At 42.1% G+C, this 72,089-nt stretch overlaps 2 protein-coding genes across 2 annotated transcripts; one reads left to right on the top strand and one right to left on the bottom strand.

The window, feature by feature from the left end:
- The first annotated feature begins 8,450 nt into the window (after positions 1-8,450).
- Positions 8,451-24,191, top strand: RDH5 (retinol dehydrogenase 5). Its single transcript, XM_072135102.1, has 5 exons — positions 8,451-8,657; positions 19,166-19,495; positions 19,860-20,118; positions 20,247-20,410; positions 21,306-24,191. The coding sequence occupies exons 2-5, from the start codon at positions 19,183-19,185 to the stop codon at positions 21,527-21,529; spliced, it is 960 nt and encodes a 319-aa protein (XP_071991203.1). The 5' UTR covers positions 8,451-8,657; positions 19,166-19,182; the 3' UTR covers positions 21,530-24,191.
- Positions 24,192-27,507: 3,316 nt separating this feature from the next.
- CD63 (CD63 molecule) lies at positions 27,508-52,783 on the bottom strand. The gene is made up of 8 exons (XM_072135101.1): positions 52,624-52,783; positions 52,346-52,424; positions 31,517-31,705; positions 31,340-31,414; positions 30,072-30,167; positions 29,181-29,324; positions 28,899-28,982; positions 27,508-28,185 (listed from the first exon to the last, which is right to left on the bottom strand). The coding sequence occupies exons 2-8, from the start codon at positions 52,409-52,411 to the stop codon at positions 28,120-28,122; spliced, it is 720 nt and encodes a 239-aa protein (XP_071991202.1). The 5' UTR covers positions 52,412-52,424; positions 52,624-52,783; the 3' UTR covers positions 27,508-28,119.
- Positions 52,784-72,089: the final 19,306 nt, after the last annotated feature.

Here is a 72,089-nt window from a genome sequence, read left to right as displayed (position 1 = left end):
ATTAACAAAAATGCAGCATTTCACATATACAAGTCCAACCTGTCTTTATCAGGCCTGGTGTACACAATTTCAGTTGCCTCCAGATACGATTCTGACTTTCGGGTCGGAGGGCCGCCACCTTGGATTTCTGTGTGAGGCTGTGTTGCTGAGATTTCTGTCTCTCTCTAGCCCCACCCCCCTGCAGGACAGGACGGAGCTCACAGACACTCGCTGATTCACTTCGTGCCAGCACCAGATCGGGAGGAAGGAGAAGCTGCAAGCTACAAACTCCAGGCAGATAAGTGATCCGGTGGAAGGAGGAGGGAGGCACTTATCTCCCTGTAGTAGAGTTGACAGTGTAAAAGTCTGTAAACCTCTGTGTAATAGGCATCTCATGCATCATTCTTCTGTCTCATCTTTTTTATGTTTTAGTACAATGTCAGAAGCAAGATGATGATGAATATACACCTTGTACCCTAATAATCTAACCACATTGTCACTCCACAGACCTAAATGGATCACAATGGGGCAGATTTACTTACCCGGTCCATTCGCGATCCAGCGGCGCGTTCTCTGCGTCGGATTCGGGTCCGGCCGGGATTCATTAGGGTAGTTCCTCCGTCATCCACCAGGTGGCGCTGCTGTGCTGAAAAGCATCAGAACGCACTGGAGTTCACCAAGCCGGGCTGAGTGAAGGTAAGTGCAAGCTCCGCGACAGATTTTTTTTTTAAATGCGGCGGTTCTTCCGAATCCGTCGGGTTTTCCTTCGGCCACGCCCCCCGATTTCCGTCGCATGCATGCCAGCGCCGATGCTCCACAATCCGATCGCGTGCGCCAAAATCCCTCGGCAATTCAGGGGAAATCGGCGCAAATCGGAAATATTCGGGTAACACGTCGGGAAAACGCGAATCGGGCCCTTAGTAAATGACCACCAATGTGTCTGCTTAGAGAGGCACCGCCCACACCCTGGTATTTTGCATTGAGCGGCCTAGGGAGTGATAAGAGCTAAAACAGCAATCACACTGAGTAACATTGTTAAGTAAGGGGTTAAAATTATCTTTATTGTATAACTCGGGAATGAGAAGTGAGAATTTTCTTTTGTGGGTAAACCACTTTAAGGACACCTTACAGACTACCCCTAGTTAAAGACGGATCCCTCTGCTCACTGTGATCTCTGGTGAAGCTCTCTGAATGCTTTACTATAGTCCCAGGCTGCAATGACCAGCTGTAAGGTGTCTGTAATAAAGCTTTATTGATAATCCATGATGGCACAGTATTTTGAAAATCCAATTATCACAACAACAAAAAATTTGTCTTCAGTTACAATTATGAAATATACCAGTTCCCATTTACATACAAATTTAACTTCTTACAAATTCAGACATAAGCTTTTCAGCATATTTTGTCATGGGCAGTGCCATATCTGTCCGGACACAAATGTCTCCCAATGAACTTTATTCAATCAATCAATTTACCATAATGAAATCTATTGGATTGTGCTGTTTATAATTTTGTCCATGTGTGTTGTCATCTGTAATGTAGGCTCATACCAGAAACTCCTCTAGAGAAATGAATGTAACCTAAAAGTGGTTGCACAATCGCAAATATCCAAAGTGCCACTACAGTTTCTGATGCTTTTTTATGAGCCAAAGGCATATGAGGCACCGGCAGAAAAGCTAAGTATAATTCTCCTTTCACACTTGCGTTTTTCACGCATGTGTTCTGTGCGTGCTTTTGACGCGCAGAACTTGCATTGCACTCTGACCCATTGTAATCAATGGGCTTTTTTCAGATTTGCATTTTTTTTCACGCACACATGCACATAATTTTTAACGCACGTTTAAATCTCAGCATGCTCTACTTTTGCGAGTCACGCGTATGAAAAACGCACCCTACAAGTCTATGGAGACGCATCAACAACGCATTGCACTCTGAGACACATGCAAGTCCAATGCAAGTGCAATGCGTTTTTCACGCATCAATTGCCATAAAAAAGATAGAGCTCAGCCCCGAGTCCTTTACACTTGTGTTATCTGCGCGCGAAAAACACATTGAAATTGCATTGGAAACACCAAAAAAAGTACGTGAAAAACGGAGACACTGAACAAACTCTGACTGAAAACTGATTGAACTCTGATGAAAAACGTCACTGAGCAAACCCTGATCAGACTCTGACGTGATCTGCAATGCAAGTGTGAAAGGGGCCTAAGTCCTTCAGTCTTTCATTCATATTTCCATCTCTTTTGAACCCCCTTTATGATTTTGGCTGAACAAAATGAATGAAAAACTTCTACAAAAACTTGTGTTGTGTTAGTGTAAAAACATAACTTGAAATATATGGGCCCCAAAGGAGATGTATATCTTTGGGAACCTTGTGAAGCAGGCCTAATATGGCTACACGCTGGAGCTGTATAGTTAGACCTAAGGATGAGATGAAATTCCATAACTGAGGAGGTTTTCCTCCTTTCTATGCCCATCTGATCCTACTGAGACCCAGCCTCTGCTCAGTCCTCATGTGCCTGAATGCGTCTTGCTGGTAGGTGCAGTGTGTACTCCTGCATTTTATTTCCATCCCATCAATTTACTAGACATACTAGAACTTTCTATCAAAGACTCCATTCTCCGGGACACTCCTCCAGCCCTGACTTGCTCATGTTTGCATAAGCTTATCACGTGTTGTGTAATCCTCTCTCTAACCCCTTTGATAATGTCCTTGGCCGGCTTAGAAGACATTTTTTTCTGTTACAAAATGAGACTTTTTAAAAGAAAGTGTTAAGTCACTTCAGGCATGCAGTCATCTGATGCAACTCAAATGTGATGTGAAGAGGCCTCTAGAGTCTGGAGTGAACTCATCAAGGAAAGGGAAATGTTTCTCAGCACATTTCACAGAACAATACCAAGAGTCATAACCAGGCTTTCACGCTGGGCATAGACTTGGTTATCTGCCTCTGTCCTGTTTCCTAATACCCTGGGCCAAGCAAAGTTTGCTAGTAGGCAACTACCTCGTCACCCCGGTCCTGAACCTCAGAGCAAGCAAAACGAGGGGCCTTTTTTAACTACTAGTCGTAACGAATATGTATGGAGCAGCCATATCATTGATACAACCTGTGAATAGGGGCCCAGTACATGAAGGGAGCATTCATTGCTGCCCTAAAGCAGCATTTTGCTGTCCATTACAGTGTATGTAAATGCTTGAGCTCATTCATTTCAAGGATAATAACTATTAGAAATAAGAATTGTGTATTATGATAAGATAGTGTATAATACGGGTCTTCAAACAGATACTTGAGAAGAGCATTAGTCTTTCCTGTGGGAGATCACTGACTATTGGGTATAGTTAACTACAACACTCCTCCCAGTCACGTCCATTTCATCCATTTGTTGCAGATACAACCCGACAAGAATTCATACAGCCATCAAAATAAAGCTTAACCTTTGCAGGGCAATAATCTTAAAGGGAACCTGTCACTAGGGACCTCATTATCACTAAAGACAGGCTGCAAATGTCCATTACAGCTACATTGCAAATCTGCCTTTTTACTTTCTGTAAGCATTTGCATTACAGTATAATTGTGTGTTATAACTTACCTTGCACCCTGACAGAATCCTCTGTGTAGTCTTGGAGGTTGGGCTTTGGTTTGGATGCATTATAAAAAACAACACGTGACTTGTCTGTGCTGCAGACTGCTCAGCTCTCAGCCCCCACCTTTGTGCTTCTCCCTCTCCTACTGGTGTCAGCTCACTAGGCTGTGAGTTCTATGAAGGAGGTGGAGAGAGTAGCTGTACAGGAGCACAAAGGTGGGGGCTGAGAGCTGAGCAGTCTGTAGCACAGACAAGTCACATGTTTTTGGAAATGCATCCAACTACACAGATAGGATTCTGTCAGGGTGCAAGGTAACTTATAAAACACAATTGTATTGTAATGCAAATACTTAGAGAAGGCAGAAATGCATATTTGCAATGCATCTGTAATGGGCTTTAGTAACCTGTCTTTAGTGAACATAAGGTCCCTGATGACAGGTTCCCTTTAACTACTGAGATTTGCAACTATTGGTACAACTTATTGGTGCACTCACATGTTATATTTTCCACATTCTCTTCCAAATACCTCAGTTCCCATACCATTCTCATGGTCTTGGTAGCATAGAGAAGAATTGCCATGTCCCAAGCGGTTGACTACCGGATATATCAAGAATTCAGCTCAGGGGGAACCCCCCCCCCCCTCCAAAGTGTTTCCTCTACTTGTTTAGATCTATCTATCTAGATATCAAAAAACAGTAGGCAGCACTTCCAACTGTAATGTTGAAAAAAACGTGTTTTAATTAATCTCATGTTACAGTGCACAGTAGTAACCTTACAGTGCACAGTAGTATCCTGGAAATTTAAAAGGGACAGTCTATGAGAATAAAAGCACAGGTTATAAAGGTTTAAATACTTAGTATACAGTATATTCCCCTGTATATTTAATGTGCTGCTGTATATCATGTATTTCTTCAAGCTAGATAGTCAATATGCTGTAGCTGGATCACAAACAGGAAGTCAAGAACAATGTCTGATCTCATGATCACTACTTCTGTGTGAATGTGTAACTTTTTAATGAGTTGCACTTTCATTAACTTCATCTTGTTCCTAAAAATAAGGGAATAATAATACAGGAGGTACAATATGTGTCTATAGTTATGTTTTCTCTGCCAAAAACAAAGACAGAAAACGAAATACATGTAATTAGGTAAGCATCAAATATATAGGACAGAGAATTGGTTCATTGTAACGTGATTGGGATCTCTCCAAGTAAGAAGTCTCTTACCAAAAACATTAATTCTCCCATTGTTCTATGTAGTTAATCCTCTTTCTGATCCGCATCAGGGGGAGAGTTTTACCAAATCAGCTGATGTGGGAGTGTGGGAGCATTGGAGAACACTCAAAGAATGTCAATCACATGAAGACATTGTGACTGGAATATGTGTTATTACACCACTACATGTGGATTATCAGATGCCATAAACTCTCTATATATACAATATGCAGAATAAAATCTGTTACACAACATATGTCCTGGATAGAAGGTGGTCCTATTAAAGAAATGGAAAAGATTCACTGCATTTATAAAACATCCCAATGAAATGCATTCATTCATAACAGATAACTCCATGTCTACCATACATTTCTAATGAGAGTGCATATGCAATAGTCATTAGAAGGATCCTGAAAAAAATCTATAAATGCATTGTTGCATAGTTTTTCTGTCACCTTTTTCTGTTAATCCTACATTTTTTTATTTTTAATTCTGTAAGTCGGCTTTGCATAAATGTGTGCAGCCTGTGAAGACACACCCTTGCATTGATCTGATCACTCAGGGGGCTTTTACACGATGCATTCTGTTTTTTATGCGTTTTTGATGCATTCCAAAAATTGATCACATGCTGAAGTTACATTGCGCTTTAACAAATGAAGTGGAAATGCAATGTAACCTCAGCATGTGATCCAGGCTGGAGCCTTTGGAATGCTTCAAAAATGCATCAAAAAAAGTGACGCAGCTCATCGTGTGAACGCGCCCCCAGGGCAAGTTCACAAAATATGTTGCATTGCTTGATGCGTTTATGACACAATCCAAAGGCTTCAGCCTTGAACAAATACTTAAGTAACATTGCGTTTTAGCAAAAGCAATGGAAACGCAATGTTATCTCACATTCTTTCGAAAATAATTATTTGAAAAACGCATCAAAAAACATGACACAACGGATCATGTGAACGCACTTTCAGGGTGCATTCACACGTGGCATTAACGCATATGTTTTGAAATGCATTACAACAGCTGAGAAGAGGAGATTTGTGTTATGTCTACTATTTTAGTTCTTTATAGAATCACCACAACATGAGTGTATGGATTTTATTGTTTTAAAATATACCAGTTATAGAAAGTAGTTGTTCCAAAATAAATCAAAAGACAAGGGGGCGTTGTCTACATCTGGAGAAAAAGGTTTACTCTGCAAAGGTGACAGGGCTTCTTTACTGTAAGAACTATAAATCAGTGGAATAGCTTGCCTCAAGGGCTGGTCAAAGCAGGGACAGCAGAGAGCTTCAAAAAGTACCTAGATACCTTCTTACAGCATTGATGGTTATGTTATAATATAGAATTGTGTTCCCTTACAACCTTTCTTCATCCCATCCCACACCTTGAGGCTACTGTCAGATGATAGCATTTTGATATGGAAAAAGAATGCACGGGGGCGGGCAAGTACCGATCGCATATGCGTTTCTATGTAACCGGCCCCTGTTGCCTTGCATTGACTAAAACAGATCACATGTGTTTGCATAGAAACGCATATGCGATCAGTCGTGTCCCATCCCAGTGCGTTTTAAATCCATTTCAAAACCGATTTAAAATGCTATTGTCTGACAGCATCTTTATTTGTAGAACATTTTTCAACCATACCCTGTATATATAATGTTAGGCTTCTTTCACACAAACCTATTATTGTCTGGGCCGCAGCCCATAAGAGCCCAGAGAGAGGACGGGTGAACGCTTTTCTCTCCCCTCTCCGTTGAAAGCCAAGTGGCTGCACCTAAGATTGCTGAATATAAATGCTTTCCACAATGAAGCTATCATAGTGCTAGATACATGCTTAGTCCAGCAGACTTCGTTTCCATGGATATGCCAATCTGAATAAATTGTATATTGATCCTGCCGAGCCCTGGTCAATTTATAGCAAGGTAAAAGTCTCTTCGGTGGAGATTATCACGCTGGATATTCAACGCTGTGAAGTGCTATTACTATACATTATACATGACTCTTCTTTGAACTGCATGACATTTCTACTACTACCACTAAGTTACATACTTTACAAAAATAAAAATAACAAAATGTATAAAAACCTTCTCAAAATCTGTGCCGTGTAACATAAAATCATTGCCATATAATGTCAACTGCAATTTTATTACATTTTAACACAAAAGTCAACAGAAGTAAAATAGAGCAAAAAAGATAAAGAAAATACAACATTGTTAGCATGGAATATCATGTACCTATGGTGTCATGTGAGAGACATTGCATTGTGATGTGATCTAACCGGATCATATGAATCCACTAAACACATAACCTGAAGCCCTGACCTTCAACTCCTTGGTGTCTTCTAATAATTCCTGCAAACACAACTCTCAAGAGCCCGAGCCATGATAAAGGACTTCTGTGCAAAACATGGGTTGGACATTGGAATGATAATACATATTGGGGCTTATTTACTAAGGGTCGCGCACTACACTTTTGTCGGACTGTTCGCCATTTTCGGGATTTGCATGGCTGTGACAGGTATATAACAGGTGCCTACGCTGGGATTGTGTCACACAAATTAGGTGGCATGCTATTCTGTGATCTGACTGATTCGGACTTAGCGCAGGATTTGACATTCAAATTGTGTTGCAAGACAATGCAATACATGCACCAGGAAGAAAAAGGTGAACTCTGTTGCACCTGAGCAGGGAAGCATCACATGCACAATATTGGGCGCATGATCTTAGTGAATCGCGGCACAGTGCATTATGCACGCACAATGCACTTTCTGTGAATTCCTCCGGACGGGTAAGTAAATGTGCCCCATTATGTATAGTTAATGAAGGGGTCATTAACCCTCTGGATTTCGGACTGCATCTTCATTCTTGATGCACAACACCTATCTGTAGTGAGAGGCGAGTGGCTTATCTTCTGAGAACAAAAGAATTGGACAATTAAATTCCAAATTGGACAATGAAATTGCTTAATATCAGCCATGGGAGATCGTACGGATTAGAGAGTTAGCTGAACGAGCCATAATTGGCACACTGAAATAATTTTAGTCTAATGTGAATGGATGCCTTCTGTCTAATATTAGAGCAAAATGGTAGGTTGTATGTTTATGTACATTACAGGATGAGTTTGGATGCGGAGTCAGATCATCTAGATGTTTTGGTGATACATGGGGACAATTGGTTGGTATGGCTTGAGAAAGCACACACTTGCACGAAACGGACTTCCGTGTCTGGCGTTTCCCAGCACTACCGCACTGTAACAATAAAGATTTTGGATTTTATCTCTTTTTCTGAGTGCCACTATCTTTTCTCTATTTGGATACAATTGGTCAATGACTAAATTCTAATGATGGTTCTGGAAATCAGATGCGCTTGCAGCCTTGACTGTAATCTTCTTATTGGGCCAGGCTAGGTTTACCTTTATTCTTTAGCTTGGTGGTAACGGTTGCAAAGAATAATTGTATCCAACCTATTGAAAAGAATATTTAATCTAAACACGTCTTTACTCTTCAATGTCTGACAAAATCCTAAATATAGTGGTAAGAGATCTTAACCTTTACTCCAGCCACTATTTACAAAATGACACATTTTTTGCATTTTTTCTCCAGCAAAAGCATTGGTAAGTGTTAACAGCACAATCTCCTCCTCATCCCCCTCTGTAAGTAGATCTAGGAAAATCTCTCCTTTAAAGCTGACGGACTTTGCCTACAAACAAGCGGCTGTCTTCACTTTTATCCAGGCAGGAGGGAGCGCAGCACAACCCTGCACAGAGGTAAAGAGAGAGTCACTACAAGTAATCACCAAAGCCGCTGACAGCTGTTTCCTGAGACCCAAAGATCCTGCTCCACCCAAATATTGTGCATCATACAGGAAAAGCAGAAGAGATTAACAAGGTAGGGGTTGCAATGACTGTGTCTGCTGTGGGTGTTTCATGTCACTAACAGGCACTGCTGTCACAATACGTTCTCTGTTAATATGTAACTCCATGAATAATATGTGACGACACTCTGTGTTGTGCACTTATCATCTCAGGGCACTTGTTATGCCTCACACATGAATACAGTAGATATAGGAAGTTATACAAACATTTGACGAACTACATCTCATCTAGTATCAAGTGCTAAATACAACTAAGAGTATATTCACACAGTTAAAATATTCATGAAAAAAAATTGTGCATGGGTCCGGGGATAGCATGTGGTTATTTTAATGTGGATTTTGGCACAGAAAATGTACCAAAATCCATAGCAGAAAGCTCTAGGTGAACATAAATCACACATGACGTAGTTACAAGGCGCTGCAGAGGTGTTCATAGCTTTAGCCATTTGTCATTTTCTTGTTATAATTATTTGTATTGCTCTTTTATGGGGATATAATCATCTTTGAATAGGAACAACAATCCATCTACTTGTCAGGCTGTTTGGCTGCTTCTCTGGGTAAACATTCCAATTCACTCCAAGCTTTTGAAAAAGGATTAGAGAAGCAAAAAGCGTCTAATTTATATAATAGATTGAGATTCATGCAGCAATGACGGCGCCTATTGCAACTTAATACATCAATGATGAATAGGACATTACAACTGAGATATGCAAATCAAGGGATTTTGAGTTGCCACAAATACGACTAAATGGATCATGTAAACTTCTCGAAATGGGAAGTTAGCACTTGTTTTTGAGGATATGATGTAAGTTGAGTCCTATTATGGGGTGATTTTGGTAAAACTTTAAATGGTGCAAGTATTTAAGAGAATGCATTCTGTATTACACAGATTCCTAGAATAATTATTCCAGACAAAGACATAAATGTCTGTCCAAATAAAAAAAAAACTATCAATTTCCAAGGATTGTAGTGCCAGATGACTAACCTGGGCACTAATGGACCATGACATGCATGGGCGTAACAACCAGCAATATCACCTGCTATCTGCCCCATCAACCAAGGGTCTCATTTCAACTCATAGGCAGCAGCTAGTGATGACAGTGGAAGTTGGCGTGCCAACCATCGGCAGATTTGGTTTTCAGTATCTGACACATTGAACAATAGTGACCGCACACTGTTGGATGGTGGTGCTCAGTGTAGGATTCTCAGTCCGCCTTAATCCATATAGAGAACACACCGGAATTAATTTTTATGATTTTATTTCAGTGAATATTTCACACAGCATAGCCTTCACCGTACTATATAAACACAAAATATATATTATACAGATCAAAATGGTTTACGACGTTACAGTCAAGTAAAGGCTGGCTTTCCAGAACAGAATGTAGGGATATGGTGAGGCAGCCCCACCAAGGTGATATCATTGTGTACATTATCCATGTACAGTGACCTGTGTTTATTATTACATTATTATTATTATTATCATTATTATTGTGACATCTCAGTGTACCTTGTCTAAGCCTTTTTAAGCATTTACTTACAATACAATATAATACAACTTTATTGATCCCCTGGGGTGGAAACTATTCCGGCGATTGTTACACAGTTAGAGACAGTTATAACGATACAAATACATAAATACTTTGAGGCGCGTTCTTACATGTTGCTAGTTCCTTGGTTGCATACAAACATAGTTACAGGACATTGCAGGTTACATGAACACATTACATATGGGGAAGCAATTACAGTAAGAAAATATGCCAGTCTCAATAACAAATAGGCACGGAGTTGACAGGCATGTGTAGGGGATACTACACGAGGGGTGCCGATGCGGTGCAAAGAGTGTTGTGATGAACTAGTGGTGCACTGTTTCTGGTATTGGTTTGGCAGAAGAGACACTGACCGTAGCTCCACTTTTGCCAAGTCCCAGCGCCTAAGCTGCCTGGTTGTTGCTGCCATTGCAGCCTCGGTGCAACATCCTCCTGAGGCTCTGGTTGTGATCACTTACATTTCAGGTGCTCCGATGAAGTTGCTACTGGAGCTCTTGTCTGCCAGGATCTGATTTCAGCACTCTGTTGCAACCAGTTGTGCAACATGGAGCCCCTGCAGCTGAAGATCCGCTTAGCGGGGGGTGATAGGCCAACTGGTTGCCGCAGGGCAGGGTGAGGGGCCCAAAACCTGGAGCCAATGCAGCGGCGCTATCTTTGCAGTGCATCTTTTTTGTAAGTGCCACCACAAGTACACAAGATTCGGAGGGGAAGGAGGCGTTGGAGGAAAGAGGTAATGGTGCTTTTCAGATAACATTTTGAAAGACAAGAGTCTTGAAAGACATGTTGTGTTGGGGGCACCATTCCAAGTTTTGCTAGGGGGCCCCAATGATTATAGTTATGCTCCTGATTACATATACATTTGTGCGTCCATTTTGATTATATTTTATGAAAGGGAGTTAACCTGACTTTTCATATACTATATATCTGTCCCTGTACTATCCTTGGAGGAGTGATTGGTAATACAATGCACTGACCACACAGATTTACTTGCTTTCTTTTAGCTAAATATACATAATGAGATATGTCTTATGGAAGAGATTTATCGAAAAGTCACCAACCCCTATGAACTGTAAGTTCAAATCAGAAATCTATTTTCAGTCTGAGAAATAAGTCTGACACAAGGAACATGTCTACCAGACTAAACATGGTCATATGTGAATGAGCCCTAATCTTCACTGTCAAAAATATACATTATTAGGAGCAGCAAGTAACAAAAATGTCCAGATTTCTAAATATCACCAAATATAGTGGTTCATGTGAATGTTGGTATCAATAGCATCATATTAATTGAGATCAGTGTTGGTGTAATATCTTTTTGTCTTCCAAGTTTATGTTCATATTGTGTTGACTTATTGAGTACCAACAAGTACTGGCAAGTTCTGGAAATACTCTGTAAAATATAAAAGTGAGTCCATATGGTGACATGTATGTCTGCTATGCAAACTATGCACACTATCATGTATCAACTGTGATATAGCATATGTTTCTTATCTTATTTAAAAGGGCTCTTAATGTAAAAAGGCAGTAGGGCACATTTACTTACCCAGTCTCTGCGCGATCCCCGATCCGGACTGTCCAACGAGGATGAACTCTGCCGCGATTCATGAAGGTCATGCTCCCAATATCCTGCATTTGTCGCTTTCCCGATCAGGTACGCCGGAGTTCACCTTCTTCCCGATGCATGTAAGTGATTGGTTTGCGACATAATTTTGAAGTTAAATCCCGCGTTTTGTCCGAATCCGTTGGATCGTCTGATGGCCCACCCTCTGATTTGTGTTGCATGGAAGCCAGCACGATTGTGCCAAAATCCGATTGCGTGCACCAAAAACCCCTTTTAAATCCCTGTCCCAGCGGCGCAAAATGGAAATCGTGGGGATGTCCGCCGAAAGTGCGGTCCGTGGGGCCCTTAGTATATGAGCCACAATGTCTTTGCTTAATTCAGTAATTATAAGAAACTTTGTAATATGTCCTGTCACACAAAATGCTAATTGGAAGAAAGAAATGGCTAATTTCCAACTCTTCTGTCCCCCTAAATTGACATTCAATGTGAAATCCCTGCTGAATTAGTTATCTAGAGCAAGACAAACCAATGCTGACTGAATGAGCATATTACAGGTTTGGAGAATCTAGAGGGAGCAGCGATCAGGAGTGAGAGAGGAGTATCACAGGCACAGATGGATGCTACTTAATTGATGCTACTTAATTACAGATTTAGCAACTTAAAGGGAACCTGTCATCAGAAACTGGCCAAATAAACCACTACCAGTATGTTGTCAAGCAGTTGAACAACTTCTTGATTATGTTTCTTTCATGGCCCAGGGTGGTGGGATCATTCAGAAAATCAACTTTTAAGTTTTAAGATGTAATTTCAAGTCAAGGAGGAGGAGAGTTTAACATTAAAGTCAAGCTGTCCCTGCCTCTGAACACCTCGTCCCACGTGATTGACATCATGGACAATGATGTCCCTTGACACAGGACCATAAATTACAGTGAAACGGATATTTGAAGATTGGGAACAATTGACTTCAGTGCTAAACTCTCTGCTTCCTTGACTTCATAAAACCAATTTTCATCTCACTTAATAGTTTTTTTTTAAATGCGGCGGTTTTTCCGAATCCGTCGGGTTTTCGTTCGGCCACGCCCCCCGATTTCCGTCGCGTGCATGCCGGTGCCGATGCTCCACAATCCAATCGCGTGCGCCAATCATCCTAAAGGCAAAAGAGTCACAAAAAATTCACAATGGAACTCAGGGTTTGGAGTGTCATGATAATGTTCCAGAAGACAATGACATCCCCTAAAATAAGCTCTAATCCACTTTTCCATGTAAAAAATAAAACCCTGTATTATTTTCAGAGAAACAAAGTTATTAACCGGTTCGCGATCGCGTCGCGCTGCATGGAGAGGGCTCACGGGCTGAGCCCTCTCCATAGCCGGTAAGTCTTTGCTGCATATTGCAGCAAAGGCTTACCGGTAACATCCGCAATCGGTGCTAGCACCGATCGCGGGTGTTTTTGCAGCGTGGGCTGCCGGCAAAGCTGCCGGCAGCCTCAAACAGATAGCGGCGCATGGGCGCCGCCATCTTACCTGGGATCGCCGCTCCCCGTGACGTCATCGGGGGGCGGCGATCCGTCTCCATGGTAGCCTCGGGTCTTCCGAAGACCCGAGGCTATTTCGTTTTAACCCCTTCATTACAATGTGCTGATAGCACATTGTAATGAATGAGGAAGAAAATCCCCATATACTGCCATACTGTAGTATGGCAGTATATGATAGGATCAATCAGACAACCTAGGGTTAAAGTACCCTAGGGAGTCTGAAAAATAGTATAAATAAAAATAAAAAAAAGTTTAAAAAAAAAAAATTATAATAAAAAAACCTAAAATTTCAAATCACCCCCCTTTCCCTAGAACTGACATAAATATAAATAAACAGTAAAAATCATAAACACATCAGGTATCAACGCGTCCGAAAATGCCCGATCTATCAAAATATGATAACGGTTTTTCAATGCGTTTAACCCCGTAACGGAAAATAGCGCCCAAAGTCGAAAATGGCACTTTTTTGCCATTTTGAAAAATCTAAAAAAATCTATAAAAAGTGATCAAAAGGTCGTACAGTCCTAAAAATGATATCATTGAAAATATTATCAAATTTCGCAAAAAATGACACCACCCACTGCTCCGTACACCAAAGTATAAAAAAGTTATTAGCGCCAGAAGTTGGCAAAATTAAAAAAATTATTTTTGTACAGGAGGTTTTAATTTTTGTAAATGTATGAAAACATTATAAAACCTATACAAATTTGGTATCCCCTTAATCGTACCGACCCAAAGAATAAAGTAGACATGTCATTTGGGGCGCTCAGTGAAAGACGTAATATCCAAGCCCACAAGAAAATGGCGCAAATGCATTTTCATTGCATTTGGAATTTTTTTCCCGCTTCCGAGTACATGGCATGGAATATTTAATACCATCATTATGAAGTGCAATTTGTTACGCAGAAAACAAGCCGTCACACAGCTCTTTACGTGTAAAAATAAAAAAGTTATAGATTTTTGAAGGTGGGGAGTGAAAAATGGACATGAAAAAACAGGAAAGGGCCCGGTCCTTAACCGGTTAAGTAGTATGGGAGCAGGCCTAGTGAAAGTGATGGGGCCTAAGGGTGTTAGAGGGACCGACTTGGCGCCGAAAAAAAATTGTACTAGTGTCGCTTTAAGACACTGGTACAAATGATCACGTTCCGGCTCCTCTTGTTATCTGTCCCTATGCTGCACTCATCCGGATGGGCAACCGGACGTTTGCTTACTAAAAAAACAAAGGCCCACTAAAGCTGTGTCGCCCGGGGGCCTACTCAAACCTGGAGTCGGCCCTGTATGGCCCCATTCTTTGCATTCCTATGCAACAGTTGTAGTATCTGTTACACTTCCTTTAATAAGTAGCGATCAGATCATTATACTTCATAGAGTAGATGGAGATAACCAGGGTGTTTGTTGAACTGAGAAAGACAGGGGCTGTAATTTAGTATATATATATATATTCCACAGTGTACTGTACTTTCTCCTATTTTAAAATCAGCTCTGATGTTTGAAATCATATGTTATTGCAGCTCTGGGCTCCCCTATCTACACACTGCTGCTAAATTACTGATATAAAATATATAACGTGTCAGGGAAGTGACAGCTGTTCCTGTTCGAGATCTGTAGTGTGTCAAGGTTTAATAAAAAGTTGGCTTTATGAGATGTAAATTTCATTTTATGCTGTGATTGTCTGGAGCTGATCATTTTAATTCATGATATTCACACTCTTCTCGCATTTTATGTTTCTTGTGCGCTGATCGGGAGCAGTGTTGTTTAGTATCTCATATAACTCATGTTATTTATATAGAAATCTGCATATATTGTCATAAAAAGCAAACAATGTTCTAGATATCAAAGAGATTCTGTAGTTCTCAGTCAATAAGGTTTAAAGAGAACCTCCAGTCCATGAACTTATAAATATGATTTTTTTTTGGAGTGGTTTTGGTTGGTTGAAGAGACATCAGCGTTCACCTGGGGCTGGGGGTGGTAAGCTCTTCCTACCAACCATACTGCTGTACATTGTACAGTGGCTGTGCTTAAAGGGGTTGGCCACTTTTCAGTAAATGTCTTCTATTAGACATGTCACTGGATGTATTTGTACCTGTGTCTTTTTTTTCCTTTGAAAGCTGCAGCCTTCCCCTGTTCTCAGCATAATGCCCTCTGCATATAAACTCAGCTGCCATCTCTGCCTCTGCTTTCAGGGAGTCCATGTGCCCTCTCTTTCTATCTCTTCTCAAAGTCCTCCCAAAAAAATTGGCACTGTCCGTAAGGAGAACTGTTACTTCCCGACCCTAGTCACAAGCCTCTCACCCAGCGAAACCTGCCCCCTACACTGTACTGAGGAGACCCAATCAAGTCGAAACAGAGCTGTCTACAGTTGGGAGTCTGTTCCTTCTGGAATAGATATACTGGTTTGACTTTGTCCCTACATCATTTCATTAGGCTTCTTGTAGGTCATGCTTGATGTCAAGGGAGCTGCCTTACAAGGTGGTTAAAAGAGGTGTCCTCCCACTGGTACAGAGAGGTGGGAGGAGGAGGATGAGCTGAGAGAGAAAGAAGCATGTGGGTCTGTACACAGAACAAAAGTAGGTAGCAGGACTGTTTCATCACTTGATAAGAATTCAGGTATTATCTAAAAGGCAGTAATGGTTCTCCAGTGACCGATATCTGGGGTCGCGGGCTCACCTGTGTTCCTCCGTGTTCGCTGGAGCGGTGCCCACGCTTCTTACCTGTCCCTGCTCCTGTTCCCATTCCTCTGGCTATGCACGTGTGTCCCTGTCTCCTAGAGTGCGCACTCCGGCTTCATTAAAATTTAAAGGGCCAGTGCATTGTTAATTGGCGCTGGCCATTTCCCAGAATTCTATATAAACCTGCCTATCCCTGTACACACTGCCAGATCTTTATGCTCTATACCTGAGAGAAAGCTGTATTCCTTGCCTTCTGCGATTATCCTGATTTCCCAGTGTTACCTCGATTTGACCTCTGATCCTGTGCTGCCTGTCTCGACCTCTTGTCTGTCCCCGACCACGACTTTGCCTTGCGTTTCTTCACTTCATCTTGGCTACCACCGCGGACAAAGTTGCACCTGTGGAACTACCTGGTAGTACCACACCAGTCCAACCTGCTTTGCGACGGGCTGTGGTGAAAACTGGGTACCACTTTGACTCAGGTGTCGGCTTACGTCATTGTCCATGGTGGTCCAGAGGATCCATTACCACTGATCCTGACAAAGGCACATGGGCAACTTATGTAAGGCAGTTGCCAGCCCATTTATGGTTTCAAATGAGCTGCCCACGGGCCATGTGAAGGATGTACAATATGTCACCGGCTTATGATGCGATTGCAGTGTTTGCAAAAGTACTGCACTTACTTTCAGCAAGTCTATAGAAGACTTCTAATGGTTATGTACAGCACAGAACTACAATTTAGTAGTAAGCATGCCTGAAAAATATATATGTAATGGAGCACATTTGCAACTACACTTTTATAAAGGAAAATGGTGATAAATATTCTAGATGTTCTACAAAATACCAAATTAAATTCTTGAGGATCATGTACTTGTACAATTCATTTTGCACAATATTTCAAGCAGTGTCACCTACTGACAGAAGCTGTTGAAACTTACACTCCCTCACTTACATGGCTGTATTTGGCATTAGGCACTTGAGGGCTTGTGCTTAGGGCATCCAGTAACAGAGGGGCATCTTAAAGAAATCTACCATCAAAATGGTATGATAAACTATGGACACTTGCTCAATATCACCGTGCTAATTTTCTTATATTTGTTAATGAATAAGGAAACAGACCGGGCTTGGCTGGTTGTGTTTCACTGTGTGTGGCACTGTACTGCTCCGTGTGCCCATTGCTGTCTATGTGGGATGTATGCACGGCCACAAGCTTGTGGTCATACATACATGCCCGATATGGTCGTGTGAATGCAGCCTAACCTTATTCTTTGACTCTCCAAGGATATAAGCATTTTAGATACATGCAGTGCCTGAGTTACATAAAAGATAGGTTCATTTATAGGTTTGTTCTCCAGTTGAATTTGTATATAAGTCGAAAAAAGAATACTTTATAGTTATAACTCAATAATCAATAATTATAAATAAAGCTTCATTACAGGAACCTTACAGCTGATCATTGCAGCCTGGGACTATAGTAAAGCCACCAAAGAGCTTCACCAGAGGTCAGAGTGGGCAGAGAGGTCCGTCTGTAACTAGGGGTTGTCTGTAAGTTGGGTGTCCTTAAGTTGGGGACCTCCTGTATTGTAAATATAGTCCAATAATGCATATAAGGCTATTCTTCACAGGACTGGCTCTATTTTTCTTGTTGGTAACCTTTTTCTCCTCTCTTCCTGGCACAGAGTCACACACACCAGCCTCCTCCTAATATGCGGTTTGTTAGTACATTGTTATTTGTTGTAGCATCCTGTACAAGATCAATAAACCCTGTAAAGATGGAAATTGCTCTTTCATTTGGAGAAATGTATTTATGCATGTATGGGCACTGGCTTTTGTTCCATTACTTTCTGAACAGAAATAGTAACATTACTGCTGGAGATTTAATTATAGAAACATTATATACCTTATGAAAACCAGGAGAAAGGTTACCCATTGTGCTGCATACAATAAACATAATAGATAAGTCACACAGGATTTGAGTTTTTTTTTACAACAAAGCTACAAAAAGAGCAAAGAATGATTAAATGCTGAACAAATTGATCAGTTTTTTTTATCTTACATATACAAATATATTATAAAGACTATTTAAAAAAACAAACATTTTGTATCATTTCACTTGTCTTGTCTTAAAGGGGTTTACCAAGGACTTTAACCTATGACAAGTAAAAGGAGGTATTATGGAGGAAGTTTTCCAATTTAAATGAATATTGTCTTTCAACCCTATAGAATCTGCCTGGAAAGTTATAGAGTCAATCTCCATTTAAATATGATGTAAGGATTCGAGCAGACAAAGATGGGAACTGGAGCACAGTAGATCTATTCTTCCAAGAAAGCAACAGGCTTATCTGTTACATTGTTTTCAGATATGGTAACTAGAGTGGTATAGGATAAGGCAGGCTTGAGCTAGCATCCTTTTGCTGACGTGTGCATTACTTGTCACCAACATCTATGAAACCTGATGAGAGGATATAATTCATTAAAGGAAACTACCGTGATGAATCTACTATCAAAAGTAGATGTGATGGTAGATGCCTCCTGCCTGCCTCTGCCCTAATCTGTAATTTAATAATCCTGGAACCTAAACTGTTAAAGACTTTATTTTAGTAATATGTAAATTTACTGCAGAGGCTACTGGGGCGTGTACTAGCCTGGGCGAGCACTGGGAGCTAAGGCTAGTACACGCCCCAGTAGCCTCTGCAGATAATTTACATATTACTAAAATAACGTTTTTAACAATTTAGGTTAGGTTCTAGGATTATTAAATGACAGATTAGGGTAGAAGCAGGCAGGAGGAATATACCATTTCTCTTTTTTTCCTACACAGATGTGATACCCACCAGCCATGGCTATAAAACCAATAACCAACCACAGGCTATAAAACCAATCCGGGATAACTGCTACACCATGTTATATAGTGCTGGAGCTGCATGGCATGGGATGTTCCTATAACAGACCACAGCATTAAAATAATATTTATCAGTGGGTTCATTTTGTATGTGCATATTACAACATTGCATAGGTGCTTACCCATTCCTTTCTATTCATGGTTATATAGCCAGGATTACCTATAATTCATATAAAATGTTGCAGCTATGCCAGAAGATGAATGTCTTTCACTATGACGTTATTTGCAAATATAAGCTGCTTAAAACTTTCCAGATTATTCCATCCATATACAAATTAGATATTTCTGTGATTTCCTTTATAACAGGCCTCTAAAAGGTCTCGATGTGGTGCTACGTGATCCTGTTTGCCATTGTATGGACTATCGGATGGTTTCTGAGAGACAGACAGACTATTTCACGACTGTCCGACAAGCATGTCTTTATCACAGGATGTGACACCGGCTTTGGGAATCTATTAGCCAAAAGATTGAACAAAAAAGGTTTTCAAGTCCTGGCCGGATGTCTCACGGAAAAAGGTGCAAATGACCTGCAAAAAGCATGTCCTACGGGACTAAAAACCACTTTACTGGATGTCACCAACCAAGAAAGCATCAAGAAGGCGGTGGAATGGGTCAAGGCAGAGGTTGGGGACAGAGGTAAAAAAAAAAAAGTGATCAATAATAAGATACGGTGTTGGATATTCTCTTTTTGTCTCAATGTTAATGTATATATATATATTTTTATCTTTTTAAATTTACATCCACTTTATTTCTAAAAAATGGCAAATCAGAAATGTTGTGTAATGTGCAGGCAACAATATCATATGAAGAGTACAAGAATTTTTAAATAAAAACTTTAATAAAAATGTATATTATAAAACATTATTGTAAAGTGTTGCAGAATGTAATAAATACTACAGTAATGCATTTCCTTGCAACTTTCTGCCTGTTCTCTAAGCTGCCAAAGACATTTTTTACATTTCTCAGATGGTTACTTGACATCTTTTTTCTTTTACTATAGGTCTCTACGGTCTCGTTAATAATGCTGGGGTTGCCAACCCAATTGGTCCAACTGAGTGGATGACACTCGGAGACTACAGGAAGGTTATGGAAGTGAATGCGTTTGGCACTATTGGAGTGTCACTGGGATTTCTACCTCTAGTAAAACAGGCACGAGGACGGATTGTTAACATGGCCAGTGTACTTGGGCGAATATCAGCCAATGGAGGGGGTTACTGTGTGTCTAAGTATGCTGTGGAGGCTTTCTCTGACAGTCTCAGGTAAGAAGCATTATGGGTAGGAGAGTGGTCTGTAGAGGCAGGTGCACAGGCATGGGTGTGTATGGGCAACTCTGGTACCCCATGTGGTTATATCGTAAATGTAATTTAATTTTGTACTTATCTTATAGGAGAGACCTGCAGCATTTTGGTGTTAAGGTTTGTATTATAGAACCTGGTTTCTTTAAGACTGCAGTCACTGATCTGGATTCTATCGAACATTCCCTGAAGCAGCTATGGGACCAGATGCCACCCGAGACCAGGAAGAGTTATGGGGACGTATATTATCAGAAATGTGAGTTTTCCTAGAATGAGGTTGTAAGTTATGTAGAATGATTACAGTCTCTAACTATACATTTCTTTCCACTGTGTCACTTCTGTTGTTTTTTCCTGCAGGCATTGCCAATTGTAATTTAGCAACAGAGATTGTACAGATTGTAGTTACATAATATACACCCATGAAATTGCTCTAAACCAGATCTGCTTTTTTAGCTTTCTCTTGGACTGTAAACACAATTTGTATAGATGTAAAGTTTAGTATGAATAGGGGACAGTGTCATTTTTATGGTATCACTACATAGGACATACCCACTGTGAGATTGCATTGTAAATGGGAAAAAAGTAAATGAACTGGGCTGTGATTTTAGAACCATATTTGTGTACTGCTGGTTTGCCTACACATAATGTAAAAAAAGGGTGGCCAAATCTGCAGGGATTTACATCTCCAGCATTGTAGATAAGATTTTCCAATGTACATGATGTGTAAATATCTGCAGTGGACAATGAACTGCACTTCGTCTTGAGAATACAATGCATCAATTACTTCATGTGTTCATGGTTTAAGGGGAAGATTGTTTTTCAGCTAGCGCTTGTGTTGTTATAACTTTCAGCAACCTTTGTGCATCTGTAAGACAGTACCCCACTCTCTACACCCCCTCCCTTCACTAATAAATAGTTATAATGTTCACTAAAAGTGGAATAAGTGGCAAAAGAAAATGCTAAATGTTTTGTGCAAATAAGCAGAAAAAAGTCCTAAACTCCTATTTTGACTCTCAAAATCCTTTCCTTTTTGATGACTTGTTAATACATATGCAACATTGTATTTAATTTATTTTTACATTTCCAAATAATTGGTTTATTGATATATAGTTCTAATATTTTCCAATATTGTTGACTTTTCTTATAACCAGATATGAAAGTGCAAAGACTGATCATGAATTTCATCTGCGATGTCGATATCTCCAAAGTGCCAAAATGCATTGAGCATGCCCTACAAGCTGCCTACCCCCGGACAAGATACAGTCCAGGATGGGATGCCAAGTTTGTTTGGTTACCTGCTTCTTATATGCCAGCCTTCATTGTGGATGCTGTCCTTGCCTTGGTCCTGCCTAAGCCAGAACAGAGAGTGCGCTAAAATCACACAAATCATTTCCAGACTGGGACAAAGCTTCTTTTGTATTGGAAATGTATGACCACTAAGAGGCTCTACACTTAATCAGAGTGAAATTGCTTTTATTTATGTCAGAGTGACACATTTTCCCTACATCTGTATACATTTTAAACTATTAGACTGTGAAATAATGCTTATCACATGATTTGTAGTAGTCTGATGATATCCTAGCAGAACCCATGTGAGCTTTGGTGAGACAGGATCAGTTCTAGATGACAAGTCAGCTGCTGATACTGACTCATATGACATGCTGGACAGGTCACAGGAATAGTGTCCTAAATTTAGACAATACTAGAAAATACAAACCGCGACTGTGTCACATTTACCATAGTGGCTCACTCTGTATGATAAAATTGATGCTTCTTTTTAGACATTTTAGATAATTTTCCTTGTGCCACACCTTGACTGGATTACATCTTATCAATGTTATGTGCCAAAAAACAACATAGTCATTAATGCAAAATCATCTACAATACAATACATGATATTATTTGTTATGTTAAATGAAAATGTGTATTTTTATTCTTTTTTATTAAATTTAAGCCCAAATTTTGCCCTGCATGTGCCGCCGTATGATACAACCCACTACCTGCCCATTGCAACAGATACATCAAGAGGCGTAGACTGCGCCACCAGATGAAACTATGCCAGGCGTGACCTGATTAGGTTTTACATAACACCACTGAATGTTTTCAGGCTTTAGCAAGTGTGCAGTCACGAGGCAGGGATGCCCTGCACCAGCCCGCTCCGGAAGCAGCTGCGCCCCCTTCATCCCCATGGCAAGGAAGTGCTGCAGTCACCGCAGAGTAAGAAATTGTGATTATTTCATTGCTTTTATGCCAGAAGCACTGATAAATCCCCCCTTAGTGTATATGTAGCAGTAACCTGACACTTTTCCATTGAAGACACTGTGACAAATAGCTGTTATACAACTTTTCTGAGCTTGGCCTTGCATAGATGTAAACCTCAAGTATTACAAATATTCCAATATGAAGAAAAATATTTCTACTCCAAAAATATGTGCTTTACAAAACAACATAACACCTCTACTTGGGTGCCGTTCACTATTGCAGCTTAGTGACACTGAAGTGAGTGGAGCTAACATGGCATATTACACACAAGCCACCAACAAGTGTAGTGGAAACAAGACTTTCTATTTCTAATACCCCCTTTAGGTGATTTATCTGAGGGAAGATATATGATATGAGATGGAGAAGCTAAACTCTATATAATATTTGGTGATTATTTATGATTTGGATGATTTCTTAAAAATCCTGACAGGATGGATGCCTAGTTGTCCTGCCCACACTGACTGATTGACAGCTTTTTCTTTATTATTGAACGCACAAAGTAGCCAGTCAATTAGCATGGGAGAGTAGTAGTAGTAGTTATTGTAGTAGTAGTAGTGGGAGTCCTAATGAGGACTCCTGTCTCTCCTACAAGTCATGTCAGAAGAGGAGGTATCCATATATGTTGCAATCTGCTGATGACACCCTGTGACACTCTAAGCAATGGCAAGGTACTATTGATCATTTGTTAGCTGTCGTCTTGTTCTCATAAGGTTGAAATATGAACAGCATGACGAGGAGGACTGTTTAAATACAAATTCTTATTGAACCAGGGAAGCTATTGCGTGATTTGTGGATCTAACAAGTGTTGTGAAGTTTGCTTTTAAACTCCTCTATTGTACATGAGGATAGCCCTTTTAAGGGCTAATCGTCACATCCCCTGTATCTTTTTCTAAATTTTATTGCGCTAATATGCTAATTTTCTAAAGAGGCTACTGGGGCGTGGAGTAGCCGGAGCTGAGGTTACACAGCGCGGTTACTCCACTCCCCAGTAGCCTCTTTGATCCTCCTACCGGCATATATTCAGCCCTCAGCTACGAGGAGCTGCGCAGCCTCGTCCTCAAAGCGTGATTTCTGTGCATGAGCAGCATCTCCAGCTCCAAAGCAGTGACCGTGCTGCCCTGTTCCTGCGTTCTGTGTATGCGCAGAACGCCGGCTTCGCGGACAAGGGCAAACAGCTCCTCGTAGCTGCGTGCTGAAGATATGCCGGTTGGAGGTTCAAAGAGGCTACTGGGAAATGAAGTAACCGCGCCGTGTAGCCTCAGCTACAATAGAGGCACCTACCCCCGGATCAACCTAGATAGATCCGTGGTGGTAGGTTTCCTTTAACTTTACCTCTAAAGGTCAGGTTCATTTTAGAATCATTCAAGCCAAATATCCTTAACTTTTTGTGAGTAGTGTATATCATGCTGCTGACCTTTTCTTCCTTTATCTTATCTACATATGACATGTGAAATTTAATAACTGATTTGCTTTTGACATTCTTTTCGTTTTATAAGCCATAGCCCTATCTGGGACAGCTAGGTGCAAATAACACCCACCTCTCCTGGACTTCTGAATATCCCACAAACACCCCTTCCCCAATGCTGCATGACTAGGTAGATCTGCTCCTGGGTAACCGGTGGTGGATGTGGGATCTTATCTTACACAAGGTGACATTTCACAGACTTCCAACGTATTGTACTGTAATTGTGGTGATATTTTTGATTTATCTTGTTAATTATTTTGTGTGACTATATGCCTTATTCTAACAATAAACATATTTCAGTTACAGATTATTGCTATTATTATGATTTACCTTTTATTGGTTAAAGGCCAAGAATTTCTATCATCATCCTGCAAGTGTTCTTCACTGTATTCTTCCTTTGCCGCTATTAGGCATATACTCAGTGCTAGTGATACTGTTGTCAGGGGTCCACCGCTATCTTCTTATGTCCACAGTAAACTGTTTCTTAAGTGTATTGAAAAGAACAAGCCCCAATATGTAGCAGTGTACTCAACTACAGTACAAACTACATTCAGCATAATCCAGGAACAAAGACGTGGACATAGTCGTTTTCTGTTCTCTTGGGGGTGTTGGTTTCCCACATCAGAGAACTTGATTAACTTAAGTTTCCTCCCTTCTGAAGATGGGGATTGTTCTTGTTGCCTAGAAAGGTTTCAAATATCAAATGCTCTACCTCAAATGCTCAAATCTGGTAACAATGGAAATCTTTTATGAAAATATTGCTTACGTCTATTTTCAGATTTTCCATCTTCTATATTTTTATTGAAATTTTCCCTTTCCAACATTTTTGCACACATTTACATTTTTAGCGTTTATACAGTGCCATTTGTCACCAACAAACTGACCTTGATCAATTCAAAATAAAAGATTTCTAAAATTCCCACCAGTGGGTGGTGGTAGTGGTCAGGGGGTCAAGTTTAATATCATTGGATAGATTTTGGAAAAATGAAAAATTAGTTTTTCAATCCGATCACAAAATATTCCACCGTCCACCGATATAGCACCTTTTTGTTACACCCTTTAGTTAGATATCTGCTATTTAATGAGATTTGTGTTTAGCTTCTGGAATCAACAAACATAACTTTTAAGAGAATTGTTGAAGCTCGATTCCAATGATAAAGGTCATGCCAATGATTTATCAGTGCAGTTATGGCAGTCATCTGGTTTACATACTGTAAATAATAATAAAAAAAAGAAATGTAGAAGGAACATCATATAACAAGCTTCCCTGCCATCTATAACAGTGTTATAGGTGTTAAATTGTTTGTGTGGTTGTCGAGTTATGCTTTGTGCTAATAATGATTTACAAGGATTTTTTGTGAACCATGTCACAGAATACTTATCATGCTTCAATATACTAACACACAATGTTACGGCGTTAAAAATATTCCCCAATGTTTTCCTGTTACTAAGGCATACAAAGCACTTAAAAGGGGTTTTCCCACAAATAACACTTACCTGTCTACCTGAAATGGCGCTGTAGTTTTCGTGACCACCACTTTATTCTCTTCAATGGGATTCACAGGCCAATGTACTAAGACTAAGCCACCTACTTCAGAAGACAGTGGTGGTCCCGCATTCTTATTGCTCCACTCACCCACTCATTTATCTTATCTCTGTTTGTTTTGGCTTGTTTTTGCCTGTCTATTTTCCACCTTCTTCTTTGGTAATTTATCATTCTCACTTTGTCCTTGTATTAAATAAGGTTTCTTTTCAAATCTCTTTTTGAGACATTTGTTACAAATCTCGCAAAAATCTCACACAAAAGTCATTTCTTTAAATTTCTAAGTTTTCCTTAAGTATGGTTTGGTCTGGAGTTTTTTGCGCCAAAAAAATGTTGCAAATATTAGACAAATTTGAAATGATAAATGTCATTTGCGACAATTAGCACATCTGGAATAGAAGATAAATGTCTTAATGATGAAAAACAAAATGTCTGGTGGACATGTCACAAAGTCCCCAAAATGGTGCAAAAAATTGCAATGCGCCAAAAAAATGTCTAAAAAAAAGACAGCAAAAACAGGAAGAAAAATAATGATAAATGACCCCCACAAAGTACCTAACATTTAGACACAATGTACAGATTTATTAGGGCTTGTACCCTTCACAGCAGAAACATGGTAACGTCACTTTAGTCCCGCAATGCCCGTCTGGAAATCAGAAGAATATAACAATTCTCAGAACACCTCAATTTACAAAGGCAGAGCATGGCAAACACTGGGTGTGTCTGTGTAGCCTCAGAGGCTATACTAAATAATGCAAGCTAGAGAAATGATTATAACATTTTATAGCATTTTAACATCATAAAACACTGAATATAGGTTATATAGTGCTCCCTCCGGTTATAGTACTCATTTGTTGCGTATCATCCATTGTAAGTTGAATGTTGTTGTACCGCAGACCTGAACTGCAAAGTTTGGTTTGGCTCAACCTCCCTGCCAATGACACTGGGCAGGGGGGGTTAACTCTTTAAATGAGTATGAGTTGCCATTTTTTTTGGAGGATCGACGTTCCTTGACAATTGCAGAATTTTTAAGTTTGCTTTGGCCAAATGACAACTTTTCTCATCACTAGTTGCTGGTACTGAAGCTTCAAAAATTCAAACATGTCCAGCATTTATCACAAAGAGAACCAAAGCCTGGAGGATGTTGGAGCAGCCAGCTAAGCCTGGAAGATGTGTCAAGTTATGAGCCACATGAAAGTTTAGATAGTGTTATAAAGTATGACTATAAGAATTGACCTACTGTATTTGTCACAACATACATCAATGTATATTTTGTAGAGTAGATGAGGGGTGCTCAAGCTTCATTGGTCAGAGGGCTGTATTGTCATACCGCTAAACTTCAAGGGGCCACACTGATAACCAGAAGCCCACAGTGTAGCACAAAATGCCACCCCATAAACCACTACTGCAATACTACATTTGTAAAATAACTTATACAGACCCCCAGGGCGGACCTATAATACTAGAGAACACCCCCCCCCCCCAGCAGGTGTATAATACAAGTGTGTCCCACTGCAAGTACATAATACTGGAGACCCACATAATACTGGAGTACACAACTGCCATGGATTCTAACTCTGGCATATACAGGCAGCTACAGCAACCAGGGCAGAGCAGGAGATGCTGGGAACAGTGAGCACTTCAGTGATGTCAGCTCTCATTGGTCGCTGTGGTAAGCAACCCAAGGCTCTGCATGCCATGGGGTGTGCAACTCTGGAGTAGAGTAAGTTACACATGGCACTTTCATTATGGCCTCTTCTCTGCTTAATACTGTATCATGATGTTTTTTTTTTGCTACCAATCCCATGATTCCTCAGCATATATAGGAGTGCACATGGATAATCCTCTCCACAGCATAAATATATGTGTGTCAGGAACCTAATTATCATAGGTACTGATAGGAACAGTATTGTAGACCAAAATCTTCAGGCCCCATATCAAGGTAAAAGGTAAAAGTTTATACAAACATAATTTATTTACTGAAATGGGAGGGCTGCTCAGGCAGTTTCACATCTGTGCTGGTCTAGGACATGCATAAATACACACAAAAACATATCCAAAGTGAAGAAATCCAGATAAGGCAGCCGTTCTAATCACTTTATTCTTGGCATTAAATTTTTCTGTTTTATAGAAATGGAAAGATAGACACACCAAGTACAAGGCACATGCTGTTTAGCAAAAAAAGTAGGACATTACTTCTTGGCATCAGTTATGGCACACTTACATACACTTTTTACATTTCTTCTGAATTTTATTTATTGTTTTAGTTCGCTCTATTTTGTACAGAAGTAAAAATATTGCAATATTAAGGCACTGAAGGAATGTTACTGTCCATTTCTAGGTTTTTCCCTATATATTGTCTCAAACAAGACTGGTAAAGCTTTAAAACGAGAATAAATCAACTACTTTACAAATTCTGGCAGACACCATCTGTAGCTACAGTGTGCAGCAAATATTGAAGATATAAGCAAGAGTAAAGGAACAGCTACAGTTTTTCCTCAAAACACATAAAAACAACTGGTGATACAGAATATATTCTAATTCACATAGAGGAGAACACACATTGCCTGATCAAGCTACAGTGTGGCATATGCAAAGATATGCAAATCATGCAAATACAGCAGACACCAGTTTGTATCTTAACATGGCAACAGAGGAAGTGACATCACGGCATGATTTTCTACAGTGGAGCAGGTCACATGACTTCGTACCCACTGCGTATTCCCTTCATTAGACAGCAGGCAAACACAATTCCCAAAACCTGAAAGATGATGAAATGAAAGGCTTAAAAAAGAAAAGAAACGTACCAACAAAAACAAACATATACTAGACTACAAATACTAAAAGTGGTTCTGTGCAGGCCCAGCAATGATCGAAAGATCGAGAGTATAAGATATTTGTTTTTATAGCCCCCCACAGACATATATAGTTTTTTTTAAAAATTGCAGACAACCCCTAAAATTTTCCAAATGTCTACAAATCCTTCTCTCCACTCTGCAGAATTAAGTCCACCACTAAGGTCTCTCTTCCACAACCAGGTTCTGACCCAAATGATGTAACAGAAAGGAAAAAGAGCAGATCAGGTTGGAGGAGAGTGGCTACAGCGCATCTCAGGTATACAAATAAGTGCATAGTATAATATCACATGTTAAGTGCCCATGTAGGGAGATGGTTCAGGGTCAGGTAGGGAGTCCCATCATACCATACATCATGAGACAAAACTATGCAAGTTTTAAGTAACATTCAGCGGTGGCCAGAAAACTGGCATGGAAGCACTGATAAAGGTCTCTCTAGGAGTCTGTCCCTCAGGGCAAACTGATCCAGGCATATCAAAGCAAGGGAGCCCATCATTTCTAAATCTTGGCTGACATAATTTTTAGTACAGAGCACAAATACAGAAAATTTCTCACCCAAAGAGTGCACAAATGAGGGAACAGTCCAACAACCTTGCCTTCTAATAAAAATAGTACTCACCTCAAAGAATGCAATACCCAAGGCTACTCCAGCTACAATGCCTATGTTTTTCTTAAGAACAGTTTCTATTTCCTGGACACAACCCTGTATCAAAAAGAATAAGGCATTAGTACATATATAGCCACAAATAATCACTAGTATACTACATACACAGGGACAGATCTACTAATCCGAACATTTAGAAATGAATTGACAGTTTTCTGTCAAAGATATAGAAAGTGTCTTAAAACAAAAAATATAGAAGATGAGGATTTGGATTTCACGCCAGATCCCTTAACTTACAACAGTGTAAATGGTGTCATTGGTTGGGTTCACTCCACAGTTTAAAGAGATTTTCCTGCAGCAGGAATCAGGCACTTGGGTTTTGCCTTTAAAAGGATCATACTTGGTCCAATCAGTATAGTTGGTGGCACCGCAGCAATGTAACTAAAGAGAGAGACAACATGGATGATGGGAATGCCTGATGAGGGAACCAACTACAGTAGTATTGCAGTATATGACAGGAGTAATCAGATTTGTTAGGTTAAAGTACACAAAAAAAAAAAAAAAAGTCATACAATCCTCCTTATTAGTATTAGCAGATAGGCTAATGAAGAATATTTTTTGTACAGAAGGTTTTAATATTTCAAATGTATTAAAACCTGTATACATTTGGTATCTCCATGATCGTAGCAACCCAAAGAATACAGTTAACATATCTTTTGGAGCGCACAGTAAAAACCTGAGCCCACAATAAAATGTTGTTTTTCACCAACTTCACCGCAGTTGGAATTTTTTTCCTGCTTCCCAGTACACAGTATTAAATAATAAATAGTCGCCACAAAGTACGATTTGTTAGGCAGAAAACAAGCCCTCGTACAGCTCTGTACATGGAAACATAAAACAAAGTTATAGATTTTTAAAAGTGAAGAGTGAAAAACCACATCAAAAACAAAAAAAAGGGCCAATGTTGTTAAGGGGTTAAAATGCTTATCAAAACAAGTTTTCCGGGAATTCTGTACCCCAGGAGGAACAGAGAAACACAAGTAAAATAAATACAAGTGTGATTTCCCTACTACGGCTCCTGGTTCCAGCCCACGATTAATCAAACAATCCCAGAAGGGTTGGCAGTCACGAAAGCAGCTCCAGCCAAACACCAAATCGCTGGATGTGCAAGAAGAAACTAAAACTTACATCTTTTTGCATGTCATCAATTGCTTTTGCCGTATCATTACTGGTGCTGTACTTGCTCATACCATCAGTGATGGAGTCTGTGAATGCATTCTGTAGCTGAAAGTTTAAGAACAAAAGTGGTTAAGAAAAAGATTTCACATAGTCTGCTTTAGACAAAAAAAAAAAAAAGACACAGCCAGCGGTCCCCTTTTCACACTGTGCAGAGGAGTAGCTTAAAACTGAGGAGAAAAATATATTGTACCAGATACTCTCCAAATCAGTTTTATACAATTGCTTCCCTTCTGTGCAACTGCAACTACTGTATAGGTTTTCTGAAGCCCCAATACACATTGAGATTTTGGACACTTCCTTCAAGTACTCTTCCACCATGGTAGATGTTGAGGAAAGAAAACAAATGGGCAAGCCCAATCATTTGATTCCGCAGTTGTATAATATTTATAATGGATTATTGCCCTCCTGCCAATGAATGCGAATGCATGCTTAGCCAAGTCAAACATGTATGTTTATAGAAAAGGCAGGTAGAAGAGTTTTTAGCCAACAGCTATTTAAGATGTATGGGCATCTTTGGGGCAATTCCAAATCAAGCGGATATTTACCTTTCAACATGTAAACAAAACAGTGTGGGCACTACGAAATCAGAACCATTATATTAAAGGGATGCTATTAAAATTACTACCAATCCTTCTCAAGAACAACAAAACCTTCCAGATCATGTTCCATTTTCAGTCGCCTCGCCCCCAAAAATTTTTACTTTTAAGCAATTTACAAATAAATTTGATAGAGTCATAAAGGTTTAGATCCTGGTGCTCCAATTTCTATTAATTGGTGGCAACATTACATGCCATTTTTCATTGTCTGTTTAAATGCCTTTATACACTTTATGTGCATTCATACACCCCCTGTGCACGTTGAAGTCGGTCAGCATCACAACACCCCCCCCATTGACAGGGCGAGATATGGCCACTGGCTGGATGCACCTTATGCCCACATAAATGATCAGAAAGTCATCAGCTCATCGGTTTTTTGTTGAGGCTGGGATTTTACCCTGGGTAATTTCCAAAATTACTGTAATGATTTCAGCAAAACAGCAAAGTAAGAACCCAGCCTCCTATATAACAAGAGCTTTTCTTCTTCCATTCATTGCCCCATTTATCTGAGGCTTAAAGCTGGACCTCTGCACGATACCCATAGAATTGTGAAAGAAAGTAATTCTGTTTGATGCCAACTTGTAAACTTTTGTATGATTTTTAACCAGAAAGATAACTTACCTGATTCCTGTAAACATATCCAGCAATTGCAGCGGCTATCTCCACAAGGAATATCAAAACTAATAAAACTGCAAACTGAGGGGAAAAAAAAAAACCCACATAAAAACCTGATTGTTTCATTCTGATATCAAACATCACAAGAGGAAAAAAAAAAAAAAAAAAAAAGAAAGGCCTCACCGTTGTGACCATGCAGTAATTCTCTTTTGCAGCTCCGCAACAGCCAAAGAAGGAGATGAAAAAGATGATAACCCCCACTGCGATGATTACAATAGGGGCACCAGATGTGGAGGCATTTTTAAATAATTGTGGGTTGTGCATCTGCACCAAAACATAGATTCCCAGTCCTATAAGAGCGCATCCACAAATCTGCAGAGGAAAAAGAAAAAAAAAAAAAAATCAGATGAATGACAGGGACAATACAAGTAGTAGATAAAAATCAGTCATCAGAAAAAAACCTGCAACCCTACAGAAGTTAATTTTTCAGTAAATTATATTTATTACATAACTACAATGTGAATCCTAAAACAATAACTAAACATTTATAGATCTTGGTTTTCGTCATCTTGACACATAACCTTAAATCACTGCCAAACACTACATGAAACCACTTCTTCCCATGAAATGGATTTCTCAATCAAAAGATAAACAAAGAGCAATTCCTTTCACAGCCTTAAGTGGCAGGACTGCATTGTGGTTCACTTCTGGATGTATCCCATCAACAATTACCTTGGGATATTCTTAGACTATATACAGTGGACTGTAGGTGTGAAGGCTTCAGAGGTGATATGTATGTAGTACTAAAATGTCATATACTTCCATAGCAAGTACAGAATTGGAGTTTCTCTTAGCTGCAAATAAACATTAAGATATCTGTCACTGGACAAGAAATGACAAATTCTTAAGCCCAAGTTAGAAGATCAAAGGAAACTTGGGCAAAGTCGGCAAATCCCATCCATTTCAGCAGGACTAGCCAACTGTATAATGTATCAGAATATTCATTATTGCTACCATAATGGCCTATGGGGGGAAAAAAAAAAAAAAGCCACCAACAATAAGACTGTATCCTCATCGGTGTGTCGAAAGCGCCAAGCTACTGCCAGGGAAATGTATAAGAAACCCTGTCATAAATGCCCACTCTTTACATCAGGGACTATACTTTCATACTGCAGATGTAGAAAGCACTGCAGGTGCTGGCGCAGGTTAAACGTAGAATTACAAGGCCATCTATTAATATATGGTTGGCTAGAATCAGTCATAACAAGAGACAATCCTACAGGGTCACGCTCTAGATCAAAGGTGGAGATTGGGAAGGAGGGTGATGTTAGGAACAGTTCAACCTTTTCTTACAACTGAGATTCATTAGCTTTCTAAAATAGTCCGATATTCCATAATACCTGATAATTTTCTATTGATATTATGTAAAATTCCCTTAAAGGGGTATTCTCGTCTGGGCACTCACAATCAGTTTCATTAATCTGCCAGATGTCAAAATTTCTTCAATTAGATGTTATTAAAAAAATGTTCCTGTGTGAAGATAGCTTCCTCGGATACGGCCACCTCTGCTGGAGGGATTGCACAAAGAAACAAGAAGTTTTTGTACATGAAATGTCTTGGAGTTACTGTATGTCCCACAGCCGTCCTGTGGTAATGATTGCTGAATCCAGGAGGTCAGGCAGGACTCTATAGCATGTCCGGCCACCACTGCCAAAGTGTGAGGTGGTCGTATCCGAGGAAGCGGTCTCGTTTCTAAGGGACAACACGACTAGAAATTATCTTCATACAGGAACATTTTTTTAAATAACATCCAATTGAAGAAATGTTTACATATGGCAAATGAATTTAATTAAATATAAATGCCCTGATAGGAATACCCCTTTAAGTAAAATACGGCAATTTATATATTTTTGTGACCAATTTATAAATGATCTTTGGAAGTTTAGTTCTTACTCATTTTTACCCCGGTAACACAATTCCAGCCAAGTCAAATTTCTCTATATAGGTCACAGTTTTGGTTACTTAGTTTCCAAGGACTTCACAAGAACAGACAATTCATGGAAGTGACTTTGGCCGAGTAGATGATTGTAGCACAATAACAAAGTGCACTGATGACAGCCGCACTGGCACTGGCAAAGAGGAATATAAGGGATACAACAACCTCCTCTTCATGCGATAGAAGGGCATTAACTGTGTAGAAAATACTTGCAGGGCTGTAGGTGAGGCACTGCTAGAGAGGTGCTATTGGGGTGCTTTGTGTGGAGGCCATGGGAAAAGCTGGTATAGGACACCGACAGGCAGAAGCTTCTCTTCTCCAGTCATATACACAGACCTTCTTGAGGACCCCAGAAGCCTCTTCAATCATTCTGCCTTCCCTCTCCAAAAGAAGAAGTGGATTCCCCTCCTCCCGTTATCAGTCGTATTAGCGCTGTGCAGAGCGGCTATAGAAGGCGATGCTGCCACCTTACTAACCACAATAATCATCTCTCAACCAGCTGCAGAGGAGAAAAAAATTATTGCGGTTCTGAAACCAAGAGTGGGCCGCACGAGGTCCCCCGGCCCGGAGCCACTAACCCCTTTGCTATGACATCTGCTTTCACATTAGAATAGTGTGGTGTATCTACAAGGGGGGGCAAAGTAAAATTATTACTAGCAGATTCTCTCAGACCTAGCCAACCCTCTTCTATACCTTCAGCCACCAACAAGGCCCTGTCCTCTTGATAGATGCCAAAGATATGAAATAATGTGGTCTATGAATGGTTAGATGGGAATACCCCTTTAATAAGAGTCCATGACACATCCCTTAACAGTGTAAAGGTTTAACGCCCAGAGATCTGCAAACATGAATATTTACCTAGTTCCTTATCTGTAATAAGGTTAATGTTGCAAGGCAGGCACACGCCTCTACCAACAACCCACCAAGGGCACACATACAGCTTTTTCATAGTCACAGGGCAAACATGCAATAAGTCATACCCTGACTACCATGCTGCTTATATGGCAGACCATTCACCACTACATCACATCAGTCAGAGGACAGCTTTCTCTTCACAGTTGCAAAATATTAAACGGACAAATATTGCACTAAAATATGAAAGTGCATACAATTATGTGGGGTATTAAAGATATAACAGGAGGGCAATTGGAAGAATTCGGGTAACCTGCCGTAAAAACAGGATTCGGCCCCTTAGTAAATGACCCCCATAATGTCCATACCAAGCAACAAGGGCAGTATAAACCACCAACTCACAGAACCTGTGCCGTGCAGCCCCCCTGATCCAGTAGTCTACATTAGCCAGCATGGGTCACTATATGCAACTTGCACCCTAGTTGTGAGTGTTTAGGACACCATGTGCCCTCCCCCTTGTACATGACAGGCGTGCTAATGAACCTTTAATAGCTGTAGCATAGTGTCCTAGCATAGTGGCTGGGCAATTCCCTGCAGGATGCAATTCTAGCCATGCTCTCTGATAAGTTATCATTCACATTTGTCATTTCTCCTCTCAGTATGGAGCACACATTTGTCTAGCCTCTCTTTACATTGAAAATCACTGCAGGCTCCTCCACCTCCCTGTTTACTACTAGGAGACTAACAATGGCAGTGCCAAGGGCACCACTGCTAGAAAAGATCAGGACTGAGTAGCAGGAGAACTGTGGCATATAAAGTTTTTTTTAAATGGATAGTGAAGGGATCACTAAGACATTACCATTATCATGCTGCAAGACAGTACAAACGTACACTTTCACATCATTATAGAAACAACTAAACTTTCATTCAGGGTGCACACAGCTGTACAAATGTCACTGCTGTGGGGTGGAGCTATAGGTAATATACATTAGATACTGTATAAATTATTAGTGTGGAGTTATCAGACATTATAAGTCTTTGCTGAAGTACGGCTCGCAGATCACTAAAATGCACCCACGACTATGAGCTCATCCTTTGGCCAAGGACAACCTTGTGAGATCATATGCTTTCTGCACTGCAGACATGAGCCCTGCAATCAGACATCACATTTTCCCATTTAACAACTTACATTCAGGTTTACAGCATCTGTAACTTTCTGTAAAGGAAATCGACCACATGTATTTAGAGGTTTTAACCCAAGCATACTTGCACAATAGAATGTGCCCCCCCCCCCCCCGAAACAGGATCCATTCTTCATTTAGCTGTTAATGGCTTATTAGATATAGTCTTTTGGAAAGAGTGGGGAATTAATATAACAATTAATAGTATGTCACACATCTGAAAAATATGGATGCAAAAAAAAGAAAGATGTGCAAATATGACACATTTGATTTTATTGAAATAAGACATAAAAACACACTTTAAAAACCCCATAGGGGGGTATACACCACAAAACGCTCCCCAGTACAACAATTAATATAGTGTAGTCAAGGCAAGTAGTATTATATAAAAGCACAGTACATATGCAGGTTAACGCGGACCATAAATATGTAAACAATTCAATAATATCCAGCAGAACATAATATCCAGCAAATGTATCCGGTCCAAGGCAAAGGAAATACAATGGATAAAGGTGCAAATAACTACATTACCAAAATCAAGAAGTCAGATCTGGGGAAGCAAAGACGCCCCACGCGTATCGCCCGGCTCGCGGGCTTCGTCAGGGGATCTTCTTGACTTCTTGATTTTGGTAATGTAGTTATTTGCACCTTTATCCATTGTATTTCCTTTGCCTTGGACCGGATACATTTGCTGGATATTATGTTCTGCTGGATATTATTGAATTGTTTACATATTTATGGTCCGCGTTAACCTGCATATGTACTGTGCTTTTATATAATACTACTTGCCTTGACTACACTATATTAATTGTTGTACTGGGGAGCGTTTTGTGGTGTATACCCCCCTATGGGTTTTTTTTAAGTGTGTTTTTATGTCTTATTTCAATAAAATCATATGTGTCATATTTGCACATCTCTTTCTTCATTTTTTTGCGGCTTATTAGATATGATAAAATATTCATATGAGCCTCAGGGGTTCCTATGTACATCACAGAAGCCTCTTCTAGCTCCATCGGCCGCTAATTATTCACGCCCTCCTTTGTCACTTATTCCCACCTCCTCCATCCCTTATCCTGCCAGACTGAGCCTGGTATGCATAATTTATAAAAGTACCTTTTCACACAAAAAAATCCAATAACAGCTAAATGAAGAACCTTTCCTGCTTTAGGGGGCAGTGTGGGAGAAGCACAGTTTTTGTGTTATTAAATTTCACATGCTTTGTGCAGCGCTGCGTAATCTGTGTGCGATATATAAATAAAGAATTATTATTAAATAAATTGACTTAAAGATACCTCTAACATGAGACATACTGGAGAAAACAGCATTTTGTTTACACCAGTCTAAATCCACATTTTATATACACCTCTCTATCGATCTATGTATCTATATGGTCCAAGTCAGTCAGAGCTGAAGCCAATGCAGGCGAGAGGTTGACTACTACTTGCTGCTTCTCTATCAGTATATGGCTGGAGTCTGTTCCTTCTGGAATAGACATACTGGTTTGAGATTATCCCTGCATGAAGTCATTAGGCTTCTTGTAGGTCATGCTTGATGTCAAGGGAGCTGCCTTACAAGGTAGCTAAAAGAGGCATGGTTTTCCTTATCCCATCCTGGAAAACTTTGCATATTTTCCTAGAATCCAAATCCCTACATCAGTGGTGGCGAACCTATGGCACGGGTGCCAGAGGTGGCACTCAGAGCCCTTTCTGTGGGCACTCAGGCCATCACCAGTGCGGACGCCAGGTATCTTTCTGCAGTCTCAGACAGCCCTGGACTTGCTGTGCACAGAGCTATTTTAAAGTGACAGCGCTACCTGGGACTACTGCAGGAGTAGGAAGATGTGGATGGATCTGGATTATCTTTAGAGCTCCTCCTCTCGCCCTGACAATTCATCATTTTTATGGGACCTTGGAAGGAAGCTACAATGATCATCCAAATTTCTTCTATTTTCTGCTTTATTGGTGTTCTCAGGGTGCTGATATGAATGAAAGATGTGACAGAGCACAGAGTATAAGTCACTAATTACATGTCTGTGTTTGGCACTTTGCGATAAATTAGTGGGTCTTAGTTGTAGTTTGGGCACATGGTCTCTAAAAGGTTCGCCATCACTGCCCTACATGCTGGACTTAATTGGCAGTCTTCATGAGGAGATGGCTGCATTTACACATTCAAGTTTTTGCAAATGGCTAGGATCCATAGGAGGATTAAAAGAAGTTGGAGCAACACATGTAATTTATACCATCGAGCTTCCTATGGAAGAAAACACTACCTGTCTGGACACTAAAGAACTCAATAACATTAAGTACATGAATTTCCAACTAGTGAAATTAGGAGATATCCAAACAGCTATAACAGGACTATTATATTGGGATTAGTGGCTGCAAAACCCAACCAACTGTGGGTCAAATTGCCCAGGACCGATTCCTAGGATTCTGCCGATTCAAGTGTTTAAAGCCGTACAAGGGACATCCGTATAACATGAAACTGTGAGCATAGCCATAAAGAGTCTGCTAGTATTGCATCGACAGAGGATGCTTTACCATCTCAGACTATTCACAAGAATGAGAGCTTTAAATAGTTAAAACTAGAGGCACAGTAGATGGATGCCTGACTAAGCAGCTGACTTTTCTTGCCCTGTCACCTATCCTGATTTTTCTCATTCAGTTTACACCACATGAAATAATTTTGGAGCATAGGATGTGCTGCTGGTGGCCAATATGCTGCACTTTACATATAGCGGGTGCCATCCACATGCAAAAAAAAAAAAAAAAAAACTTTTCAGATGCATTCTGGTCATGGGACAACTGATGTGGAAACACAGCCAGAGACAGAAAGATCTATTGCCCTTCTTATCTAGAAGACAAGTGGTTAAGTGGCCCGTATAAAAGGTCTGCTAGAAACTCCTGCCTGTTCCCCTGCCTGCTTAGTATCACATTGGTAAATATTGATCCAGGCAGTCACCAGACAGTGAACACTCACATCATGGATGCAAGTCACATGAGAAACGCAGGGAGGCACGCAACATTTCTTAAAGGGGTTATCCGGGTTTAAAATTTTTTTTATGGCCGGGCTGGGGAGGGCTATTTAAACACAATAAACATGTACTTACCTCCTCCGGTGCTGCCGATGTCCCGCGCCGCGGCCCGTCTTCTCCGTGTGCCGGTTTAAGTACATGTGCGCACAGAGAGCTTCCGGCCGGAAGCTCCCATGCGCACCATCTCCCAGCGCTTACAACGCTGAGATAGAGGGACGGATGGGAGGAGCCGTCCACATCGCGGACCGGAAGCTCCCTGTGCGCGGCTTCCGTGCCCCTGTAAACAAACAGGGGCACGGATCGAAGGGACCGCGGCGCCGGACGAGGTAAGTACATGTTTATTATGTTTAACTAGCCCTCCCCAGCCCGGCCATAAGAAATTTTTTAAACCCGGATAACCCCTTTAAGGTACAGGCTCTGCTAAGAGGGCCAATTCATTAAAGGAAACCTCCGACACTGACATCTTTACTATTTGAAAATAGAAGACGAGGCAGCACTCCTGTAGTATTCAAGGAGTTTTATTCACCCAAAGTGGAAAAGTGCAACGTTTCAACCCCTCAAAACAAGCCATTTTCCAGCACATTTCCCTACACAGTGTAATGTCTGTAGGATTTATTTCTGGGGAAAGTCAGTAGTCATTACACATGCATCCAAAACAGGCTGGTTTCTGATGCTTATAATGGCGCAATTTTCCTCTAGCAGGGGGCAGATGTCAACCATTGCATTGTTTCCACACCATGACTCACAACGTGCGTATTGGATCATTGTATATCCAAAAGTTGTGGGAATACTTCTGCTTGACTGCAGTACAAATCAACTAAACTACATGTATGTATAAGTAGGACGTGTCTAGGATGGATCGGATGGATCCTTCTTCTACAGCTAAAGTATTGAAGCTCAACTCCATTGAAGTGAAATGGCTTTCGCTGCAGTACCACATAACCCCTACACCAGTGGTGGCATGGGTGCCAGAGGTGGCACTCAGAGCCCTTTCTGTGGGCACCCAGGCCTTTACCCCAGCACAGAATTTGCTAGACATGACTCAAGGCTTCCTCCTGTGGTCCAAGACGGCCATGGACATCCTATGCTCAGTGGTATTTTAAAGTGACAACTCCTTGGCTGCCAGGACTAGACAAGAAGCGAGAAGGTGTGGACAGAGATGGATTATTGTTGGAGCTCCTGCTCTGGGTCCCCTGATTCTTCCTCTTCCAGGGACTCTGAAGAGAAGCTATAATCCAAATGTCTCCATCCTCTTTCTATTTTATTGGTGTCCTCAGGACGCCAATATGATTGAAACTTGTGATACAGCAGGGATCAATAGGTTACTGCTTAAAAATTGTCATGTTGGCACTTTGCGATATAAAAGTAGGTTTTGGTAGTAGGTTGTGCACTCTGTCTCTAAAAGGTTCGCCATCACTGCCCTACACCAATGTGTAGCTAGTTTAGGAAGAACGTATAATAGAGAGAAGCTGCTCCTCCTCTTTCACTCCACTCCTCGTTTGGAAACCAAAAACTGCATACTAAATGTGAGAAAGCACCTCGAGGTTCATTTTAAAAAGCATTAGGCTCTATACCAGGGGGAAAATCTGTAATTATAAGTAAAAGCAAGTGTTACCTGAAGAAATTATGTGTTGCTCAATGCCCCTCAGTGTTACAATTTAATCTTCATATTGTAACCAGGTAATTACAGGAATACAATAATAAAATGTTGCTATAGTAAAGGGTCCTCACAAAAAAAAAAAAAAAAAAAAAAAAACCCCATGAATCCTAAAAGGGTGATATTTACTGTGAACACCATTTGGTTGTATAGAATTAGCCTAGATCTGCAGGCACAATAACACCAGCTGTGACCCGGGGGGAGGTGGCTGCAGTGCCCAATGCACAGTCTAAGTTTGACAAATTCACATACAATTTATCTGAAAAAAAGAGAAATTTCTGCAACTTCTGCCACGTACATACAAGACAGAGGAAGCCAATGATCAAGATAAGAAAAGATATTCAGAAAGTCGGGCTATTCATTTTTCATCATTCATCCCCACACACGTAGAAGATGTAAATAATGTATTATAAATCCTCTACGACATCCATGTGTCCTAGAATACACGGACAGATCATTGTTATGAGACGTGCCCTTTAAAGTTCACAACAAGTTTGACAGAGAGCAAATGATAGCCTGCGGTGTTATAACGTAGCAAGAATTTTGGAGGAAAGTTTGAGGAGCCAGTAATACAGCACTGCTACTCCCTGGGAGCATGACTTTGGGAGGGTAATAAGTAAGCACAGGTCTAGTCAAACCTGTTCTACTTGAATAGAAGCCATGTCTATATTACAGTCCTACCACACAGGAAGTGATGTAAATCAATCCCTGTACTGTACATTTCATGCTGTCACCATCCATTATTCGTGGTGGATTTTTTCCCCTCTGTCTGGAGCTCCCAGGCTTATTTTTCAAAGACCAGTTCCTCAATTACACACCAGATATACAAACAACATTGCAATAGAAATGCAACAATCTAATGGATTAGTGCCCACAAAGTTTTTCCCAGATCACTAAGGCTATAGGGGTCCACATTGTGAGAATGTGAAAACCGGATGCAAACGCGCAATTTTCACATCCAAGATTTCCACCCCCCCCCTCCCCCATGATAAAAGAAAACCTTGCGTCCTGTAGAAAGGTCACCGGCCTCGGTGTTCCCGTGTCATACACGTTCAAGCCAATTATTGGCTGTCATGGACACACTGTGGGACCACCAGAGTAGTGGAGCTTATGGCCACATAATTTTCTGCCCAGAGGTATATCATACAATTTTGGCTTTTTTCCTGCACCACTAGAGGGAGCTTACTGTAAGTCGCTATACACTGAACTCAATAAATGCAGTAGAACGCTAGCATCTCAATTCACCTAGCAGCTGCACTACTTTATAATACAAATTTTAACAGACAAGATTGTCATTCCATCCATCTCCTAAAATTTTCACAATATCTAATATTATAGTTCATATTACAACAGTAGTATGCCATCGAATCTACAGCGAATACAAATTGTCCCAAAACATATGTAGTAGTCGCCCAATTTTTGGATATTGCGTAAAAGGGATTTCTACCCCCAATTACTTCACTTTATCCCATTGAAGTAAAGGTAGATGGAGCTGTAATACCTCAATATGCCTACTACATAGAGGACAGAGCCATCTGCTTCCACCCCTGCATCGTATATAGTTGTAGTACCTGAGGCTGTCCCCCATAACCACTGACTAATCTATGGGGGTGCAGACTCATAGGCCCTTTCAATATTAAAGTATTCTGCTGAATTATATCTGTTTTCATTGCTTTATTAATGGCGCATGGCAAGATTTGCAGTTCCAGTTTAAGCCCCCAGAATGCCAGGTTGGTCCAATGTGGCCATTAAATTAGTAAACTTACAACCAATAAAAACAAAATGTAATTATTTTCAGAACCAAGATCTACAAAGTCCAGTGGAAGAATCACTGGCAGAAACCTTTATTAGGTTGGAAGTTTTGCTTGAATAGACTTTCTAATAGGAGCCCCTTAATAGAAGTGCAACATTAGGAGAACTATGGCGCTAGAATTCTGTACAGTTTAAGTCAATTAGACAGTACAAAAGCGTGAAGCAATGAATTCAATTAATCCAAGAAGAGCATCTCTGTAGAAGACTTCATTTTCTTTACTCTTTTCCCGTTAAGGGAATCCTGTAAGCAGTCTTCTGGATAATAAACAGACAATTGTGTCTTCCAGCTGCCTTATTGTCCACCCAGGCATTCTTAAATTGAATACTTAAATATTTACTGCAGCTGGACCACCCTTTCATTAAGCATTGGTCAGTCTAAACACCGCTGTTGGAGACAGACACATACAGGTCTGGGACATTGGAGTGATACTTTTCTTTTCAATAAATTTAGAGTACAAGACTCTCCATCCAACTTTGTATACAACGACATGGCATATTGCAATTGTGAAACTGAGCACGGCCCAACTTCCCCAGAAGGGACATATCCAAGTAAAGCTAGAACACCCCATCCCCTCCACCCAATATGTCATACCCTTAAATACAACGGCTTTCTTTATAGCAGGACTTCAACCAAATAGCATCTTCGATCACCCAAAATTGGATTTCTATCTTCCAGCCATCAAGATCTAACGGATATGGGCTTTGAAATAATTTAACAAAATCATTATGATATCTCCCTCACTCTATAGACAAAGCCAAGCACTGACTAGGGTTAGTCATTGAATTGGGAAGTGAATGGACCGTGCTTTGCTTAGTATTGCAGCTCAGCCACAAAATGTAAACCAAGACCAATAAGGGGATATATGTGAAAAATGGGTTGTTACAGTCCCCCCCCCCCCAAATACCGATTTACAGGAAGTTGGATTATGTAGCAGAGTTTCAGAAGGCCACCGGGGAATGGAGATTTGGCTCATGGTTTGTGTATCGTGGCCTCGTTTTACACATTTAACCATTAGTTCTAGTAATGCTGGGAAACCATTATAAATGTGAGGGAATATGATGTGTTCTTGGCCGCACCCAAATCATCACCTTAAGCTGGCTTCACACTCAGATTTTTACTTCGCTTGTATGTATACATCGGGAGGATTCCTGACCTATAATTACAAGGGAAGGCTGGAAAGTTTATCACTCTACAAGGATACAGCGAGATACATCGCCTTGCTCAGCCCTTCTCCGTCCGAAAGCAGGAAAAGAAATGAACATTGTCAGCTACTAGCGACTGACCATCTTGTGGGGGTGATCACACATAAAGCTTTGATTCCACTTAGAAACTGAATCAGAGCACACAGGGGTGTGCCACTGCCCAATCGCATTGTGTTTCTATAGAAATGCAGGCGATCAGCAGCTTGCATCCGGTGTCCTGTATTGTCTAAAGTAAACCTACCATCAAGGTATATCCGGTGGCAGGTTCATCTAATGTATAGTAGGATAGCCCTTTAATGGCTAATCCTTTAAACACCATTAACGTTTGTAGTCTTTTATTATCCCAATATGCAAGTTTCTGAAAGAGGCTACTATGGCGTGGAATAGTCAGAGCTGAAGCTACACAGTACGGCTATTTAACACCCTAGTAGCCCCTTATCCTACAAACCATCACTCGTCTAAGAAGCCGGAGTTCTGTGCATGCGGAGCAGAGACTGCGCAGCTGATATTAGGTTTCCTTTAAATGCAAGAAAACTGGTGCTGGTTACTGATCGCACACGTTTCCATAGAAATGCCTATGTGATTGGGCTGTTGCACGCCCCATTTCTTAACAATCAAAGTGGTACGTGTGGTACGTAGCCCACGAGTGTCTACCTTCTGACACATCCATTCATTTATGGACAATTACATCACTAAGGTATCCATTTTCACAGAGGCTGAGGGCAGATTCCCACGTTTCGTTTTTTGTTGCCTTTTTAAATGCAAGCGGGAGGAGGTTTGGCAAAAAAGCATGTGCATTTACAATGAAATGAATGAATTTTGGCCAAACCCCCCTCTCACTTTAAAAATGCAACAAAAATGCCACCCGGATATCCACCCCAAGGCTGGATGTCACACCATTTTACCAGCGACAACTATTTTTGTAGGTTCTTATGGCCTTTGTTAAATGGATACAGTGTAGTCTAGTAAGCAATTTTCCACCAGTTTTCTGGTGTATAATGAACAAAGAACAAACATTTGCTATTCTTTTTGCTTACTATTGACTGTTTAAAGGGGTTGTCCAGTCACTACAAGTTAGCCCCATCTGCAGAATAGGCCTCTACTTACTGATCAGTGGGGGATCTCTGTGATGGGACTCCCACAGACCACGAGAAAGGGGGTCTGTTGTACACCAAATGAACAGAGCAGACAGTCAAACATGATAGTCTTATGAGGTGCAAAGGGGGTACAACAGACATTGGTTCTTGTGAACCATGGGAGTCCCATCAAACAGCCACCAGTCAGCAAGTTGTCCACTGGATAGGGGACTATCTTGTTGTGACTGGACAAAGTCTATGACACGTTTAGCATGTAAGTTTTTTTCCAGTTGAAGCTTTGGGTGTATAGAGGTATATGGCTAGTACCAAGTTTCCTGCAACCTAAAAAAGGTACTTACACCTAGTAATAGAATTATTTGGTTAATTTTCCTAAATGATTATAGCAATAACGTGGCGAAAACCTTCACAAAAAGGAAAACTCATAAAGCCAGCTACAATACAGTAGACGTGAGCCTCATTCCCAAGACCACATGATTATAGCTTTCCTTACTTTTGCTTCCTGTCGTCATCCTCCGTCTTTCCAGCCAAGCAACAGAAAAACCCAGAAGAATCTCCAACAGTTCAGAATGGGAAAGTGGCCCGAAATGTTTATTGCACCACCTGGATTTACTTCAACATTACTACAATTACATGACCTATACCAAGGAATCTAGACTAAAAGTAAATGCAATATAAAAGCTTAAATCTAGAAATACTGGTATTTTCACTAGTGACATCACGATCACAAGAATTTGGACTTGCAGACATTTTCCATTTACATGAACCGCATATGGTGGCTTAAAACCAGATTTTGGTGAGATGGATGGGTCACAAGACAGTTACTAAATATATACCCAGAATTAAAATTAGGCCTCAGAGACCTGATCTTGTATATTACAGCATAGGAAGGGTTATAAGGGTTTTTGTTTTGTTTTTTTTTTAAAGAAACCTTAGACCCATGATATTCAGAATATTTGGAAAACAAAATAAAAGCAAACAAGTCTACATCACAGTATTTATAGGACTTTGACTAGAAGAGAACTGTTGTGCAAACGACATCCTGTGAATAACCTTTCCGGGTGACTTCTATGGAAACAGAGTTGCTATTCTAGAAGAACATGGTCTGAAGATGGTGTGAAAACTCAGACGGCTACATTTATATCAGAGGTAGTACAAATTGTGGACCCTATAGAGGGCAACCTTTATATATACAGTACAAACGCTGAAGTATTTATTATATACACAGGACCAGAGCCAGTGCCAGCACTGGGCATACACAGACAAGAGCTGGGGCCCACCTAAGGCTACATTCATACGGCTGTATGGGGGACGTATAAACGGCCGACATGTATACGCGTCCCCCATAGACGACAATAGGCTCTCTGCGCCGTACAGGTACGGTGCAGTACACATGTCCTATCTTTCCCCGTAAAACTGTGCACCATGTATGGAGAGGGGCAGGGGTGAGCGGCACTCGCCCTCTCCTCCTCTCCCGGGTGCCGCCGTGTGCCCGCCGTGCGATGGTACGGCAGGGACTCGTTCCTGTGAATTTAGTCTCAGGCTGTACATAAGGAATCCAGGGGTGTGAGGGAGGTCTTTATATAAAATAACCATGAGGGGGCTGTATGGCATGATAAATCAGGGAATATTTTAGGGAACAGGAGACTGTTTAGTTTCAGAATTTTTAATGCTGCCTACTGAAACCGGATAGATAGATAGAGATATATATATATATATATATATACACACACACACAGGCTATGGCAATTTTCACAAAATCCTCAGACAATGTAATATATTGGAACAGTCTGACTAATTATTGCTCATAGGAATGAACAAGGCTTAAACAAATAATTTTTTTTTAGCCCAATTTTTTTTTAATCTCTATGAAATAGGCCAAAAACAACTGCCAGTTAACACCCCCCATGGGTGATGAACAAATATAATTATGTATAGCTCCCAAAGTACTGTAGTCTTTCAACTAGACCCAATTTGTTGATAGTTTTCTCTTGTTCGCCAGTCACTACATTTAACCCCTTAACGCTGAAGCCACTTTTCACCTTCCTGACACGGCCCATTTTTTAAAATCTGACATGTGTCTATTTAAGTGGTTATAACTTTGGAACGCTTTAACATATCCAGTTGATTTTGAGATTGTTTTTTCGTGACACATTGTACTTCATGCTGGTTGAGAAATTTAATCAATATATTTAGTATTTCTTTATGAAATAAATGGAAATTTGGCAAAAATTTTGAGAAAAACAATGTTTTCCAAATTCAAAATTTTCTACTTTTTGGAAAGTGGGTCATATCACTAAAATAACTTGATAACTAACATTTTCCATATGTCTGCTTTAACTTGGCATCATTTTTCAAACATCTTTTCCTTTATTTAGGATGTTAGGAGGCTTATAACTTTAGGTGCAATTTTTCAGATTTTCACAAAAATCATCAAAACCTACTTTTGGAGGGTCAATTTAGTTAGAAGTGACTTTATAAGGCCCACATGACAGAAAACCCCCACAAATGACACCATTTTAGAAACTACACCCCTCAAAATATTCAAAACAACCTTTGGGAATTTTGTTAACCCTTTGAGCGTTTCATGAGGGTGAAAGATAAATGAAAGTGAAATTAGAGAAATGTAATTTTATCTCACTATAGATTCATTGAACACTAAAATTTGCACCTTCACAATAGGTTAAAAAGGAAAATGCATTTTACAATGTTTAGGTCAATTCCTCCTGAGTATGCCAATACCCATTTTGTCACTGTACACTGCTGTACGGGCACAGGGGGGCACCTGGAAGGGAAAGAGCGTTGTTTCGTTTTTGCAGGGCAAATATGGCTGAAAAAGTTTTCATGTGTCAGGATGCATTTGGAGAGCCATAATGGTACCAAAACAGAGAAAAGCCCCAACATGAGACACCATTTTGGAAAGTACACCCCTTGGAGAGTTTAGCAGCGTGTAATTTGTGTATTTTCCCCAACAGGTGTTTGATTCAATTAGGCCCCAAAAGTGAAAAAAGGTGAACATTTTCTCAAAAAAGTCACTTTTACCCCAAATTTTTGTAAGCCACAAGGGATAAAAGATAAAACAACCCCATAAATGTGTAAAACTATTTCTCCTAAGCACAGAACTGCACCACTTTTGCATATAAAGTGTTGTATGGGTGCACAGTAGGGCTCAGAAGGGAAAGAGGGGCTTTGGCCTTTTAGAAGCCAGATTTGACAATCATCCTTTACATGTGTCAGGATGCATTTGGAGAGCCCTAGTGGTACCAAAACAGAGGGGAACCCCAACAAGTGTCACCATTTTGGAAAGTGCACCCTTTGGAGAATTCAGCAAGGTGTGATATGTGTATTTTCCCCTACAGGTGTTTGCTTCAATAAGGTCCCTAAAAGGAAAAAAGTGAACATTTTCCAAAAAAAGTCACTTTTATGGCTAATTTTTGTATCCCATAAGGCATTAAAGATGAAACAACCCCAAAAAATGTGTACTAGCATTTCTCCCGAGTATAAAATTGCCCCACACATGCAAATAAAATGTTGTATGGGTACGCAGTGAAGCTCAGAAGGGAAAGAGGGGCATTGGCCTTTTAGAAGCCAAATTTGACAGACATCCTTTACATGTGTCAGCATGCATTTAGAGAGCCGTAGTGGTACCAAAACAGAGCGGAACCCCAACAAGTATCACCATTTTGGAAAGCACACCCCTTAGAGAATTTAGCAAGGTGTAATATGTGTATTTGTCCGTAAAGGTGTTTGATTTAATTAGGACTTAAATAGATAAAAGGTGAACATTTTCCTATAAAGGTCATTTTACTCCTAATTTTATATAGCCACAAGGGATAAAAAAATGTAATAACCCCTCAAAATGTCTAAACCTATTTCTCTCAAGTGTAGAAGTACCCCACATGTGTATATAAAATGTTGTATGGGCGCACAGTAAAAGGAAAGGGGAATGTTTGCCTTTTAGAAGCCAGATTTGACAGAAATGTTTGACATGCATTTGGAGAACCCTAGTGGTATAAAACAGATAAGAATCCGAAAAGTGACCCTAATCTTTGAATGCACACCCCTTAGAGAATTTTGCAATGTGTAATATATGTATTTGCCCCTACAGGTGAATGATCCAATTAGGCCCTAATCATTAAAAAGGTGAAAATTTTCCTATAAATGTCACTTTACCTCTAATTTTTGTAAGCCACAAGGGATAATATATTAAATAACCCCAAAAAGGTGTAAAACTATTTCTCCCGAGTGTAGAAGTACCCCACATGTGCATATAAAATGCTTTATGGGCGCACAGTAGAGGAAAAGAGGGATGTTTGTCTTTTAGAGGCCAAATTTGTAAGAAATCCTTCACATGTGTCAGGATGCATTTGGAGAGCCGTAGTGGTACCAAAACAGAGGAAAACCCGAAAAGTGACCCTAATTGTTGAATGTACACCCCTTGGGGAATTTAGCAAGGTGTAATATGTGGTGTAGTGTAATACACGTGGTGAAATGAGCATTTTGAACATATAGGTGGTTTCCAAATATGATGTGCAATGGAGTCCAAGATGGAAATTTCAATTATTTCTGGAAAGTTCAGTGCCCGTTATGTGGCGCCCCTTATGAAATAATGGAGGGGTGTAGGGAGCAACAGGAAATAACAGTTGTTACAATTATTCATTTTACCGAAATTAATTCACAATAGGTTGGGCGTGAATTGTGAATGTCTAGTGTATAAGGAGGTAGTATATATCAAGGGACCAACTAAACTTTTGTCACTCTGGAGTTGTCGCAGGTCTCTTAGTAGTATATAGTGTCCATCCTTAGTATATAGTGTCCATCCTTAGTATATAGTGTCCATCCTTAGTATATAGTGTCCATCCTAACTCCTCTTTTGGAACAGACTCTTTATTGAGTCCTATCATTAGAAGCAGCAGAATTCACCGGGAAAATGCTGTCCTGGCAAAACACAGAAACATCTAAACCAGAGGTACTGGGGCCCCGTCCTTCTTGTCCCAATATTAGTTTCCTAATATCTTTCTCTTGAAAACGGAGAAATGATACTGCAGGACATGCACATTGGAACAGCTCGTAAGAGTTGTACAGCATCATCTGAACAATGTGCACAGCCAGCGCTTTTCTTCGTTTTAGTAGGGAAATTATCGCCAAGTGTTGCTCTTATTCACCTTAGCGATGCCCATTGTGACGAATATTGCTGCTTTTGGCTGGACCAAATCGACCAGCCAATAGCGGCAAACATGGACAGAGGGGGGCAACAAAACCCCTCTGGACCGCAAGGCACAATTGGTGGCTTTCAGGAACAGCCGCCACCCTGCCCCGATCACCGTGTCTACAGACATAGTGACCGGTATTACTGACGTCATAAGTAAATTCGCTGCTATTGGCTCGTCTGAATTGATGAGCCAATAGCAGCGATAATAAACTGGGGTTGTGTGGGGGGAACGTAACCCTTCTGGTCCATGGGGCAGGATGGATGGCTGTCAGGAACAGCTGCCGTCTTACCCCAATCAGTGAACAGCCGCCGTCTTACCCTGACCGGTGTTGTAAAGTCACTACTCGCCGCACCGTTCTATAACAACGCTCGTTGGGAATAGGCTATACAATCTTTATTTATTTTTTAAGCAATTTAGACAAATAAGGGCTTATTTTTTGCGAGACGAGATGCACTGTAAAAAAAACTTAATTTTAGTGGGTTTTTAGCTTATTGAAGCAATTTTATTAACTTTTTACGTGTGGAGGAAAATAAAATCATCAATTCTTGTTTTGGATTTTTAGCATTTTTTTGGGGGGTTGTTCACTGTAGCATAACAATAATATATTATCTTTATTCTACGGATCACTACGATTACGGTGATACCTCATTTATATAGTTTTATTTTTATTTTTCCAATTTTATTGAAGGAAAACTAGAATAGAAAAAATTGCATTTGTTTTAGTATTGCCATTTTTATAGCGGCATAATTATAGTATTTTTTGGTTTACGGAGCTGGTTGTAAGCTTATTTTTTGCGTGACAAGTTGCTCTTTTTATTGGTATCATTTTGGTGCTTGTAACTTTTTCGGATCACTTTTTAGAACATTTTTTGTAAAGCAATTTGATAAAAAGTTTTAATTTTTGGCAAGTTTTTGGGTTTTTTTTTTTACCATGTTCACCGAGCGGGTCCAATTATGATTAGGATTTATTGTACAGATTGTTACGGACGCAGCGATACCAAATAAGTGGGGTTTTTTCGTGATTTAGTGTTTTTTATACTTTATTACTTGTGTAAAGGGAAATGTGGTGTTTGGGGGGACTTTCACTTTCTTTTATTATTTATTTTTACTGTAAAAAACCTTTATTTATTTATTTTTACTTTTTTTACAGGTAATGACATCTAAGCTTGAACAAGTGATCTTCTGATCACTTGTTCAAGCTTTTTTACAGATTACACAGTGCAATACAGATGTATTGCACTGTGTAATGTAAGACACTGAGCATGCTGCGCATGCCCAGTGTCTTACAGCCGGGTCCTGCCAGAAGGCACGGACCCGGCTTCCGGATCAAGATCTTGCAGCCCCGGGCACCGGCAGTCCCGGGGCTGCGATCTGAGCAGCGGACCCCCCCGGTACGCGCCGCGGGGGGGTCCGATTCAGGTAATATAGACATTTAAATGCCTCTGACACGCCGCGGTCAGCGCGACCGCGGCGTGTTAGGGGTTAACACCCGCGATCGGAGAAATCTCCGATCGCGGGTGTTAGAGGCGGATGTCAGCTATAATATATAGCCGACACCCGCAGCTTCTGGCGCCGGCTCCGTTCAGGAGCCGGCGCCAGAAGCTTGACGTAATAGTACTGCATTTTGCGGGAACGCACCTCCCGCGATGCAGTACTATTACGTCAAATGTCGGGAAGGGGTTAACACAGGTCTAAGTTAGCAAACACATTGGGGAAAATTTCTGTCACAATTGTACAAAAAAAAAAAAAAAATTACATTTTTGACCAAAACACTTTATACTTGAACACATATATATACAGTTTTTAGACACTCCCGCGACTGGTACTACAATAAGGATGTGGCCTAAAAGTTGTGACAAAAGTATGTTCGCCATATTTTTCTGGAATGAACTAAGTCAACTAACAGAGTCTTAAATTATTCCAGAATTATCATTCAGCTTCAGACAATGTGATAAATGTGGTGCAGCCTAGTATAAGGCCAGATTCCCACATGGTGATTTTACGCATCAAAAAACGCAAGTGGAAGGGGTTTTGGCCAAAACACATATGCATATCCCATGCAACTCATAGTTTTCTTGGGCAACACATATGCGTTTGAAAATGCAACTAAAACGTCACGTGGGAATCCGCCTTAAGGTTCCCTGCACATAAAAGTGCTTGGTCTTTGTGCTGCTCCCACAGACTGAACACAGTGTAGTGGATGGGATGCAAGGACTTCGATTTGCTGGACTGTGGTTCCGTGGGATCCATCCAGCCCATTTCCACGAGCGCGTTTATGTCCCACTATTATTTTGTAACTTTTACATACACTATTTGGAGCTATGAAACAAAATAGATCACAACACGTCCGGAAGTGGAAAAAGGGTAATAATCCCTTCCCCCGCATCTCCATGTGATCACTATGTCAGGCATCACAAGACATTATAGTATGTGCAGCCCACTGACATGCAGCTATGCACCAAGATTAACTCCTGTTGGGACCAAAAAAAACCTTCATGCACTAAAACCAGAATATTTTAACTACAAAAGAGCATTTTCCTATGGATTGGGTGACAAAAAAACAAAACAAAAAACCTTCCAGTATTTTAACACGTCACCTAATGACCTCAATGGTGTAGAAAATAAGAAAATATAAGGATATACCAGTGACGACTTATGGCATCAGTCCAAGACCCAAAATAATAGGATCTGCCATAACCAGTTTCCTGGAAAAATGTGAAAAAATTAAATAAAAGGGTAAGCGCCCATCACCACTGCGGGGGCCTGGGGCACAGCTGTTGCTGATCTGCCCACACCTGGCAGGGGGTACACAAGCTTTCCATTACTTCCATCAGCCCAGGTCACAGGCTGAGAACATGTGATCCAATCCAGAGGAGCAAAGTCTTCCAGAATTCCCCTCATCCCAGAGGAAGCCAGGACATGTCATGCCTAAGGAATCGCAACGTGTCCTCCCAACAAAACCGCACTTACCCAGAACAAGAAGTTAAAGATGAAGACCAGATACTTGACGCATTTCATTCCTCCTTCCACCGCCATCCTGCTGCCGTGTCTGCCAAGAGAAGGGTCACAGGGTGTTATATAGGGGATGATACGGGGACCTATAGATTTATGAGCGTGCTCACAGCCTGGGAGCGCCGGCCCTGCCTCGTACTACACATTACTGCCCGGTCACACCCTACTCAACCGAGCGGGACAGGGGCGAGCACAGGACCAACACAACTCCCGGGGGCACCTACCGCAGCACTTACCTCTACTGCACTCCGGATAGCTGCTCTACACCTCTCGTACTGCTTGTTGCTGCTGCCTCAGACTGCGACTTCTCTTAATGGCGAGCACCACCCCTCCGCCAAACTTCCTGCCCCCGCACTGTACTCCAGCAGTCATGTGACCGGGCTCCTCCGTACCCTGCTGGCCTCATACCGGGAACTCCCGTGACTCACATTAGGATATGAGTCTTGTGTGTGACGTCCGAGCACCGTGTCCTAGCACAGTCCTGGTTTCCTGACCTTTACTCTCCCATAGTTGTGTCTTCTGAGCAAAACTTACAGAGAAAACCTCAAATATTCTACATATATATATATATAGTAATATGTAATACTTTATTATACATTATACATACCTCCCAACTTTTGTGGAGGAGAAAGAGGGACAAAATGGCGGCGCGCTAAGCGCGCCGCGGCGATTTTTTTACCCACAGAAGCCACACCCTAGCCACGCCCCCTAACCACACCCCCTGGCCACGCCACTGCTCATACCTTCAACGCATCCACTGGCACCAATGTATATTTATGTATATAATTGGGGGGCATATTCCACTCCCCCTAGACAACGAGCATGCCCTCCTAGACAACGAGCATGTCCTCCCCTAGACAACGAGCATGCCCCCCCCAGACAACGAGCATGTCCTCCCCTAGACAACGAGCATGTCCCCCCCTAGACAACGAGCATGTCCCCCCCAGACAACGGGCATGTCCGCCCCCAGACAACGAGCATGCCCCCCCCTAGACAACGAGCATGTCCCCCCCAGACAACGAGCATGTCCCCCCCAGACAACGGGCATGTCCGCCCCCAGACAACGAGCATGCCCCCCCCTAGACAACGAGCATGTCCCCCCCAGACAACGAGCATGCCCCCCCTAGACAACAAGCATGCCCCCCCTAGACAACGAGCATGTACCCCCCCCTAGACAACGAGCATGTACCCCCACCTAGACAACGAGAATGTACCCCCACCTAGACAACGACCATGTCCCCCCCTAGACAACGAGCATGTCCCCCCCCCCTAGACAACGAGCATGTCCCCCACCTAGACAATGAGCCTGTCCCCCCCTGTGGCTGCGTGCCCTTTTTTGTGTGTTTGTGTTATTTTTGTCTTCCAGGACCGTGCATGCTGTGGACTGCTTCCGATTCGAAGGATTACATCGATGACCGACAGTTCTAACAAATAAAATGGTCAACGAGGGTGTGTCTGCGTTTTTTGTTCAATAAAATTTTCTGAAAACGGTGTGATTATTTATTTTTTTGCGACACTCTTCATAGTTTGCCGTAGTAGTGGTGCCGGCTAGATGACGGTGCTCATTACTAAGGGCTGGCCTTAGTGTTTGCCTTAATTTTTTTGGCAAATTCACACTAACGCCTATACCATTACCCCGGTACCCACCGCCACCAGGGGTGCCGGGAAGAGCCGGGTACAAACCAGTACCTGACCGTCTATAGATGGTCAGGTGTTGGGGCGGCTGCAGGCTGTTATTGTTGCGCTGGGATAGCCCCCTAACAGTGGCCTATCCCAGCTCAGTAATGGCAGGCTGCTGCTGCTTTTTTGTATCTGGCTGATTTGAACAATAGGGGCACCCCATGCCGTTTTTTCTTCAAATTTTTGACAAAAATATGCGTGGGGTCCCCCCTTTAAAGGGGGCTCCCAGGCTGTTTCCCCCATTTTTACAAAAAAATGGGGGGGGAAAACGGCATGGGGTGCCCCCTATTGTTCAAATCAGCCAGATACAAAAAAGCAGCAGCAGCCTGCCATTACTGAGCTGGGATAGGCCACTGTTAGGGGGCTATCCCAGCGCAACAATAACAGCCTGCAGCCGCCCCAACACCTGACCATCTATAGACGGTCAGGTACTGGTTTGTACCCGGCTCTTCCCGGCACCCCTGGTGGCGGTGGGTACCGGGGTAATGGTATGGGCGTTAGTGTGAATTTGCCAAAAAAATTAAGGCAAACACTAAGGCCAGCCCTTAGTAATGAGCACCGTCACCTAGCCGGCACCACTACTACGGCAAACTATGAAGAGTGTCGCAAAAAAATAAATAATCACACCGTTTTCAGAAAATTTTATTGAACAAAAAACGCAGACACACCCTCGTTGACCATTTTATTTGTTAGAAATGTCGGTCATAGACGTAATCCTTCGAATCCGAAGCAGTCCACAGCAGGCACGGTCCTGGAAGACAAAAATAACACAAACACACAAAAAAGGGCACGCAGCCACAGGGGAGGACATGCTCGTTGTCTAGGGGTCAGGGGTAGACATGCTCGTTGTCTAGGGGGGGGGGAAATGCTAGTTGTCTAGGGGGGGGACATGCTCGTTGTCTAGGAGTCGGGGGGAGACATGCTCGTTGTCTAGGGGGGGGAATGCTCGTTGTCTGGGGGGGGGGACATGCTCGTTGTCTAGGGGGGGGGGCATGCTCGTTGTCTTGGGGGGGGACATGCTCGTTGTCTAGGGGTCAGGGGGAGACATGCTCGTTGTCTAGCAGGGGGAAATGCTCGTTGTCTAGGGGGGGAAATCCTCGTTGTCTAGGGGGGGGACATGCTCGTTGTCGCAGTAAAGGGGAGGGGTCCTATGGAGCGCAGTAAAGGGGAGGGGTCCTATGGAGCGCAGTAAAGGGGAGGGGTCCTATGGAGCGCAGTAAAGGGGAGGGGTCCTATGGAGCGCAGTAAAGGGGAGGGGTCCTATGGAGCGCAGTAAAGGGGAGGGGTCCTATGGAGCGCAGTAAAGGGGAGGGGTCCTATGGAGCGCAGTAAAGGGGAGGAGTCCTATTGAGCGCGCAGTGAAAGCCATAAAAAACACATTTGATATTTTCCTTCCCGCTTCCCAGTACAGGGCCTGGAATATTTAATACTGTCACTAGGAAGTATAATTTGTTACGCAGAAACAGGCCGCACACAGCTCTGTACGTGGAAAAATAAAAAAGTTATTGATTTTTGAAAGTGGGGAGTGAAATATGGAAACGCAAAAATCGTTCCGTCAGAGTAATGGAGCAGGCGGCCGTGTATGACCATTCTGCTCCATTACCGTCATAGAGCGATGACATGGACCTTATGTGGACCCCAACAGACCCCTCGTTTTCATGATCTATGGGGGTCACATCACTGAAACCCCCACACATCAGCAGGTTAAGCCCTGTCCTATGGATAGAGCCTAACTTGTATTTGTGGGAAAACCCCTTTAACCCCTTAACGCTCTGTGCCGTAGCTCTACGACGCAGAGAGTATAAGGAGTGTATGAAGAGGGCTCACGGGCTGAGTCCTCTTCATACAAGGTGGGGGGTTTTGCATGTTGCAGAAAACCCCCACCGCTAATAACCGCAGTCGGTCATTGTCGCCGGCAAAGTCTTTTTTACGATCGCTGTGCCCCCGAACGTCATCGGGGGCGGCGATCGTTTGCCGTGGTAGCCTCGGGTCTTCTTTTGACACGAGGCTACATGGCTTCTCCAGATTCGTTACAATGAGCCAGAAGTATTGCAGTATATGGTAGCAGCGATCTGACCATCTAGGGTTAATGTACCCTAGATGGTCTAAGAAATAGTGGGAAAAAAAAGAAAAAACAGGTTTTAAAAATAAAAAAAATTTATAAAATATTAAAAATTCTAATCACCCCCCTTTCCCTAGAACGGATATAAAACATAATAAACAGTAAAAATCACAAACATATTAGGTATCGCCGCGTCCCAAAATGCCCGATCTATCAAAATATAAAAACGGTTACAGGCGGCGGTGACCTCCGAGGCGGGAAATGGCGCCCAAATGTCCGAAATGCGACTTTTACACCTTTTTACATCACATAAAAAATGAAATTAAAAATGATCAAAATGTCGCACAGACCTCAAAATGGTAGCATTGAAAACGTCGGCTCATTTCGCCAAAAATGACCCCACCCCCAGCTCCGTGCACCGAAATATGAAAAAGTTATTAGCGTCAGAAGATGGCAAAATTTATTTATTTTTTTTTTTTTTGCACACATTCGTTTAATTTTTGAAAATGTATTAAAACACAATAAAACCTATAAATCCGGTATCACCGCGATCGCACCAAACCAAAGAATAAAGCTGAGGTGTTATTTTGAGTGCACAGTCAAAGTCGAAAAAACTGAGCCCACAAGAACGTGACACGTGCGGTTTTTTAAAAAAAAATTTCCACATTTGGAATTTTTTTCAGCTACGCAGTACACGGCATGTTAAAATAAATAACATTACGGGAAAGTAAAATTTGTTACGCACAAAATAAGCCCTCACACAGGAAACAGTTATGGATTTTTGAAGTTGGAGATCGAGAAATGAGAGAAAAACCCTGCGTCCTTAAGGGGTTAAGGGATTAAGGTACAATAAAAGCAGAATAGAAGGGCACTGGGGGGATTAGGGATGGGGGCAGGGGGTCTATGGAGGAAAGTGAAGTGTTTAACCCTTTGCTGCCTGCAGTCACTGTAGAGTACCTGTTATCACACTGCAGCAGCTGCACACACTCGGCTCTGCTTCATCAGACGAACTTCAGTGAGGAGCAGGAGGAGGAGGTGGGGGCAGGGAGCTATTGATGTAGCAGAGCTGGAGAGCTCCTGCCTGCACGGAGGCTGATCCCCTGGGGCTGCTGTGCAGGTGCAGTGCAGAGAATAGGACACTCTGCACTGCTCCATCCATCCATCCATCCATGTGCCTGCAAGTGGCAGCCTGAGGACAGGGAGGGCTCTGCCTCCCAGGGGAGGGGATGGGGGGAGGTGCCGGCTCTGTAGCAGACAGCCCGGGAGCTGGAGAGGAGGAGGACGCTGCACCCCGCCCCCTGGCTTCTCTGTATCCTGAGCAGGACGGGGGCGGGACTCGGGGGCGGGACTCGGGGGGGGGGCGGGACTCGGGGGCGGGACAAAACGGAAAAATCCGTGAAAACGCAAAAAAAACGGGACTTTCACTTAACGGTCCGTGCAGGCGGGACAAGGGTTAAAAAACGGGACTGTCCCGCCCAAAACGGGACGGTTGGGAGGTATGATTATATAGTAATGTCCATGAGCTATATACTGTATGTTCTATAGTAATGTCCATGAGCTATATACTGTATGCTCTGTAGCAATGTCCATGAGCTATATACTGTATGTTCTGTAGAAGTGTCCATGAGCTGTATGGTCTATAGCAGTGATGGCAAACCTTTTAGGGATCGAGTGCCCAAACTACAACAAAGACCCGCTTATTTATTGCAAAGTGCCAACACAGAAATTTAATTTGTGATTTATACTCCCTTCTCTGTCACAGTTTTCATTGATAGCAGCACCCCGAGGCACCAAAATAGTCCCAGGTAGTGCTCTGTGCACAGCAAGTCCTGGGCTGTCTGGGACTGCAGGAAGATACCTGGAGTCATCTCTGGTGATGGCCTGAGTGCCCACAGAAAGGGCTCTGAGTGCCACCTCTGGCACCAGTGCCATAGGTTAGCCATTACTGGTCTATAGCATTGATGGCAAACCTTTTAGACACCGAGTGCCCAAACTACAATCAAAACCTGCATATTTTTCGCAAAGTGTCAATGCGACAATTTAAGTAGTAACTTATTACTCCCTGCTCTTTCACAGGTTTAAATTGTATAGGCATCAGAGGGCTCCAATACAGTAAAAAGAAGGAGAACAAGTTTGGATTATCAATGTAGCTTCCTTCTAGGGTACTGGGCTGCCTGGGACTGCAAGAAGCCTTGAGTCCTGTTTGGCAAGGGTGATGGCAAGGGTGCCCATATGGAGGGCTCTGAGTGCCACCTCTGGCACCCGTGCCATAGGTTCGCCACCACTGCTCTATGGTAATGTCCATGAGCTATATACTGTATGCTCTATAGTAATGTCCATGAGCTATATACTGTATGTTCTATAGTAATGTCCATGATATATACTGGAGCTGCTGTATCTCTCCTATACACACACAGGCTGCAGGGGGCGTGGCCACCAGCACCAGGAAGCACATGGAAGAGCCATTACACCATTATACCTCACACCATTATACAGGCCGTCAGTCATGTGTATAGGAGTATCTCATACACACACAGGCTGCAGGGGGCGCCAGCACCAGGAAGCACATGGAGGAGCCATTACACCATTATACAGGCTGTCAGTCAAGCACTGGGGGTGTGGCTGTACCTCCCACTCATGAATAAGCTAGACAGCTAGAATATGCTAATGCTCATTGGAAATTTCACAGGTCATTTGCATACAGCTTTAGGACCTCATTGCTTAGGTTTACAGGCATATAGAGGGACCTGTACAAGCCGTTTACATCTAGAAGAATGTGCAAAGTCTATAAAAAAACTGTTGCAAAGCCCTTAGTAAATGTGCCCCATTTTCTTCTGTGTTTTTCACAGCAGATTTGCTGTCTAACCATAATGGCATATTGCCCACATGTGCAGCAGTTTCTGGCAGAATTTGTACATTCTTTCACGTGCAAACCGCTTGCACAGGTATTTAGTGTTGCGGCTGCACTATTCTTCACGGGACACAAATCTCTGCACTGAATGGGGCGTTCTGGTGCTCAGTCGGACCGTGCGCCAGATTTAACATGCAAAGTCCGACAGAAGTGTGTTGCACGCCCCATGTTAATGGTACACCAAAAAGAAAGTGGTGCACTCTGTCAGAACTGTGAAAAGGGCACCAGATTTATGAAGAATTGACTCCAGAGATCCTGAATCTGGCACACAGGGAAACTGCACATAGTACAGACTGCACAGTTTTAGTAAATATCCCCCCCTCCCCATGTCTATACATATATCATATTTAGAGATGAGCGAACATACTCGTCCGAGCTTGATGCTCGTTCGAGCATTAGCGTACTCGAAACTGCTCGTTGCTCGGACGAATACTTCGCCCGCTCGAGAAAATGGCAGCTCCCGCCGTTTTGCTTTTTGGCGGCCAGAAACAGAGCCAATCACAAGCCAGGAGACTCTGCACTCCACCCAGCATGACGTGGTACCCTTACACGTCGATAGCAGTGGTTGGCTGGCCAGATCAGGTGACCCTGGGATAGACTAGCCGCTGCCCGCGCTGCTCGGATCATTCTGTGTCTGGATGCTGCTAGGGAGAGAGCTGCTGCTGGTCAGGGAAAGCGTTAGGGTGTTCTATTAGAATAGTGTTAGGCAGGAGTGATTCAACAAGAACCCAACAGCCCTTCTTAGGGCTACAATAACGTTATACTTTTTTTTTTTTTATTTGCAGCTAGTACCATATTGTGAGGAATTTGCAGGGGGACTTGCTACCGTTGTGTTTAGCTCTTAGTGACACACATATCCACCTCAAACACCAAAGTGGGAAAAATTATTAGGGGTTTGATTTCAATTAGGCACAGTCTGGCAGTTTCTTTTTATTTTACGTTTATTTTTTCATAACTCAGCGTCATCTCATCAGTGTGCTTTCATACTTGGCTAGAAAATAGCCGAAGGAGAATCCAAACGGCTTACTTACGCCTACAATAGCGTTATATATATTTTATTTCTGGTTGATCTGCTGGTGGCTGTCCTTGCTGAAGTGCATCTACTAGCCAATTGTCAGGAATTTGGAGTGAGACTTGCGACCGCTGTGTTTAGCGCTTAGTGACGCACATATCCATCGCAAAGACCGAAGTGGGAAAATTTATTAGGGGTTTGATTTCAATTAGGCACAGTCTGGCAGTTTCTTTTTATTTTACGTTTATTTTTTCATAACTCAGCGTCATCTCATCAGTGTGCTTTCCTACTTGGCTAGAAAATAGCCAAAGGAGAATCCAAACGGCTTACTTACGCCTACAATAGCGTTATATATATTTGATTTCTGGTTGATCTGCTGGTGGCTGTCCTTGCTGCAGTGCATATACTAGCCAATTGTCAGGAATTTGGAGTGAGACTTGCGACCGCTGTGTTTAGCGCTTAGTGACGCACATATCCATTGCAAAGACCGAAGTGGGAAAATTTATTAGGGGTTGGATTTCAATTAGGCACAGTCTGGCAGTTTCTTTTTATTTTACGTTTATTTTTTCATAACTCAGCGTCATCTCATCAGTGTGCTTTCATACTTGGCTAGAAAATAGCCAAAGGAGAATCCAAACGGCTTACTTACGCCTACAATAGCGTTATATATATTTTATTTCTGGTTGATCTGCTGGTGGCTGTCCTTGCTGCAGTGCATATACTAGCCAATTGTCAGGAATTTGGAGTGAGACTTGCGACCGCTGTGTTTAGCGCTTAGTGACGCACATATCCATCGCAAAGACCGAAGTGGGAAAATTTATTAGGGGTTTGATTTCAATTAGGCACAGTCTGGCAGTTTCTTTTTATTTTACGTTTATTTTTTCATAACTCAGCGTCATCTCATCAGTGTGCTTTCATACTTGGCTAGAAAATAGCCAAAGGAGAATCCAAACGGCTTACTTACGCCTACAATAGCGTTATATATATTTTATTTCTGGTTGATCTGCTGGTGGCTGTCCTTGCTGCAGTGCATATACTAGCCAATTGTCAGGAATTTGGAGTGAGACTTGCGACCGCTGTGTTTAGCGCTTAGTGACGCACATATCCATCGCAAAGACCGAAGTGGGAAAATTTATTAGGGGTTGGATTTCAATTAGGCACAGTCTGCCATTTCCTTTTTATTTTACGTTTATTTTTTCATAACTCAGCGTCATCTCATCTGGCATAGCAGTGTGCTTTCATACTTGGCTAGAAAATAGCCATAGCAATAGGATAGCATTGTTTGGCTTTAAAAACTAAAAAACACAAAAAAAAACTAAAAAACACAAAAAAACACAAAAAAAAGTTAAAAAAAAATTAAAGTTATAACTTTCATTTTCAAAATGTTTAACCCGAGGGCTAGGGGTAGAGGAGGAGACACGATGAGGAGACACGGTTGTCAGACAGTGGTGAAGTTGTTGTCAGGGCAGGAAGTCCGAGGGGGGAGCAGACTGAGGGATCGGAGGATGATGAGGTGACAGACCCAAGCTGGGTTGAGAGGCCGGGTGAACACAGTGCTTCTGAGACGGAGGAGAGTCCTCGACCAGAACAGGTTGGAAGAGGCAGTGGTGGGGCCAGACGGAGAGGCAGGGCCAGAGCAGGTGCATCAGCGCCAAATGTGTCACGTAGTGAAGCTCCCGTGGCGAGGGCTCCCGTGGCGAGGGCTAGATTTTCAGAAGTCTGGAGGTTCTTTAAGGAAACACCGGATGACCGACGGACTGTGGTGTGCAACCTTTGCCAAACCAGGATCAGCAGGGGTTCCACCACTACTAGCTTAACTACCACCAGTATGCGCAGGCATATGAATGCTAAACACCCCACTCAGTGGCACCAAGCCCGTTCACCTCCGGCCGTGCACACCACTGCTCCTTCCCCTGTTTCAGCTGATAGTCAGCCCCCTGCCCAGGACCCTGGCACAAAAACCCCATCGTCGCCTCCACGATCCTCCACAGCATCCACCAGCGTTCAGCTCTCCATACCCCAGACGCTGGAGCGGAAACGGAAATATAGTGCAACCCACCCGCACGCTCAAGCCCTTAATGTCCACATCTCCAGATTGCTTAGCCTGGAGATGCTGCCCTATAGGCTAGTAGAGACCGAGGCCTTTCGCAACCTCATGGCGGCGGCCGCCCCTCGGTATTCGGTCCCCAGCCGCCACTACTTTTCCCGATGTGCCGTCCCAGCCCTGCACCAGCACGTGTCAGACAACATCATCCGTGCCCTGACCAACGCCGTTTCTGACAAGGTCCACCTGACCGCAGACACGTGGACGAGTGCTGCCGGGCAGGGCCACTATATATCGCTGACGGCACATTGGGTTAACTTGGTGGAGGCTGGGACCGAGTCTGACCCTGCGGCTGGTCATATACTGCCGACGCCGAGGATTGCGGGGCCTACCTCGGTCCAGGTCTTTCAGGCCTACTATGCCTCCTCCTCCTCCCACCCCTCCTCCACCTCCTCCTCCGAACTACCATCCGTGGGCATGCCGCCATCAGTCGGTAGCTCTAGGCACAGCAGCAGTGCCGTCGCTAAGCGACAGCAGGCGGTGCTCAAACTGCTGAGCCTAGGCGATAAAAGGCACACCGCCCAAGAACTATTACAGGGCATCACGGCGCAGACTGATCTGTGGCTGGCACCGCTGAACCTGAAGCCAGGCATGGTTGTGTGTGACAACGGCCGTAACCTGGTGGCGGCTCTGCAACTCGGCAGACTGACACATGTGCCATGCCTGGCCCATGTGTTAAATCTCATAGTTCAGCATTTCCTCAAGACATACCCCAATCTGTCTGATTTGCTCACGAAGGTGCGCCGCATCTGTGCGCATTTCAGGAAGTCCAGCACAGATGCTGCCATTCTCAGGGCAGCGCAGCGCCGCCTCCAACTGCCCGCTCACCGACTGTTGTGCGACGTGCCCACGAGGTGGAATTCAACATTAACCATGTTATCCAGAGTTTACCAGCAGCACAGAGCGATTGTAGACTGCCAGATGTCAACTTCCACCAGAACTGGTAGTCAGGTCAGTCAGCTTCCTCAAGTCTACAATGAGGAGTGGACGTGGATGTCTGATATCTGTCAGGTGCTGAGTAACTTCGAGGAGTCAACACAGATGGTCAGTGGCGATGCCGCCATCATCAGCCTCACCATCCCGCTGCTTGGCCTGTTGAAAAACTCTCTGATCAGCATGAAGTCGGAAGCTTTGCGCTCGTCACAAGAGACGGGGGAAGAAGATTCCCTTGTTGATAGCCAAAGCACCCTTAGGTCTGTTTCTCAGCGCATATCGGAGGAGGTGGAGGTGGAGGAGGATGAGGAGGAAGAGGAGGAGAATGTTGGCGAGACACAAGAGGGGACCATTGTTGAGTCCTCCACTGTTCAGCGTGTATGGGCAGAAGAAGAGGAGTTGGAGGAGGAGGAAATGGACAGTCAGGCCAGTGAGGGGAGTGAATTCTTACGCGTTGGTACTTTGGCGCATATGGCAGATTTCATGCTAGGCTGCCTATCCCGTGACCCTCGCGTTCAAAGAATTTATTCCAGCACCGATTACTGGGTATTCACTCTCCTGGACCCACGGTACAAGCAAAATCTTTCCACTCTCATCCCTGGAGAGGAAAGGAGTGTGAGAATGCATGAATACCAGCAGGCCCTGGTGCACAAGCTGAAACAGTATTTCCCTTCTGACAGCGCTAGCGGCAGAGTGCGCAGTTCTGCGGGACAAGTAGCGAGGGAGAGTAGGCGAGCAGGCAGCTTGTCCAGCACTGGCAAGGGTACGCTTTACAAGGCTTTTGCCAGCTTTATGTCACCCCAGCAAGACACTGTCACCTGTCCTCAGTCTCGGTAGAGTAGGGCTGATCTTTACAGAAAGATGGTGAGGGAGTACGTAGCTGACCATACCATCGTCCTAAATGATCACACAGCTCCCTACAACTACTGGGTTTCAAAGCTGGACATGTGGCACGAACTGGTGCTGTACGCCTTGGAGGTTCTTGCCTGCCCTGCCGCTAGCGTCTTGTCCGAGCGGGTTTTCAGTGCAGCTGGTGGCATCATCACCGATAAGCGTACACGCCTGTCGACTGACAGCGCTGACAGGCTGACGCTTATTAAGATGAATAAAGCCTGGATTTCTCATAATTTCCAATCTCCACCAGGTGAAGGAAGCTCAACCTGAATAATTTATCCACTCCTCCTCCTCCTCATTTTCCTCCTTCTCCTCCTCTTTGTACACTAAAGCAGAGGAAACTGGCTATTTTTTGACAGGGCCCACTGGCTCTAGCTATAGTACTTTATGCATTTAATTTTTCTGGAGGGCCACCTACCCGGTCCTCTGTTTTAAACAATTTTTGGGAGTGCCACATACAGGCACTCAATCTATTTCATTTTTCTGGAGGGCCACCTACCTGCTCCTCTGGTTTGAAAACTTTTTTGGACTGCCACATACAGGCACTCAATCTATTTCATTTTTCTGGAGGGCCACCTACCTGCTCCTCTGGTTTGAAAACTTTTTTGGACTGCCACATACAGGCACTCAATCTATTTCATTTTTCTGGAGGGCCACCTACCTGCTCCTCTGGTTTGAAAGCTTTTTTGGACTGCCACATACAGGCACTCAATCTATTTCATTTTTCTGGAGGGCCACCTACCTGCTCCTCTGGTTTGAAAACTTTTTTGGACTGCCACATACAGGCACTCAATCTATTTCATTTTTCTGGAGGGCCACCTACCTGCTCCTCTGGTTTGAAAACTTTTTTGGACTGCCACATACAGGCACTCAATCTATTTCATTTTTCTGGAGGGCCACCTACCTGCTCCTCTGGTTTGAAACTTTTTTGGACTGCCACATACAGGCACTATCCAAATTAAATTGTCTCCATAGCAGCCTCCACACGTTGTCTCCATTGCTACCTCCAAAAGTCGTCCATATAGCTGCCTCCATACATCGTCCCCTTATCAAACGAGGTGTGTCAGGCAGAAATTTGGGTTGTTTTCATGGATTCCACATCAAAGTTGTTAACTTTGTCGCCACCCTGCTGTGTTATCCACAAAATATACTGGCAAACTTTTATCATTTACCAATATTATTTCAGCGCTTCTTGCGCATCTGTTTACATTTCCCTCACCCGCCATATCCTAAACTTATAAGAACGCTACTACACTTGATCTTATACAAAAGGTTCTCTTAGAAGTGCTGTTTGGGGAGTAGCCTAGAGACAGGGGCTTGGATTGGCGAAAGCTCGCCTGGCAGCGGAGCGCCAGCTCCATGCGCATCATGCGCTTCTTGCGCATCTGTTTACATTCCCCTCACCCGCCATATCCCAAACTTATAAGAACGCTACTACACTTAACTTGGTGCAGGCTGGGACCGAGTCTGACCCTGGGGCTGGTCATATACTGCCGACGCAGAGGATTGCGGGGCCTACCTCGGTCCAGGTCTCAAAGGCCTAGTATACCTCCTCCTCCTCCCACCCCTCCTCCACCTCCTCCTCCTCCGAATTACCATCCGTGGCCATGGCGCCATCAGTCGGTAGCTCTAGGCACAGCAGCAGTGCCGTCGCTAAGCGACAGCAGGCGGTGCTCAAACTGCTGAGCCTAGGCGATAAAAGGCACACCGCCCAAGAGCTATTACAGGGTATTCCACATCAAACTTGTTAACTTTGTCGCCACCCTGCTGTGTAATCCACAAAATATACTGGCAAACTTTTATCATTTACCGATATTATTTCAGCGCTTCTTGCGCATCCGTTTACATTCCCCTAACCCGCCATATCCCAAACTTATAAGAACGCTACTACACTTGATCTTATACAAAAGGTTCTTAGAAGTACTGTTTGGGGAGTAGCCTAGAGACAGGGGCTTGGATTGGCGAAAGCTCGCCTGGCAGCGGAGCGCCAGCTCCATCTCAAGATCCAACTAACATAGTTTTAACTGCAGCACCTTTAATCTACTACTAGTTCACTGCCTCCATACATGGTCCCCTTATCAAACGAGCTGTGTCAGGCAGAATTTTGGGTTGTTTTCATGGCTTCCATGTTAACTTTGTCGCCACCCTGCTGTGTAATCCACAAAATATACTGGCAAACTTTTATCATGTACCGATATTATTTGAGCGCTTCTTGCTCACCTCCTTTGGTTCCTCTCTGCCACCCATTGGTTTGAAGCCTGAGTCCATTTAGGGTATGTCGCCATGCCACTCTCTAGCCTGCCGCTGCTGCCGCTGCCTCTGCATGCCGTCCCCTATAGTGTCAGGGTCAATTATTGGATGTTTTAGATGCTATCTTGCTTCATTCTGTCACTCTGTCATGGCCATGCTGTTGCCCATAATTTTGGCATAATGGTGTGATTAAGCAGCCTCAGAGGCATCCATGCATGCTGCCCCTGCTGTTTCCTGTCCATTTCCGTGGTGTTTCCATCCTTTTCTGAGGTTCCCAGGTGTTTGGCCAAGCTTCCCTGTGCAGAGCCTTGGTCCCCTTGAAAAATGCTCGAGTCTCCCATTGACTTCAATGGGGCTCGTTATTCGAGACGAGCACTCGAGCATCGGGAAAAGTTTGTCTCGAATAACGAGTACCCGAGCATTTTAGTGCTCGCTCATCTCTAATCATATTTACTAACATAGTCGCATGGACACGGTTCAGGGCCGTGCAAACAATTTAGATATGATCATTACATCTTGTTAACACATACCATTTACCATTTATGTTGTGACTGCTATGGTTATTTTACAGCATTAAGGACAATGTAACTTTTAATTATACAACTGTAAACAAATATTACATTGTACCGGGAGAGATTTTCAAGAATACCATTTGATCATGTGATTGAAATCCACGAGGAATGCTTGATGTCAAATTTTAAGATTTTCATGATTGTAATTGTCTTCTGTGTATAACGAAATACAAGATAAAAAAAATTCAACCAGCCAAAACCTTCCATGTAACCCAGGTCTTATTACATGACAATGCAAGAATACAATATTGTGGTCATAATATCTGAAATACATATCATTTGCTTTGGTTCTGAGTGTTTTATCAAAGTAAGTAGGTAATATCACCTGACTATGATTTATAATAACAATAACTAGAGATGGTTTATTAGAGCCTCATTGCTCTGATGTGCTATATAGGGTGACTAAACCATCTATATGTCAGTAGTACTAATGCGGTACAGAACGTTTCAATGGTTTTTATTTACATTTCAATTTTTTATGTTTGTTTTTTTTTTGCACATATGTTTTGTACAGTACACTTCATGTTCTGATGGACTTGTTTTTACCTTTGCATCACAAAGCTTAGATTCCTAAATGAGAATGTAAAATCAGGATGCTGTGAATTCTAAGCCCCCAATGTAAATCATTTGACGCTGTGGGTTTTCTTCACAGCATGTGGATGGGATTTGTATAAATCAGGCAATGGGGCACATTTACTACTTACCTGGTCCTGTCGCGATCCCCGTTCTGGACGGTCCGATGTGCCCGGTCCGATCGCGTGTGCCAAATCCCCTGTTAAATGCGTCGCAGCACGGAAAATGTGGTCCGCGGACCCTTAGTAAATGAGCCCCATAGTGTACATATAATCACCTCTCTGTGACTACCAACATTTTCTTTTGCATATAAATTAACCCTTTATTTGCATTTAAACATGATTAAACAGGACATGATTTTCACTCCTTTAGGGCACACCTGGTATCAGGAAATGGCGACCTCTGCAAAAAAAAAAAAAAAACAATACTCACATTCCCCATTCCCCTGCAGCAGTCTTCTCTTCCAACAATGGAACCATGCATTAATGCAGAAGAGAAGTGAGGGAAGAGAAGACTGCTGCAGGGGAATGAGGAAGGTGAGTATTTTTTTGGGGGGAGGATAGGGAAGGGGATATTGGAAGCAGAGGATGGGTGGCAGCCAAAGGAGGAAGGCATGATGCAGGAAAGGAGACACGTAAGGGGGCATGCTGCAGGAAAAGCAACTTTGAAGGGGGGCATGCTACATGAAAGGCGACAATATAAGTGTGGGGGGGTGCTTATTTAGGAAATTGGACAATATAAGCTAGTCACAATGAGAGTTATGGTGGGGCATGCCAAATTACATTTTTGGCTATGAAACTGATACCAGACCTCATTCCACCCACCGGTCCCTTGGGAAAATGTATGTTTACAGCTGGTCCCTGGGCAAAAAAAGGTTGTAGACCACTGCTTTAGTGCAAATGCAAGACATTCCTTACTGCTCTCATACAGCCCTACTGACTAAGATCCCAGTGCCATTGGGATCAATGATCCACATTTCTGTATAGTTTTTACATATAGTAACATTATAAATATTCATTCCCTGTGCAGTATTAAAAGAATTCTCTCTTTACTGCCCTGACATAAAAATGCTGTATACACTCGCCCTTGACTTGTATACAGCATTTTTGCCATAATATGTATATCTGTGTAACCAGTTTGTATGGATTGCAAACATATTCCTTAGAAATTAAAACCACATTGCAACATTTTTTTTCACATAACCTTGGTCAAATACTATCCATCTTTTCTGGTTTGGTAGTAGAAGAGCTGCTGTGTTCACAATCATGGCCTGAAGAAGGGGGAGGCTGTAAGCCAGTAGATCTCTTGTCCACACCCAGCACTTTCTCACAAGTCAGTATTGTATTTTAACATGTGTGATGAATATTAAAAGCACCTACTTGTGTTATATGTAATATTTAGCTTTGTGTAGGAGGTGTTTGCACACAGGGTAGTTCTGGCACAAGTAATACTAAAAAGCATATGGAGTTTATTGTGGTGTTATCATAGATGTGGCAATATAAACATACGCTGCAAAAGTTTTACTAGAAACTTTCTTTTGCCATTACCTATGAAGTGTGTCACAGTGCAGCAAAAGTGCTTGTCAAAATGGACAGCAAAGAAAGAAATAGAGCCACTTCCCTTTACTAGCAGCAATTTACACTATAAATGCTTAGTAGGTGTGACACTGTACTATTGCACACAGGACACAAACAGACTGCACATTCCCTGGGAAACTCCCACAAATAATTAAAATGAAAATCCTAGTAATACTTATTAACAGCAGTTCTGCAACAGTGACAGCCCATGTACTGAAGCTTGGATTAGTCTCTGTAAAAGGATGACTCCTATGAGCGCTGGGAGATATGTTATATCATTGATAGGTGCTCATCCACCCCTTGTCACATTTTATGGACTCTAACACTGAGGCACTTCTCCTTTGTAGTAACTGAGAAAGTCATGCTCCATATCATATGACTTGTCAGGCATATATGCTTATATAGTGAGACTCTGAGAATACTGTCCATATTGTGAGTAGATGTGTTCTAGTCCATTATCAGTAGATGATTTCTGAGAGATAAGCAGATTTCAGTTAAACATGCTTTCATAACAATAAACTGAAGGGAAATACAGGAAGGATTTGTTAACATATTACAAGGGGAAATAGTAAAATAGCAAATTCAAGAAGTACTATAAGTATACCGTATATCTGTATCAAGGGTCAGTGAATAAGGGTGGCAAAGATTAGAAATTAAAAAACTACTCTGGATATGTGGTACAGGCGGTCACCTACTTAAGAACACCTGACTTATAGTTGACCCCTAGTTACAAACAGCCCTCCGGATATTGGTAATTTACTCTACTTCAGCCTTAGGCTAGAATCATCAGCTATAGCAGTTATCTAAGGTGTCTGCAAAGAAGCTTTATTGTTAATCCTGGTTCTTAAGACAACTCAACATTTTTAAAATCCAATTGTCACAGAGGCCAGAAAAATTTTGGCTGGGGTAACAATTATAAAATATACAGTTCCGACTTACATACAGACTCAACTTAAGAACAAGCCTACAGACCCTATCTTGTACATAACCTGGGGACTGCCTGTATATATTTCTATTCGCATCATTCAGATGAATAGGAGAGTCACAAGGGACTTCATGTATGAATATATAGGGCACATTTATCCGGATGAGTTCACAAAGTGCGGAGTGTCTGACGATCATGGACTCTGCCGCTAATCACTAAGATTGCGCGCCCGATATCCTGCATGTGTCGCTTCCCTGCTCTGGTCTGACGGAGTTCACCTTCTTCTTCCTGGTGCATGTAGGTGCAATGTCTAGCGACACAATTTGAATCTTAAATCCTGCGCTCAGTCTGAATCAGTCGGATTAGGGGATATATATACCTCTCTTATTAACTTGTTTACTAAGTGATATCTCCAATTCTGGCCAGTGACCTTTTTATGTGTACTATTTTGTTAGATTTTTTTAATGTGTTTTTTTTAATGTGACCTGTATGGGTCGTATGTTAGATCTCCAGTATAGCAGTGTATAATTTGCAATTATAATTGCGTATGCCTTAAAACTGGTGCTCTAGACACTTTATGGTTATTTCTACTTTTGTTGCTGATACTTCAACTATCTACGAGCACATGTTTTTTGGACCCCTATTAGGTGGAACGACATCCGTTGAGTAACCCCATCCTCCTATCCCTCTTATCATTTAGTGCTGTACTTCATCATTTGTGTAATTTATTATCTTTTTGTGGAGTAAGTCCATTTTATCACGACTCTTACTTGTTATTGTCACCAAGAACGCATCTTGTTTAGCCCTGCCAAATTGAGGGAGGGTGTGTTTTAAAATCAGTTATGATGAAATTTTTTGACATTTGTAGAGAAAACCTCTACTGTCATAAGATGTGTATTAAATGTCCTTTTATATAACTTTTCTCAAGGTAATATTACATGGTTGCTTCGAATAATTGGACGTAGTAACCATATGACTGATAAATTTACAAGCTTAATCTAAATGCTTATTTGGTGACTGATACAATCTTTAATCGAACAGCTAAAGTTATAGTTTTTTGCCAGTACATCACCCTGAGCATATGTTGCCAACAGATGTGAATGACACAGGAATAATTGATCCTCACAATCCCATACCACCGTGATGAGTGTTTCGGGTACATGTAGCCAACAACCAGGCAGTGATCAGCGATGAACATTACAAGAAATTTCCATATCCCATTATTGCCCACAATGCACTTATGATTACTGTTGGACATATATAGAACTGTGTATACATTGCACAGGAAGGTCCTGCTGGAGGGAAATGTTTGGGGATTGGTATGGTAAAGAATTCTGGGATGATAAAATATAAAGTACAGTTAGGCTCATATATTTGGACAGTGACACAAATTAAGTTATTTTTTACCTGTCTTTTTTTTTACTGAAACACATTGAAGTTATAGTTATATAATGGACATAAAGTCCAGACTTCCAGCTTTCATTTGAGGGTAATCTATATAATAATTATAATAATAACCCATATTAAAATTGTCTGATGGATTTAGGAGTTTCAGCTCTTTAACTTGTGCCACCCAGTTTTTAAAGGGACCAAAAGTAATTGGACAATTGACTGGGCAGGCGTCTTGAGTTCCTTCCTTATGTGATTCTGAATTTAGCAGATAAAAGGCCTAAGGGTTGATTTGAGGTGTGGTGCTTGCATTTGGAAGATTTTGCTCTGAAGACAACATGCAGTCAATGAGCTCTCTGTGTAGGTGAAACAAGCCACCCTTAAAGTGAACCTGTCTTCAGAAATGGACCTACTAACCCACTGCTACTATGTTGTCAAGCCCCTCTGATGCTTTGGACATCATGAACCAGACTTCTATGATGTCCCTAGATGCAGGCGCGTCCATTACAACTAAAGGGAACATTATGAAGAAGTGAAAGTTTGACTTCAGTGCTATACCCTCCCTCCTCTTTGAATTTATACCATCTTTTTACATCTCGCTTCAACATTGATTTTTTAAAATGATGGGTCAAGAATGGTTCCTGATGGTGGCGCATACAACCAGAATGGGACACAAAGCAGAGCGGCACAAGGGGTAGAGAAGAAGGTGCAGTGCAGGGAGCAGTAGAGGAGCCAGGAAAAGAGAGTATTTATTTCTTTGTCTGCTCTGGGGTCTCCCGTATCGCTAGTCTGCCATGGGTTATTATAGTTGTCTGCTATG

Source organism: Engystomops pustulosus, chromosome 2, assembly GCF_040894005.1.
Source record: "Engystomops pustulosus chromosome 2, aEngPut4.maternal, whole genome shotgun sequence".
NCBI lineage: Eukaryota > Metazoa > Chordata > Amphibia > Anura > Leptodactylidae > Engystomops > Engystomops pustulosus.
The sequence above is the reverse complement of the archived record's forward strand: the minus strand, read 5'-3'. Positions and strand labels throughout refer to the sequence as shown.

Excerpts from the sequence above, each read along its gene's own strand:
- RDH5 (XM_072135102.1), top strand. The coding sequence starts at position 19,183 with ATGTGGTGCTACGTGATCCTGTTTGCCATTGTATGGACTATCGGATGG. Across the intron at positions 19,496-19,859 it reads GGCAGAGGTTGGGGACAGAG|GTCTCTACGGTCTCGTTAAT; the intron begins GTAAAAAAAAAA and ends CTTTTACTATAG. Across the intron at positions 20,411-21,305 it reads GGACGTATATTATCAGAAAT|ATATGAAAGTGCAAAGACTG; the intron begins GTGAGTTTTCCT and ends TCTTATAACCAG.
- CD63 (XM_072135101.1), bottom strand. The coding sequence starts at position 52,411 with ATGGCGGTGGAAGGAGGAATGAAATGCGTCAAGTATCTGGTCTTCATC. Across the intron at positions 30,168-31,339 it reads GATATGTTTACAGGAATCAG|CTACAGAATGCATTCACAGA; the intron begins GTAAGTTATCTT and ends TTAAACTTTCAG. Across the intron at positions 28,983-29,180 it reads ATGACACCATTTACACTGTT|GGTTGTGTCCAGGAAATAGA; the intron begins GTAAGTTAAGGG and ends TTTTTGATACAG.